This window comes from Quercus lobata, chromosome 11 (assembly GCF_001633185.2).
Source record: "Quercus lobata isolate SW786 chromosome 11, ValleyOak3.0 Primary Assembly, whole genome shotgun sequence".
Taxonomy (NCBI): Eukaryota; Viridiplantae; Streptophyta; class Magnoliopsida; order Fagales; family Fagaceae; genus Quercus; species Quercus lobata.
This window is the reverse complement of record NC_044914.1, coordinates 776,691-848,356: the sequence shown is the minus strand read 5'-3', so window position 1 is coordinate 848,356 and position 71,666 is coordinate 776,691. Positions and strand designations below refer to the sequence as shown.

Sequence of the window (71,666 nt, the reverse complement as noted above, 5' to 3'; positions counted from 1 at the left end):
GAGAAATGAGTCCACTCGCACCGCGCCACGTTGGAGCTTGAGGTTGAAGAGTTAGTCTGGGGTTTTGTTGAAGGAGAGGGAGTCTATGTGGTGGAGTTGGAGACTGGCGGTGGAGGTGGAGGTGGAATCTGGGTCGGCTTCGGTGACGGTGGAAAGAGATTCAGATTCGAGTTCAGGCCATGAGATGGTGGTTTGTGGAGCAGTGATGGAGTTCTAAATCGGTTTTTTTTTTTCTTTCTTTTCTACAGATTTTTCTTTTTTTCTTTAAATTCCGAAATTTATTTATAAAAAAAAATAATAAATAAATAAAACAATAACAACAACAACAACAACAAACCAAAAAGACGTTGTTTTGGCTCAATTAACGACAGCCCCTAACTGAATTCTAATGGAGTCTTGCATTGAAAAAAATTAAAAGTTAGAGGACTGAAATGACAAAACTGAAAGTTAGAGGATTGAAATTAAAAAAATTGAAAGTTAAAGGGTCAGTTTTGCATTTTTACCGAAAAAAGAAAACAAAACAAAACAAAATACACGTATAGACCCTATATGGCTATAAGTATAGTGTGTTCTATAGGTTTTATTCCTATGGAACTATTTGTGACAGAAAGTAAAGAAACAAAAATATTATGACTATGTGAGTTTGGTGTAAGAAACAAGGGATTATTGTTAGGCTTAGTGAGGAGACAGAATTTATATAGATAAATTAATGATAGTTCTGAAATATATAAGATGGATATTTTTAGTAGTTTCTCTTCTGGCTGAATACCATTACAAGTTTTTCTTAAATATTTTCTTATTGAGTAAATGATACCTGCAAAATTGTTTTAGGTGATATCCAATGATTTTAAAAGAAGTGTTAGGAAAAAGTTCTTTTTGGTATGGCTTTTGGAGGTAAGTAACCTTGTCTTAATTGGTTTTTATTTTGCTTATATTAATGTATTTTTAACTACTGAAAATTGTTTATAATTATTAAAATTTTTATTTCTATTGTATTATGATTTCAAGTAAAGGATTATTACAAATATATTTTAATACTGAGTATATGATTTTAATATACATGCTTGAATAAAATATATTTTTGTTAGAAACTATGATTTCATATATATGATTATGGACAATCTGATTATGAATTGATTCTGATATCCAGCCAATAGGGGTTATTCATTGGCACTCTAATACTCAAACCAATGGGAGTTATTCATTGGTATTCTGGGCTATTCATTGGTACTCTGATACCCAAACCAATGGGGGTTATTCATTGGTACTTTGATACCCAACACATGGAGGTTATTCATTGGTATTCTGATACTCAAACCAATGGAGGTTATTCATTGATACTCTGATATTCAGCCAATGGGGGTTATTCATTAGTATTCTGGTGCCCAATCATGGGGATATAGCGTGGCCATAGTCATAAGATTGTTAAGAGTATGAATTATGTTTGAGTATTTGAACTATTTTGAGTTACTAAAACTGCTTATGTATTTTGGAACCTATTGTAAGCTATAACTTTAGATATATGAAAAACTGACTATTTTCTAAACCATCTATGATATATTTGTAAGATTAAAGTATGTGATCTATGTGCAACTTATTATTTTAAGACTGAAACTTTTTTAATTATTTTGAAAACACATAGTATATTATAACTTTTGAAAACACATATTACATCTTATACTTTACAGATCTATTGCTTGATAGAACTTATTAGGACTTTGGTTACTTATTAAGTTGTCAACTCACCTCCTTTTTCCTCTCCAATTTCATATTGTAAAGAATAGCAAGTTTTGGGAGTTTTGATGTTGTGTTGTGAGCAGGGAAAGAAGCTTAGTGATTTTGGAATTAGATGGCCTTGTAATAGTCTTATATCTTTTGGCCAAATTGCATTATGTACATGAGGTTTGGATTTCGTTCCTTATAAAATTATTGGAGATCTATTCATAAAGAAATTTTTGAGGTATTTTGAATTTATTTGATGAAATTTTTGAGGATGACTTTTAGTACTAAGAAGGCCTTCCATACTTGTAGGGTGATTACTTTATAAGCGTGCGGCCGTTGTCACGTGCCTATCTTTATGGTTGGGTTCGAGGCGTGACACACCCACTTGCTTTGGTAGAGATTCTAGAGAAGATTTTAGCCACACACCGATACACATGGTTATCTAGTCTGCTGTTTGCAACTATTATTTACACAAAAGGTTTGTTATATTGTAAATGATGAAAACTAGAGAGAAACATTCAGACAGAGAAAGCAAGAGAGTTGAGACACCATGGAGAGAGACATTTAGAGAGAGAGAGAGAGAGAGAGAGAGAGTCACTTGTGTCCTATCTTGTGATGAGCAAAATTTTTGCAACTATGTGTTGGTGCGGCAAATCAAAGAGATTTTCAATCTTTTTGTTGTTGCGGTGCAAGTAAGTCCTAGAAATGTTGGAGTGAAAATTAGATTTTTTTTTTTCCCCTTTTATTTTGTAAGATATTTGTTAAAATAACTATGTGTTCATTTTAAGATGCTGAAAAATGTCTAATCATAGTAATTTTTTGACATATATATTTAATCACAATTTGGATTATATTCCATTTCAATGAAAGTAATATATGTAATTTTAGACTTATCCAGGTATTGGGGCCAAAATGATAAGAGTTCCTTAAAAATTTTCAAATGGATTAAGATAACTCTTGATAGGCCAAAAACGTATTGATCCCTTGTGATAAATTAATTGATTAATTAGCCAAGTTTATTAATTAATCAAATTAATATGCAAACACATGGTAGTACAAACAAATCACCAATTAAACTAAGTATAGCGGAAATTAAATTGACACAGTAATTTGTTTACGAATGGGGAAAACTAACACGACAAAAACCCCATCGGGTGATTTAAAGGTCACCATTCCAGAAATTCTACTATTATCACAACAAGCGGTTACAAGTAAAGGAATCTCAGTACCTTATACCAACCTACAGTTGAACCCTTATCCCAATACCTAATTGGACTTGTTCTGTAATGACAATTTCTCCTTTTGATGCACGGCTCCCAGTACGTAACTAACTAATTATGCAGATCCCAGTACGCGACTTCGATCACCAACTAGAGAAGGTTGTTGGCTACAAAGTTCTTCAGTTCATCCACGATGAAGATCAAGAAGATGCTTGGTCACAAAATACTACGGTGCACAAACACAACAACTTCTTCACAAGAACGATGAACTAAGGCAAATTCTATCTCCCATCACAATTTCCTTGAACAAACTTTGCTCAACACTTGTGCAACTTGTGTCACCTTTGACGACTCTTAAAATAATCCTTTTATATGTCTAGGGTTATAAGAAAAGAAGGTCCAAACACATAATCATGGATTAGAGTCAAAACAGAACTAAAATTCTATTTTTCATAAACCTCAACAGATGCCTGTTTGTTGAGCAACTGTCGAGCCACGGGGCTGGAACAACTCTTCAAGCTCGATAGATACTAGCTATCAAACTTTAATGAACTTGCACTTTTTAGCTTGAATCTTGGACAAACTTGCATGGTTTCAACACTTGATCTTGAAACACAGTTTCTTAAAGTATTAAACACATACTAGCTATCAAGCTTTAATGAACTTGCACTTTTCAGCTTGAATTTTGGACAAACTTGCATGGTTTCAACACTTGATCTTGAAACACAGTTTCTTAAAGTATTAAACACATCCTAGATCTACCCAAATACAAGTAAAGTGCGTTTTGTCAAAGGATTAGCCAATTACATAAAATAGTGACATATGTTCCTAACAAGTGAATCACATATGTCCTAACAACTCTAATATATATATATATATATATATCTATTAAATTTTTTTTAAATATTTTGGGGGGCCAGGGCCTCTTTGGTCCCAATGTGGCTCTGCCATTGCAACATGTAGGAGTTCTCAAATAAACAAAAAATAATTCACAAAAATTCTTTTCTTGAAGGCCTCACTTCCCTTTTTTATGCTTCTCAAGGGAGTGGATTTCTCCATCATTATATTGTAGATGTCAAGTTTGAATTGCACCTTCGGACATTATCAAATAATGATGAGAATAAAATTTGAGAATCTCATCAGTATATGTCAAATTAAAAGTGTTTCCATTTGGATAATTTGAGAATCTCAGCAGTATATGTTGAATAACTTTTTCTTTTTCTTTTTTTGTTTATTGAGTTTTTGATTGTGGTCATTGAATACTGATTTTAGCAATAGTATTTGGATCACAATTTATTTAAGTGTGGGTCAAGGCTCAATCCTACAGATAAGACCTCAAACTTCCTTTGGCCCCTCTCAAATTCCCTGTGTTTCCCTGTGTTTTTCTCTCTATTGCTCTTTCACTCCCTAGCTTTTCCAACCCCTAAGCCTCCACCTTCTTCCCTCTCTTATAGCCTCTCTTTAGTGGGGTTTTTATCATTATCTCTCCACTTCACACACGTATTTCTATGTCCCTCAGAATCCCGAGGAATCCTCACGACTTTAGAGGATTCCCTTGGAACTTATTCCAAATGCCAAATTGTGTTCAAAGGTGGTTCCCTTTTTTCACTATTAGTCCTCGGCTACCTATCTTGCTTGATTCTTGTTTTACCCTGACTACCTTCGTTATCGGTCAGTGCTTAACCAACCACTCAGGAATCCCTCAAGTTCCATCCCCTCGGCCATGGTCCCGAACTTGGGACTGGGCCCATTGTGATAAGGCCCAAGGCTAACTGTTTTCCCGCACACCAAGTCTAATTCGTCCGATGGGTCTTGGGCTTCGTATTGGGTTTTGATCAAGTGGGCCAACATGGTTGCCTAGGCCCAACTCACCCACATTGATGATTTATTTATATTAGATTTTTCGTCTTTTGCACCTCATTAACTCATCAAGAACAAAAATTTAAAAAATTTAAATAGGACAAGTGGTGCAAAATTAGACAACAATTGGAATTCAATTTAAAACTTAATTGGATTTTCTCTCAGCTTTACCTATTAATACATACTAGTCACTAACCTGTGCGATGCACTGGAATAGTTACTGGATGAGCTTTAGGAAAAAAAAAAAAAAAAAACAAAACAAAGCCATTATTTTTAAGTTGGAGTAGTAAGCAAAAATGCATTAAAAAAATGATATTGAAAGAAGTAGCACATAGTTTTATTAGTTAGGCAGAAGAAAACTATGTTGTTTTATTTATTAGTTTTTTGTGAGAAGGAATAAAAGATAGAATCTTGTGTCTCTAGTTTAGTTTGTGTTGTATATATAGATATATACAAGGTAAGTTGTAGTATATATAGCAATAGGTGCCTATTGAAAAGTCATAAGCTTTCAAATTAGGTATACCAAAAAGTGCCTATTGAAATGTCATAACCCTTTATATTGGATGTACCAAAATGTGTCTATTGAAAGGTCATAACCCTTCGTATTAGATATATATGAAAGGTGCCTATTGAACGAAAATATTTCTATTGACGAAAAATGTGCCTATTAAATGAAATGTCTATTGAATCAAAAGGTGCCTATTGATCGAAAACGGGTCTCTTGAATGAAAATGTGTCTACTAATCAAAAAAGTGCATATTTAATGAAAATGTGCCTATTGAAAGGTCATAAACCTTTAGCTATAAATAGTGGTTCATATTCATTTGGTAATTTCTTCCCAATTTCTTCTCTTTCATCTTTCTTAAAAAAAAAAAAAAAAAAAAACCTGTAGATCTTCTCCAAAATTGCTATTTGTAGAACCCAATAAACTTGATTGTATATGTGGCTATTACTTTGAAGTAGTTCGTTCATTTCCATAGAAATTAGCTATCCAATCAGATTTTTGGCATTTCATTCAATTTTTCATAACTCGTTTCCTCTCAATTGTATGATCAGTCGATCAATAACTTCAATTTTGAAAAAAATAAAAAATAAAAAAATAATTGTGGGTACCCTTGTAATTGCAATCCGGAGTCGGAGTATATGGAGAAAATTGTTGAAATCATCCTGTTGTCACATTGATGTTCCTGCTCAAGACTCTTCAATGGTCATCCTGCAAAATGAAATAATGCTTTAACTGATCAAAATTCTATTGCTGAGTGGACAGGGCCGGCTCAAGGCCTAGGCAAGCTAGGCCTAGGCCTAAGGCCCCACTAAAAAAAAAAAAAAATTCCCTGAAAAAAAATGCCCCATTTTTTATAGTTAAAGGTTCAAATTTTTATAAAATTATATATATTTTCTAAAGGTTGTACATTTTTTTTATTAATGATGTACAAATTTTACTATTAGTTTACGAATTGCCATGTTATTAATCACAAAAAAATGTAATATAAACATTTATTAGTTAAATTGATGAAATTCATCTATTAAGACTCTCAAAGTACGAGACAACCTTAACTCAATTGAAACCCTAAAATATTTCAAAAAGATGTTACAAATGTGTTAAATCATCAATTATAGATTAATCTCCCCTAATAGTTTGAGACTTTGATTTTTGTAAACTAATATCCTACAAAACCATACACCAAATAATATCTATCTCTCTCTCTCTCTTAAAATCAAAATATAAAATTAAAAATTAGATTACAACTTTATTTAACTATGCATTGTCTTATATTCAAAATAAAGTTTCTTTTCCAATCGCAATATATTTTTATTTCTTTTTATTATTATTTATAATTCAACTATGATATTCAATTCTCTATATAAAATTAACATTAGTCTAGTTGGTATTATTTATGTATTTAATGTATCAAATTAACCTTAATTTGATTAGTATTAAATAATTTTGTTTAATTAATATTTATATATTAAAGGCCCCGCATAAATTTTTCGCCTTAGCCCCCAAATAATGTTGGGCCGCCCCTGTGAGGGGACTCCTTTTCTTTCTTTCTCTTTTTTCAAAATATTTTTTTAGTTCTAACTTTTTTATTGTCACTCCACTTTTGTCTGCCACTTTAACATTTTTCTTTGTTCCATCGATGAAGCCAACGTTAAATTTTCTTTTACTTTCCTAATATGGGTCAGTGGAGTGCGTGTCCTTGTTTTCTCGGTGGGTTTGTTTCTTTCCGCTCCTTGTTTTTCATTTCATTCATCTATTTAGTTTGGGCAGTTTTTTTTTTTCTTTTTTATTTTTATTTAGTCGGTTTTTTTTTTTTTTTTAAAAAGTGAAATTAGTTTTTTTTTTTTGTTAAAAAGTGAAAATGTCTCAAAATCAAACATCACAATTGTTCAGTGTTTTTAAATGTTTACATGGCAGTAATTTGTGTAACCACGTGACGCAATGAGGAGTAGTTAACAAAAGTTAAACGTTTCGACTATTGATTATTATATAGATTGTACTTTGAAAAAGTGAAAAAAAAAATTAATAAAAAAAAGTGAGGTTTTAAAAAATGGTACTTAAAAGCTAAAAAATAAAAAACTAACTTATAAGCTTAGCAACTTAAACTAACAATTATTATAAACCAAGCTTAGGGAGAGCAAGAGAATACAAATAATGCATGGCCACTGACATGATTGAAGCACCCTTAACTTTCAAGAAAAATATAACTGGGCCTAGTCCAACAAATTTTCAAGCACCACAGGACAGATGTAATTATAAGGATATCAAAATTAGAGGTGCACCGTAAACCACCACAGTATTGGTGTGTGACTGTGAAGGCTTGGACCCCAGTCAACCGACGTGGTGGCGTGGTGACCGAAGGATTGGACGGTCCCAGAAAGAACATGGCCAATGTCAAGAAAGTTGCGGTCCCAGTAAGGCTCCCCCTGCTGCAATAATTATAGAATCTAAACATATATCGCGTTAAATTATGTTTTGGATTCTTACGGACATTAGCGGGCCCGTCTGTCTTACTCTTAACTACTACGTCCGTTATCTCAAAAAAATAAAAACTACTACGTCCAAAACACACATGTACATTGTACGCATAGCTGCCATAAACGATAAATATAAGGAAAATTATGTTTTTGTTTTTTTTTACTTTCCCGACTAAACAAATATGGACAATTGTGTACGCTTTACATCAACAACGAATACGAATATAAACATATAATTCTATAAAACGCAAGATTTAAAAAAACCACTTTTCCCCAAGTATATAAACCCCGTACACCATGCCTCAAACTCGCACAACCATGTCCTCCATAATTCCCACCAAGACCAAATGGAGTCATCTTCTTGGGCTCTTATAGTAGTGGGATCACTAGCAGCCTTAGCCTCTCTCTCAAAATTATTACCCTTCAAATCCCACCAGCTAAAATTTCCACCAGGTCCCAAACCTTGGCCAATCATAGGCAATCTAAATCTTATTGGTTCCCATCCTCCCCAATCCCTTCACAAATTAGCCCAAAAATATGGACCAATTATGCAACTAAAGTTTGGATCTTTCCCTGTTGTGGTTGCCTCATCTGCCCAAATGGCAAAGGAATTCCTAAAAACACATGACCATGTCTTTGCCTCTAGACCAAAAACTGCCGCTGGCAAGTACACAACTTATAACTATCACGACGTCACGTGGTCACCCTATGGTCCATATTGGCGACAAGGCCGTAAGATTTTCCCCTCTGAACTTTTTAGCTCAAAACAACTCGAGTCTTATCGATACATTCGTGTTGAAGAAATGCGTGCTTTTTTGTCACGCCTTTGCATCTTGTCAGGGAAGCCAGTTACGCTAAAAGACCATCTCTTCCGTCTTACTCTAAGCATTATAAGCAGAATTGCATTGGGTAAGAAGTATGTTAGTGGTGAGTCCAAATACAAAACCTCGATAGTGAGACCAGAAGAATTTCAAGAAATGTTAGACGAGTTGTTCTTGCTAAATGCGGTGTTTAATATAGGAGACTAGATACCATGGCTCGATTTCTTGGACTTGCAAGGGTACGTGAAGCAAATGAAGGGTTTAAGTAAAAAATTTGATCGATTCCTTGACCATGTACTTGATGAACATAAGGCAAAGAAGGAAGGAGGGAAAGATTTTATGCCAAAGGATACGGTAGATTTATTATTGCAGCTGGCTGATGATCCTAATATTTACATTAAACTCACTTATGACTGTATCAAGGCACTCACTCAGGTAATATCGTTACCTTTCTGATTTAAATAAAACTACTCGCAAAAGTTTTCTTTTGCAGTACTTTCATAGCCAAGTTTAAAAGGCAAACTGTTAATAGTAAATGAATGAATAAAATTTTTAAAAAATATTAATGTTAGTAGTATGTCTAAAAGAAAATCAGTAACAACTTACCACCTAAACATTACTGGAAAAATATTGTGCATCTAACACTTTTAATTTTAATGTATTTTTTCCCCTCATGTTTCACTTTCTTCCTTTAGTGGTAAGATACGTGAACAAAATTGTTATCCCACTAAAGAATTATATCAAATTAATTCTAACTTTTATTGAAATGTAATTTAATACTTTGATGGACAAGGTTTCCTTTCAAACCAACTCAAAAGAATCTCCCTCAACCCCTACATAGCAATTCATAAGATCATCAAAGTGTATTATTTAAATAAGTCACATAAATTTTAAAAAATATCATGTGACAAAGTATTTATGAATGATTTTTTCAATTTTCACATAATGGGTTGCATGAATTTTCCTCCAAACTAGTTATGTGAAAAACATATTTCCAAAGGAGTTGTTAATGTTTCTATTTTACCTCATGTTTAACTTTCTTCTTTTGGTGAGTGGATATGTTTACCAATTTGATTTAACTAGTAAATTACACCTTTTTTTATATTAAACCAAGGAGATTTAAATAAAAATTATTTGTCCCACCTTTTGTGTTCATGCTCCGTCAAATGTGCCATGCCATATGTCTTCTTTTTTTCTTTTTTTTTTTTTTTTTTTTCTTTTTTTTTTTTGTCATTTTAAACTCTGATATTTTATAAGGAAAGTAAAATAGGATACATGGGAAGCTAAGACCAATAGAGTATAAAGTAAAACACAAAAAAAGTTACAAAAAATTTATAATCCTAGAGAATTGAAATGGTTTAATAATTAAGCTTATCAAAAAATAAAATAAAAACATCTTTCATTTATATATATATATATATAATTCAATAGTTAGGAAATTGAAAATTTGAACCTTAGATATATTTGTTAGAAATACCGTGAGGTGTCATTTTGCGTGTTTCACTTTATGCTTGGATTAATCCAAACTCTTGGTGTTGGACCCCAATACAAGAGTCCATGATCATCTGTGAAGTGCAAAGAAAAGAGAGAGTGAGAGAGAGAGAGAGAGAGAGAGAGAGAGAGAAATCAGTTTGTGATAGTGAAGAGAGAAAATATAGAACTTTTTGTGGTCATAAACATATGTCCTTTGGTGTTGGGTCCCACTTAAGTAGAGTTATTTACAAAAATATCATCTTGACTCAGTTTTCATCACTTGAAAACTCCTAAAAGTTCTTCTCATTTTCCTCAACTCTAACTCAATTTTTTAAGTTATGAGTTATAGAAATTGAGAATGAAAACTAAATCAAATAACTTCATTTGGTGTGGGCCACAAAAGGCAAGTAATGAGTTATGAAAAATGAGAAATATGTGTTGAAAACACACTAAATCGAACATGGCCTTAATTGCTCATAATCTACCTGTAATTTATAGTAGATAATTACAATTTACACAATAGTTACAAACAGGTTAATCATAGGAAAATAATAAAACGAAGTTTGTTCATATTGTTTGTCGACCATTACTAGCATTTCAGATTGCCCAATATCATTTATTGAAATTTTCTGTGGTCGTGTGTATCAAAATTAGGACCTAATAGCTGGAGGAATGGATACCTCTGCAACAGTTATGGAATGGGCAATGTTTGAGCTAGTAAAGCAACCACACCTTATCAAAAAGGCGACCGAAGAGCTGGATAAAGTAATTGGGAGAGAGAGATGGGTGGAAGAGAAAGACATTCCACAACTTCCTTATATTGATGCAATTATTAAAGAGACAATGAGGAAGCACCCTATAGCTGGATTACTTGCACCACATTTAGCAATTCAAGATTGTGATGTAACCGGTTACAAAATCAGAAAAGGAACAAGAGTCTTCATAAACACATGGAGTATAGGGAGAGACCCATTTATATGGGATGCACTAGAAGAGTTTTGACCAGAGAGGTTTTTGGGTAAAGATATCGATGTGAAGGGACAAAATTTTGAACTATTGCCATTTGGTTTTGGAAGGAGAATGTGCCCTGGCTACAACCTTGGACTAAAGGTCGTTAGCTCTACCTTGGCAAATATGTTACATGGGTTTAATTGGAAATTATCAAACAATATAAAATGTGAAGAGTTGAGCATGGATGAAGTTTATGGACTCACAACATGCCGTAAATTCCCACTTGTTGCAATGATGGAGCATGGACTCTCACTTCATCTTTATTAGTTGTCTCCCAATTACCTCTTTCAAACCTTGCTAAATGAATTAAATTTAAATAATATAATATATAATTTAAACTATATTTATATATATCTTATTAGTTAGCTGCTGCTGGATCAAACAGGCAAAAAAAGAATGATGTTGTAATTGAAAGTAATCAATAAAATTGAAGTTCAGATCCTTTCTCCCAATTCTGCTCTATTATAGATATCTCTTTCTCTATTTTATCCTTTTATCAATTTCTTGGAGATCTGGTTTTCTTGAATCAAAAACCACAATCATAAAACCCGATATATATATACAGTGTTAGGTTCAAATTACACCTAATATAACTTTAAGTAATATTAGACCACCTAATAAATTATTATATAATTCATATTTTGAAAATCCTACCATTGAATTACATGTTATATATGTTCTTAATATTCATGCCATTTTTCATGTTAATTGGATGTTATTTACTATTTAATCCATAAACTCATCTTTTATGCATTATTTTAAATTACAAAAACTTTAAAATTTTGCAAGAATGGAGAATATACGAAGATAATATAATCTAACAATGGATTTTTCAAAATTCGCATTCAATTAAAAAATATTGAGTGACATAACATTGTTTAGAGTTACACCAAGTTTAACTTTATATATATAAGGATTTTTGGGTTAGATGCATCAAAATAGCTAAGCATTTTATTCGAACAAGGCACATCATGCCAAAGGAATTAATGGTTTTGTTAATTGGATTGAGGAAACTCCACCATGTATTGAACCATTTGTTTTTCAGGATGCTTTATCCATTGCATAATAAAATACACGTATTTCTCATCAAAAAAAAAAAGTTGTGACTATGGTTCCTAATAGTTTCTTGATAAGTAACTCAGGAGCACCAAAGGCCTATTAGTGGTGGAGGGGGATTGGGATGCTGCTATTCTATTGTACAATTCAATTACAACATGTATATGAGATATAGAAGTCAGAAAGTAAGTGTGCGTTTGGATTCAAAAGAATCCTGCGTCCACGTTTTCTAGTGCTGCGTTTTCCTTTTTTTTTTTTTTTTTTTGGCCCACATTTGTTGACTTTGGGAGACAAAATGTACTGTTATGAACAGTATATGTACTGTTCACGCACTATACATACACTGTTCACGTATTAAAAAATATTAAAAATGGGTCCCACGGTACTATTTACACATTTAAAAATTATTTTGCTACAGTGTTTTCAGTTTTCAATTTCAGTAACAATAAGTTCAATCCAAACGGATCCTAAATCAATGAACTTTCCATCCACGTTTTCCTTTTCACCAAAAAAAAAAAAACTTTCCATCCACGTGATAATTGCTTGGTGCAATATCAAAATTGAGATATAGCGTGGGTTTGGATTCAGCAAACGCTGAATCCGCGTCCACGTTTTTCCATTTTCTTTTTTTCTTTTTCTTTCACAAGAGACAGATTTTACTGTTTATGTACTATTTTGTCACTGTTCATCACTGTAGTGGTACTGTTCATACATTAAAAAATATTAAAAATGGGTCCCATGACACTATTTACACATTTAAAAATTATTTTGCTACAATGTTTTCAGTTTTCAATTTTCAGTTTCAGCAACAATAAGTTCAATCCAAATGGACCCATAGAAGTCAGAAAGTAAATCAATCGACTTTACATCCACGTTTTCGTTTTCACCAAAAAAAAAAAAACTTTCCATCCACGTGATAATTGCTTGGTGCAATATCAAAATCTGGTGTAGGTGGCTCTGTAGTAGTTTGAAATTCAGAATCTAAAATGTGAGTGGGAGGCAAATATTTTTGTACTATATATATTTTGTTGAAACTTACCATAACAGTACAATAAATAATTGAGGGAAATCTCTGTTATAATAAACATCAACAAACCCCATAATTCAAAATCTGGTATAGGTGGCTCTGTAGTAGTTTGAAATTTAGAATCCAAAATGTGAGTGGGAGGCAGATATTTTTGTACCATATTTTGTTGACACTTAACAGTACAATAAATAATTGAGGGAAATCTATGTTATAATAAACATCAACAAACCCCATAATTCAATGTTGGGCCCCTAATCCCTTGTCTTACACCAACCAAAATAGACAGGGAAATCATGTGCATAGATCGTAGGTACAAGACAAATATATTCAAGTGTATAAACCCCATCATCCACCTCGAACTCTCACCACCATCTCTCCATAATTGTCACCAAATGGATTTTTCCTCTTCTTGGGCTCTTTTAGTAATGGCATCACTAGCAGCCTTAGCCTTTCTCTCAAAATTATTACCATTCAAATCCCACCAGCTAAAATTTCCACCAGGTCCCAAACCTTGGCCAATCATAGGCAATCTAAATCTTATTGGTCCCCATCCCCCCCAATCCATTCACAAATTAGCCCAAAAATATGGACCAATTATGCAACTAAAGTTTGAATCTTTCCCTGTTGTGGTTGCCTCATCTGCCCAAATGGCCAAGGAATTCCTAAAAACACATGACCATGTCTTTGCCTCTAGGCCTAAAACTGCCGCTGGCAAGTACACAGCTTATAACTATCACAACATCACGTGGTCACCCTATGGTCCATATTGGCGACAAGGCCGTAAGATTTTCCTCTCTGAACTTTTTAGCTCAAAACAACTCGAGTCTTATCAATACATTCGTGTTGAAGAAATGCGTGCATTTTTGTCACGCCTTTGCATCTTGTCAGGGAAGCCAGTTATGCTAAAAGACCATTTCTTCCGTCTTACTCTAAGCATTATAAGCAGAATTGCATTGGGTAAGAAGTATGTTAGTGATGAGTCCAAATATGAGACCTCGATAGTGAGACCAGAAGAATTTCAAGAAATGTTAGACGAGTTGTTATTGCTAAATGCGGTGTTTAATATAGGAGACTGGATACCGTGGCTCGATTTCTTGGACTTGCAAGGGTACGTGAAGCGAATGAAGGGTTTAAGGAAAAAATTTGATCCATTCCTTGACCATGTATTTGATGAACACAAGGCAAGGAAGGAAGGTCAGAATGATTTTATGCCAAAGGATACGGTGGATTTATTATTGCAGTTGGCTGATGATCCTAATAATGATGTTAAACTCACTTATGACTGTATCAAGGCACTCACTCAGGTAATATCGTTACCTTTCTAATTTAAATAAAACTTCTTGCAAAAGGTTTTTTTTCTATAATAATTTCATAACAAAGTCTAGATGGCAAACTATTAATAGTATATGAATGAATAAAATTATTTTAAAAAAATGATGTTAGTAGTAAGCCTAAAAAAGAATCAATAACAGCTTGCCACTTAAACATTGTTGAGAAAATATTGTGCATCTAACACTTTTAATTTTAGTGTATTTTTTCCCCTCATGCATCTAACACTTTTGTGGGAAGATACATGAACAAAATTGTTATCCCACTAAAGAATTATATCAAATTAATTCAACTTTTAGTGAAATGTATTTTAATACTTTGATGGACAAAACTTTCTTCCAAACCAACTCAAAGGAATCTCCCTCAACCCCTACATAGCGATTCATTAAATAATCAATGTGTATTATTTAAATAAGTGACATAACTTTTTAAAAATCTTATGTGACAAAGTATTTATGAATGATTTTTTCAATTTTCATGTAATGGGTTGCATGAATTTTCCTCCAAATCAGTTATGTGAAAAACATATTTCCGAGGGAGTTGTTAATGTTTCTATTTTGCCTCGTGTTTTACTTTCCTTTTTTGGTTGGTGGATATGTTTACCAATTTGATTTGACTAGTAAATTATACCTTTTTTTTCTAATAAACCAAGGAGATTTAAATAAAAATTATTTGTCCCACCTTTTGTGTTCCATCTTATGCTCCATCAACTGTGTCATGCCATATGTCTTTTTTTTTTCTTTTTAAACTCTGATATTTTATAAGGAAAGTAAAACAAAATGCATAGGAAGCTATGACTAATGGAGTATAAAGTGAAATACAAAAAGAGTTACAAAAAATTTGTAATCCTAGAGAATTGAAGTGGTTTAATAATTAAGCTTATCACAAAATAAAAAACATTTGTCATTTTTTCTATAATTTAATAATTGGGAAATGGGAAATTTGAACCTTAGATGTATTTGTTAGAAATAACATGATGTGTCATTTTGCGTGTTCCACTTTACGCTTGGATTATTCCAAACTCTTAGTGTTGGATCCCAATACAAGAGTCCATGATCATCTGTGAAGTGCAAAAAAAAAAAGAGAGAGAGAGAGAGAGAAATCAATTTGTGATAATGAAGAGAGAGAAAATATATAACTTTGTGTGGTCATAAACACGTGTCCATTGGTGTTGGCCCCCACTCAAGTAGAGTTATCAACAAAAATGTCATCTTAACTCAGTTTTCATCACTTGAAAACTCCTAAAAGTTGTACTTATTTTCCACAACTCTAACTCAACTTTTTGATTAATGAATTATAGAAATTGAGAATGAAAAATAAACCAAACAACTTCATTTGTTGTGGTCCCACAAAAGCGAGTATTGAGTTATGAAAAATGAATGATAGGTGCTGAAAACACACTAAACCAAACATGGCCTTAATTACTCATAATCTACCTATAAATTATAGTAGATAGTTACAATTTCACAACAGTTACAAACAGGTTGATCATAGGGCAACAATAAAAAGAAGTTTGTCCATATTGTATGTCGACCATTGCTATCATTTCAGACTGCCCAATATCATATATTGAAATTTTTTGTGGTCATGTGTATCAAAATTAGGACCTAATAGCTGGAGGAATAGATACCTCAGCAACAGTTATGGAATGGGCAATGTCTGAGCTAGTAAAGCAACCACACCTTATCAAAAAGGCCACCGAAGAGCTGGATAGAGTAATTGGGAGAGACAGATGGGTGGAAGAGAAGGACATTCCACAACTTCCTTATATTGATGCAATTATGAAAGAGACAATGAGAAAGCACCCTATAGCTGGATTACTTGTACCACATTTATCAATTCAAGATTGTGATGTAGCCGGTTACAAAATCAGAAAAGGAACTAGAGTCTTCATAAACACATGGAGTATAGGGAGAGACCCATCTATATGGGATGCACCAGAAGAGTTCCGACCAGAGAGGTTTTTGGGTAAAGATATCGATGTGAATGGACAAAATTTTGAACTATTGCCATTTGGTTCTGGAAGGAGAATGTGCCCTGGCTACAGCCTTGGACGAAAAGTCGTTAGCTCTACCTTGGCAAATATGTTACATGGGTTTAACTGGAAATTACCAGACAATATGAAATGTGAAGAGTTAAGCATGGATGAAGTTTATGGACTCACAACATGCCGTAAATTCCCACTTGTTGTAGTGATGGAGCCTAGACTCTCACTTCATCTTTATTAGTTGTTAATTTCATATGCAATAAATTTTGTTTTACCAACCTTTTTGTTATTATAGATTTCATACCCATGTTGTTACTCCAAGCTACAAAATAATTGGGTCGTAGTCATGAATAAATGTCTTTTCATTTCTTTTTTTGGGGAATGTTATTCATGTATATGTTGGGCCTTTTGTTTAATAAATAAACCAAAAGTTTTACTAACTTAACAACATTTATAATTCTTAGGGGGTGTTGGCATATCATAAAACACTGGTAAAAGAAAACATAATCAATTTAATCAATGGCAAAATTGTTAGAAATATTTTAGTGAATAAACAAGTTTTGATACAAAAATAATATCCCAAATAATTAGCAAGAACATAAAATAAAAAGGAGTTTAGAACAATCTCACAATACTATAAAATCACGCTGCAAAAGCGTTGTCCTTAAAGGTTGATTCGTGCCGCTTGGAGTAAAACTCGATGCGATTGGTTCTCTTGGCCAAACAATCTCCTTGGATTAGACTATAGCGTTAACCTTTGTGATAGACGCACTTCCACTCATAAAGGTTCAAGAACAACCCTCTATTGCCTTTCCTTAGAACAAATATAAATTGTAGAAAAATATGTGGAAGAGATATATAATAGGATTGTGTATGTCTAAATATATAGTAGTAAAAAACTTATAGGGAAGGGTGTGATGATGGATATTATATAAGCTATTCATGACAATAATAACCTATAGTTATTAGTAACTAATAACTCATAAAAGCCCAATGGCTATATTATCCATTATTGCCCAACAACGATTTTTCTTATAATTGCTAACGGCTATTTTACTCATAAATTTCCAACGGCTAAAAAATAAATAATAATAAAGTGTTTGAAACACAAACCCACACCAACAATCCCACACGTGTTACAAACACAAAATAGGAAAGACAAGCAACTAAAGAAAGCATGCATCAATATGGTATAAGAAGGTTTGAATCATACATAGGATAAATAAGTAGGAACTAAAAGACAATGGTAGAGTTAAAACTCTTTTAACCAAGCTATTAGTAAACCAAACTTACCACCCACATAACTTTGTTTATCAAGGTTGTTATTAAGTAGGTTGTTGCCTTATCCAGGCCATGCGCCACTGGGTTTCAAGAGAGCTCTAGAGATCTACCCAAAAAGTCTCATAGGAAGCGGCACAACTTCCACTCACACATAGGTGGCATCCATTAAGAGTGTGTGCAGAACAGCCCATCCCAATAGGTAGGGAGTATGGATCCATTAAGATCCTAAAGCTCAACCTCCAATAATCTGCAACTTAGTCGATGGCATCCATCAGGAGTGCGTGCAAATATACCCGATCCCAACAGATAGGAATATGGATCCATTAAAAGCCAAAAGCTCAACCTCTCCAAATTCTGCAACTTAGCACTGTCTCACACCATAGGGATGGACTCATCACTAATCTCCTTATCGAGATAGTGGAAAACATATAACAAATGACAGTGTCCATGGACCACTAACGACCTCTACCCATTTAACCTCTTGTATGGAATCACCCATCATAGAGGTTGGGCATTAGCCACAGTGTCGCAACTTAGGTATTAGTCCAATCCCCTTAGATGTCTCACTCACCAGCCTTCTTGCTAGTGGTTTGGTCAAAGGATCGGCCAAGTTCCTTTAAGACCTCACAAAGTCTAATGACATAACATCATTATCAATAAGCTGCCTCAGCCTCAATTGGATATGTCAACTTTTCACATTATAAACTTTGCTCTTAACACGTGTTATGGTAGCCTGGCAATCACAAGGAAAGCAAACAGAGACAACAGAGTTAGTAAATGGAGGCATATCAATTAATAAACTCTTAAGCCACACAGATTTTGACTCAGCCTTCTCTAAGACCATTAACTCTATTTCCATATTAGATCTCACTATGCAAGTCTTCTTGGATGACTTCCAAAAGATAGCCCTTTCAGCTAGTGTGAAACATATCCACTAGTAGACTTCGCATAATTTGTATCAGAGATCTAGTTAACACCACAATATTCTTCTAAAACAACAGGATAACCACAATATGACAAACAAAAATAAAAAGTCCCATTTTAATATACCAATAATATAGATATTGTATCCCAATGCTCAACACTAAGACTACGAGTGTATCTACTCAATCTACCAATATCATATGCAATATTAGGGCGGCTACAGTTTGTCAAAAATATTAAACAACCAATAATTTGTGCTTATTTATCTTGTGAAACATTATCGCCACAATTTTTGACCAAGTGCACCTTTAAGTCATACATAATAGACATAGGTCATATATCAAAGTGTTTAATTTTTTTTTTTTTTTTCTCCACATGATGAAATTGTGATAGTACACTACAATCATTATCCCTAAGGATCTTAATGCCTAAAATAGCATTTGCCCCAACCAAAATTTTTTATCAAATTTAGAGACAAGAAAACATTTAGTATCATGCACAACATTATGACTAGTTCAAAATATAAGTAAGTCATCAACATATAAACAAATAATAACACCTTCATTGTTATTTAACTTAGGCATAAATGTACTTTTGGTCCCTACATTTTGACCCGATTTCTATTTTGGTTCCTACATTTTATTTTTATCACTTTTAATCCCTAAACCAATTAACGCGTGACATTTACGTACTTACCATCAGCCAACTAACAGGGAAAGCTGAGGTGGTTGACAGAGAGAATTAAAAATCATTTAAAAACACTAAAATAATAATTAAAAGTTTTATTTTCCTATTAAAAAATGCCACATCAGCGTATAAATTTAAAAACATAATTAAAACCCAAAAATCACAAAAATTAAGATCTAAAAAGTATCTTGAACAAAGTTAAAAAACAAAATATTCAGAAAATTTTCTTTTTCATTAGAATATTTGAAAAAACATGTTTTTTCCCCAATCTGGTTGGAAACATATTCAGACCATCTCTTTCTTCCAATTCCATTTCCAATTACAATTCCAAACTAAAACCAAAAAAATCCTTATAAACCAATTTCTCTTCTCCACTTATCAAAAAAAAATTCTCTTCTCTCCTCTCTGAGCTATTCCACAGTCCCCATCAAATCTCTCCAAACTTCTATCTCTACCTCTCAATCTCACTCCCTTGGCAAGGGTGATGACAACCTTGAGCTTCTCCATGACAAGACCGTTCTCGAGTCGATGCCATAGCTTAACTCCCACGCTTAACCACGGCTTTGCTTGGTGCGAGCCGAGACCAAGTCGAAGTGAGGCAACCATCTGGGGATCAGGCGACTCTTCCAGCAAGTTTGATGGGTTCGAGTTCAATCAGTGGTGGTGGGTTTTTTTTCTCTTAATCTTTGACTTTCTCTATATCTAAACCCAACTCTCTCTCTCTCTCTCTCTCTCTCTCTCTCTCTCTCTCTCTCTCTCTCTCTCTCTCTCTCTCTCTTGATTGTTTGATAAGTGTTGTGGTGGCTGGATTTTTCTATGTTTGGGTAGAAAGAAAATTTTTGGGTTTGGGTTCAGGTGGAAAGAAAATTTATGGGTTTGTGTTTAAGTTTGTTGGTTGGGTTTGTGTTTATGTTTGTTGGCTAGGTTTGATCGGTGGAGGTGGTGGCTGGACTTTTCTATGTTTAGGTAGAGAGAAAATTTCTAGGTTTGGGTTCGGGTGGAAAGAAAATTTATGGGTTTGTGTTTATGTTTGTTTGTTAAATGTGAGTTATTTTAGTGTTTAGTTTGAAAGAAAATCTTGATTTTCTAGGGAAAATGTTGATGATTGTTCAAGAAAAATTTATGAGTTTGGTTGGATTTATTGTTATTGTGAGCTGAATTGGCTGGGTTTGTATGTGTGTGTTGTTTTATAAGAAAATTTATGGTTTTGAGTGGAAAGAAAATGTTATGATGCATCGACTTTTTAGATGTGAATTTTTTTAGTGTTTGGTTTGAAAGAAATTTTCTGGGAAAGAGTTCTTTGATCTGGGTTCAAGTTCTTTGGTTATGGGTTTATGGGTCTATTTCTTGGATTTATGGGTTTGATTTACTAGAGGTTTCAATGTTGAATGTGTTAGAATTTTCTATGTTAAGATTGATTACGAATGTTGGCCGGTTGGGTTTGTCTTGATTTGGTGAAGAACATGAAGATTATTAACAGTCATGTTCCCAAATACTAATGATTTTTTTTTAATATTTGTTTTTAATATAATTAATTAATGTGTGTGATTATTTTTTTTTTATTCCACCGTCAATCACGTCAGCTTTTGCTATTAGTTGGGTGATGGAAAGGATCCAAATGTTAGACATTAATTGGTTTAAGGACTAAAAATGGTAAAAACAAAATGTAGGGACTAAAATGGAAAAAGTGCAAAATATAGGGACTAAAAATGCATTATGCCTATGTTATATCTTAATTTATCAATCCCATAGCTAGCCCATTATTTTCTTGATGCCGCAAAACTTAAAGATATTGGTGGACAAATTTTTGAACAATGGCAGTGCGTGGATGACAAATTGGTTAACTTAGATAATATATAATTTCTTATTCCTATGTTATAAGGGCTAAAAAGATATTCTAGGCATGAAAAGCATTGCTGCCTTCTACAATAAATTAGAGATGAATACATGTCACTAGAAGGATGATAAAGAAGATATATATCAACCATAAAGCAACATTTTTCCATTCACATGGTGACAAACTTAAATTGATAAAGTCCAAGCCTATTACTCTATCAGGTACTATTTTTTATCCAATCAATCTCAAAGCCTATGGAGTACCCCTTTCCTGACATACAGCCATATGCATCATTCCTAATCTAATATAATAACAATTAAAGGACATCTTTCCATTAATATAATGATAGATTAGGTTCACGGACTGACGCCTATAGGTACTAAAATAAATTCATGCACAAACTCATGTCTTTCGTGTAAGCATGGGACAATCGATAGCTATTGAATATTCAAACTTCCTAAATTTAGAGCAGGAGAAAACCATACCTACAGTTTTCACGTACAGCTGCAGAGAAGAAAAGAAAAGCTCAATTGTGTGTTGCGGTTGAAACAAAAGGAACCCTCTTATATATATACACATGTAGCTTAAGAGGAAAAAAGCTAAGGTTTTTAAAACTTATTAAAGCCCATATATATATATATATATATACACTTATGCCATCTCACTTAGGCCTCTTATACCATAATAATTATCTGATTTAATTATTTTAGGCCCAAATCAATTAAATCCATTTACTTGTGGGCCTCATTTTTAATTTATGTATAAGAAAGAAATTAGTAATAAAATTATAGGGTGTTACAATGGGAATCAGTTTCTCAAACAAAATGGAAATAAAGTTGTCTCCCAATTATCTCTTTCAAACCTTACAAAAATGGGAATTAAATTTAAATAATATAATATATAATTTAAACTATATATATATATATATATATCTTATTAGTAGCTGCTGTTGGATTAAACAAGCAAATAGAGAATGGTGTTGTAATTGAAAGTAATCAACAAAATTTGTCTCACCAAAAAAGTCACTTTATCTATATTAGAGCATTCATATCAACCTCCTCAGATTTTTAGCTAAATTAGCCTAAAAACTTCTACTTTTAATAGTTTGAGAAATGATACGTCCATAATATTTTCACAACATATTTACAACAAATATAAAGTGGCAAGTTGTGACTTGTTATTATTGTTGGGGCAAAAAAGTAATCTTAGTGATAGGTTCAAATTTGAATCAATAACAATTAACCACCTATGATTTGTTGTAAAAATATTGTGGACGTAGCATCTTTCTAATAGTTTAATTGTCTATGTTTTTTATGCATACACATCTAACTCAATACTTTGTTTCTTACCTAATTTAAATATTTATTTTTTCTCTCTCCTCACTCCTTTCTTTCCTCTCAATATATACAACCACCATCGCACCACAACCAGCCATCACCACACACCACCACCAAAAACAACAAAACCCAAGATTAAATTCAAACACAACCACCACGTCAGGACACTACCACCACTACACCATTGTATACAAGAAGGAAAAAAAAAATTATGAGAATTTGTAGCTGAGGTAGTGACACGAGGATTTGCTTGATAAAAATGCATTAAGTATTAGAAAAAATAATCAAGTGATAAGTCCAAAGAAAAGGCGCCCTGTTTTTATTTTCACGTGCCCAAACTCTTGAGTCCCAGCCCACCTTTTTAAGTTTTCTAATTAGTGCCTGTTTGTTTCAACGTTTTCAACCCAAAAAGCCCATTTTGAAGAAAGCTGAACCACAAAACCCGTTTGGTTAGGTATAAAATGCAAATTTTTGAAAAAAGTTGCGTTTTGGGCCAAGGCTGAGAATGCGCCATAAAGGAGCTCTAGAGGTCCATTTTAGAAAAAGTCCATGCGCGTTGATCAACTATCCGTTGGACTCTTCGGGAAATTACCAAATTACCCTTCAATAAATCATGCTCATGTCCTCAGTTCTCACGCCTATTCCTCATTCATCTCATCTCATCTCTCTGCTCTGCCCTTTGCCCTGAAGCTCACTCACGACTCTCATCTCTTCTCTATGCTCTGCCCTCTCTATGCCACTACAAACACAACACCACCCAACTATCACCGGTCTACCACCACAACCCATTTCAACATTTGATAATCCAAACACAAAATCAACAAAATCAAACCAAAAATAACTCAAAATCAACACAAAAGTACAAAACAACTTAAAATTAACTCAAACCCCATTGGAAAACCCATCCCAAACCCAACTCAAAATCAACCCAAAACAAAATCAACTCAAAATCAAACCCAAAATCCACAGAAAATCAACTCAAAATTAAACCATTACCTAAAAACCCATAACCCAAACCCAAAATCAAAATCAAATACAAACTCAATGGTAGCAGAGACTTAAGAGATTTGAGAATTAAGGAGAGAAATGAGGGATTTCCTTATGTTTCAATCCTTCATCTTCTTCTTCATCATCATCATCATCTTCTCTCTTCCTTATAGCTTTCGAACTATCAAAAAAAAAAGAGATGCAGAGACTTTGAGGGATGAGAGAGGGGCGGAGACTATGTGGAACGTTCTGGAGGGTGAAGTGGTAAGGAAAAAGACGAAAAAAGGAAATAAAGAAAAAAAGTAAGGGCACGTGTGTGGAGGAAATGGTAGGGAAAAATAGGAAAAATAGGAAAGAAGGAAATAAAGAAAAAAATTAAGGGTACATGTGTGGAGGAGAAAAAAAGAGGGGAAAAAAGAAGAAGGAAATATGGATAAAAAAATAAAATAAAATAAGGGAAATATAAAATAAAGAATAAGAAATTAAAATTGAGAAATACTGTCACAATATTTTCACAATACTTTCACAATAAATATTAAGTGGTAGGTTATTATTAATTAATATTGGTGAGAAAAAAATAATTTGTTTAGAAAGAGAAAAAATAGTTGTATTGGTACGTTCAAATCAAAATCAATATAAATTATCACAATAAATTTTAAGTGGTAGGTTATTATTAGTTAATATTGGTGAGAAAAAAATAATTTGTTTAGAAAGAGAAAAAAATAATTGTAATGGTACGTTCAAATTAAAATTAGTATAAATTATCACAATAAATTTTAAGTGGTAAGTTATTATTAGCTAATATTGCTGAGAAAAAAATAATTTCATAATATTGATTTAGGTATGAAATAAACTCTCTTATATATACATTGTTCTTTTTTGTAATTTACCCCTCAAACTGCCACTTTTATAAATGTTAGCCATATACTCAACTTTTTCAAAAAGTACTCTTTAACAACTTTTACTAAACACTTAGTTTTTTGAAAAAACACTTTTAGATTATGCACTTTTTGAAAACTTAACTTTTTCAAAAAGCTGAACCAAACTCACTCTTAGACACAATGTCTTCCTCCACTTAGTTTGCAAATCTCTCTCTCTCTCTCTCTCTCTCTCTCATAGCCTTAATGAATCACTGATGTAAAGTTCAACTCTGGTCTGGTATCCTTTAACTGGCCCTACTCCGATCTCCAGACCACCAAGGAATCTACTCTAATTCGTGGCTTGAGAGAGGAGAAACGAGAGAGAGAAAGAGGACAAACCAAGAGAGAAGACAGAGGAGAGAGAGAGAGAGAATTGAAGCAGAAAAATAATTTAAAAAACAAAAATTTGGCTTTGGCGAGGAAAATCTCTCGCCACGAGGGGCGAGGCACTGTTCCTAGCTAAGTATACTGAACTAGTTTGACTCGACTAATGCATGGGTTTATTTTTTAAAATATTTAGCTATACATTTGTTAAAATATTGAATAGCTACATTGATGTGAATTCTATTACATAACTATTTTTACAGATCTATTCTTTATTTTGCAATAAACACATTAAAAATAAATAATATATTTGCATAGACCAACAACTGAACCCAAAAAACTCGACAAATCACTCAACCAACCCCTGCCACCACAAGCCCACAAATTAATCGTCACCACAAACCCCTCCATATCATAACACAAACATAAACCCCAAGCCGCCACACATTGCTAAGTTTAAGAACAAACCCAAAAATCCAAAGCAAACTCAAACCCAAACCATTCATCTTTGTTGACAATGCCCAAAAAAAGAAACATCGCCGCTGCCCAAATGAAGTACCCACTGAACCCACATCGAAGTTGCCACCCAAAATGAAATCGTCATTTGCCACCCAAATTAGATCGCACAAACCACAGATCTATGAATTTTTTTTTCCCCTCTTCCAACAACGATGGCTAGTGATGACCGTCAAAATGGTTATTGGCAGCAACAACTTGGTGGTCTAGAGAGGAGAGAGAGGCAAAGTGGGAATAAAAAATAGCAATATATATATATTTGCTAAATAAAAAAGGGGTCTCTCCAATGTGGACTCATCGACCCTACGTCACGTGACAGCATGTGTATCACATTGGTTTTGCTAGAGCTTTTGCTCGAACCCCTCTTCTTTGGGTGTTAGGCCAGTGCTAGGACAATAACTTTTACCATCAAGCCACACCCTGTGTGGTAGCAATTTTTCTTTTTTGGTTGCATAAGATACAGTCTAGTGTATTTTTACATAATACTGTAGCAAGTTGTGTAATTTGCAAGAAGAATGGATAACCAGATGTGGGAGCATTTTTGTTGATATGGAGCTACAGCGACAGCGTTATCTATTTTACATTTTTGTGAGTTTTGTATTTCCATTTCCCTCCCAAATAATAGAACCATAGATGTACCAGGAGCAACAAGTTTGAGTAATGAATTGGTCATAACCTCTTTTGGAATTTCTCAAATGATTACAATATTTCTCTGATAGGAGATTACAATTTTTTTTTCTTGTTTTGGGAACTTGGGAATTGCGAGAGTATATTTGGAATGGAATTATGGATATTTATGAAGGATTGAAAATAAATATTAGCTTGTTTATCTATATATATATATATAAAACCGAAGCTTTTGAAGCTTCCACATTTTTCCACATCAGCATTATTCATTATTTAAAAAAAATAAAATTATTAAAAAAATTTCCACATCATTTAAAAAAATAAAACTATTAAAAAATAAATAAAACCCTAAAGACCATAATTATTTCTAGCCAATAACTATTCCTCCCCAAAACCAACCCGATAAAACCTATTTCTATCTCTGTCTCTCCTTCAAACGCAAAACTATTTCTCCCCAAAACAAACCTGCTAAAACCTATTTCTATCTCTGTCTCTCCTTCAAACACTGCAGGACCCATACGCAGGAACCCAAAAACAGAGAAGCCAGTCGCAGATCTTTCTCTCTTCCCCTGCGACGATAACCGAATTCAACTACGCCACAAATGCTCTCTTCCTCTGCGACAGTAACCGAATTCAACTATGCCACAAATGCTTCGCCTCACAACCAACCAACATCAGACTGCTGGAACGGCTATAGGTAAAATCTTTAATAGGATTTAGGTTCGGCTATTTGTTTTGGTTTTGATTTAAGAAATTGGTTCAGATTTTGTTTTGATTTAGAATTGATTTTTATCAATACTCAAAACCCTAATATAGGTTCTCCCTCAATTTTGGTTCCTTTCAATGTATCAAATTTTACTACAAAATTGAAATAATAAAAGGGGGAAGGGCAAGCTGCTTATGTGGCTTGGGATATGGGTTTTGGCATCAGAATTAACCCCACATCAGAATCAATCTAGGTTGGATTATAAACTGTAACATAGCAATTATTTACTTTTTTTTGATGGGTTGGTTTGATTTTCTTTAAACTTTGTATTACATGTTGATATTGGTAACATAAATGTGCGTACATATGTTTTGTATAGCAGACAGTTTATATTGTGATATCTATTCTGTTTTTCCAGGTTCTTTGACTGTCACATACATGTTACAGGTACACTTTGTCACAAAGCTATTCAATTACTTGATTATTATCAGGTTTAATTGTAAAGAAATTAAAATGGGGTTTTTTGGATTTTAGGGAGGCATTACTCACCAAGATTTTGTAGGCCATAAGGATACAATTGGACCCTGTGATGTGCAGGTAAAGACATATTTTGAGTATGTTGGAAAAATTTGTTGTGTTTTAAGGTCTTTTATGAGAAACAAAGATGGATTTTTTTGGTTTGATCTGTATTGAGTTTCCCCTTTTTACAGTCTAATTAAATATTTGGGTTTGTTTTAGTTTCACTATTAATAAAATATTTGGATTTGTTTGGGTTTCATTATTAATGTTTTGGGATATCACATAAAATTCAATTTTGTTGTTTTTTCTTTGTTCTGACATGTGTTAATTGATATAGAAAAAAAAAGAAAAAAAGAAGAGATTGTTGGCCAATAAATGAAGAAGAGCAGGGCAAAGGGAAGATAGTATAAATTGGGGCATTGCAAAGCCAATACTTACTTTGATTGGTAATCTGGTGCCTTCTTTGTTTACAGCATAATTTATATTTTTTTAGAATTTGTTATTCTTATTCCATTGATATTGTGAGCTATAGATGGTTCTCTTAAAAAAGAACCACTATAGGCATGAGAATTACAAATTGTTTGCAAAGACTTGAGCAACTGAAATTATTACCTTTTTTATTTCAAAATGGTAGCAACAGTCACCTTCTCCTTGCTTCATTTATAGTTAGGACATTTTGGGCCTACAAATGAATATGAATTGGTTGCCTCCTCTACTTGATCACTTTAGAAGTCTAAGATGTTTAGGCCCTATTTGGTAGAGTTGTTAAACAATATATTTTCAGCTTTTAAACAGCATTACACACATTTTCACACAAATTTTTACCCACACATATTTCAAAAAACTACAAACAACACTATCCAAACTCCTCTACCAAACGGGCCCTTAATTTTCTTTATCCAACTTCACTGCTGACTCTTTTGTTTTTTGTTTTTATTTTTTATTTTCATAATAGTTATCTTCAAATTAATCTGACACTTGGTATCTTTTCTTTTAATCCATGATTCCTTAATGTGATATCTTATAATTGGAACTGTTTTTGGCTTTAAGATAGGAGAAAATTTTAATTGCCAAATCATTTTTCTAAAACTTTGTATATTATGTTTAGAATACTTCAATTTCATATTAATCTGATAAGATTTTTTAATGTTCCTACTACCTATGTCTTAGCTTATGTATTATGCCTTTATATTAACTAATGATATACATTTCTATTTGTCTCTATTTGATCATTAGTTTGATAGGCATTTTTAACCATTAGTTTGATAGTTATATCCAATAGCGGGTTTATGCACAGAGTTTCTGACCATGGAGTGGGACTCTGCAACTTAAAGATTGCTCTTTCCAGATCTAGGTGATTCAGTGCTAACATTGTTCCTTTACCAATGAAGGAAAACACCACATCCCTCCTATGCATGTAGAGCAATAATTTTTTTCGCTGAACAAAGTATATGAGAAGGTAAAATCATGAAATTCATTGTTCAAAATGTTCCACCTATATCATACATTATTTTTTAAAAATTCACCATCTCCAATGTGCAATTTCTTGGTGTTTGTAACATCCTTTGAAATTTTCTTTGTCTAGAACAACATCGAACTCATTTGACTAAGGCAAGTTCTTTTCATGTTTCCCTCATTAGACGCATCTATTAGGCCTTTTTAGTTGCCCATGAATTGGAATCATTCATATTTTGTATAATACTACATTCACAAATCCAACATCTTGGATGATGTTTTAGAATTTGAAGTTGTCATTGTAGTGGATAGAATGGCTCATTTGTACAAAGTTATGAAATGTCACTCCTTCAATTGTTCATTGAAGTAAGTTGTCTAAGCCTTTTGTTGTAAAATTAGTAGTACATTTAGCATTTTCTTTATTTTCATACGCTTTTGTGCTTTGATTGGAAAGTTGTGCTAATGAAGTTCCTTATTAGTTTCTATTGTATTTGGTCTATGTTTGTTTTTTAATATATTTTGCTAATAATGTTTTAAATTTTTTTTTCACATCGTTTGTAGTCATATTTGATTTTCTTTAGTTATGAAAAGTTTTTGAATTAAAAGTTTCTAGCATGTGTTGGATAGAATTCGTGATAAATGTAATGTTTAATAAAAGTCGCGTATAGGTTCTTGCATTGATGTTCAATATTTTCAAAACATATTGGATCATCATCCCTAAGCCATCCATATAGTACTCTTTTCGATTCATTATGATTATTCTTTTTTTGGTTGAAATAAATGGTATCTTTCATAATTGCTTTATCTCCTGAGTATAAGCAGTTAATGGATTTATGTAAAATATTCTTCCCATTGTTTCAAATGAGTGGTAAAGGGAGGGAAGTGCATACTAATTGCAAGCCTCCATTAATAGTAGAAAATATATATTGATTCCTTTTATTTCCTTCTAAATGAATTATTTTTTAGGTATGAATTCTCTTATTTTGCAGATAAAATTTTCAAGTGGAAATTAGGAGTTGTACACTAGAGATTTGTTTTGCCTTTGTGTATAAAGACCTTGGGAATTTCAAAATATTTATGTCAAAGCTATTTTGGTTGTTGTTGTATCTTTATTTACTTATGCTTGAATGGTAGTTTTTATAAAGTTTTAGAGAGAGGGAGTGTTTATAACTTATTTGTATGTAATTCAGTTATAAAATTATCTCTAAAAATAGTTAAATTATTAAATTATTATCCCTAAAGTTTGTTATGAGTTTCTTCCTTTATATTATCCCTAAAGTTTGTTATGAGTTTCTTCCTTTATATTGTGCTCATGTAGAATATTTGTATCATCTACTCTTCTAGATTACAAAGTATAAGGAATATATTTTTTAAATAAGTCAAAAGATGAATAAACAAAAAATATTAAATGGAATATTTGCCTAAGCATTCATTTATTATATATTTTTTGTGCATCTAGATATTTTGCAATAATTGGTATACAATTGTTTATTTTCCTTTAATGTTTGATTACATTTCAAATAAAATTATACTTACATAGTATGTTTTGAGCCATAGTAAGTAGAGGTGAATTCTTATTTGTTTCAAGCAGGGACGGACCCAGGTACAAGGCAAAGGGGGCCCGAGCCCCCCCTGGGCCCAAAAAAAAAAATTTTTAGTAAGTAAAATTTTTCCAAAATAAAAAAATAGGGGCTTGGCCCCCCTGACATTTTTGCTCCGGCCCCCCTTCCCCTAGCCCATCATCCGGCATGAACCCCCCCTTCCCCTAGCCCATTATCCGGCCAGCTCAGAGCAGAGTAGAGCCCATAAGCCTTAAGGCCATAACCCATGTCAATCCACAACCAAAAAAAAAAAAAAAAAAAAAAAAAAAGAGAAAAAATCTCAGCCTCAGCAGTCCAAAACCAACGGAGAAAGCAAAAACCAAAGCAAAAACCAAAGGAAAAAAAAGAAAAAAAAAAAAAGAAAGGAAAGTTTGGAGACCCAGAGGCGAGAGCCACGAGCGAGAGTGCGAGACGGAGAGAGACAGAGAGGCAGCGGTGTCGCCCAGTCGCCGTGACCGCCGTGACGGAGAGAGACAGAGAGCGAGACGAGAGCGAGAGAGTCCCTGAGTGCGAACTGCGAACCCAGCTGCTTCGAGCGAGACCCACGTCGGCCGCCGCCGGCGAAAGCCAGACCCACGCCGCCACGTGAGACGAGATCCACTTGCTGCTGCCGCCGCTGGTTGCCGTTTCCCGATCTGCCCAGCCCAGCTTCGAGCCTTCACAGAATCACAGTTCACAGAATCAGGTATTTAATCTTTAACTCTTATCTTTTCCTTCAAATTTCAAAACCTTGTGAATCTGTGATCTGAGATTCTGAGAATCAAAGAAACTGTGCAGCTGTGCTTGTGGTGTTTGAGTGTTTCTTGTTTGTGTTTTTAGTTTTTACTGATAACTGATTTGGTGATTTGGTGCTTGTGTTGTGCTGCGGCTGAACTGAACTGTGTGTGTGTTTTTTTTTTTTTTGGGTTTTTGGCTTTGTGACTGTGTTTGTGGCTCTTGCTGCCTTGCATTATGCCTTGCATTATATAGATAAAAGAAATAGAATGATAGATAGAGTCAGATGCTTTGTTGACTGGTAGTTGGAGTGTTGGACATTAGTTGGACATAATAATAGGGAATAGGGAAAAGTGGTGTGGAGTTGCTGTTTGGGCAAAGACAAGCGACAGGGGAGAAGACAAAAAAACAAAAAAAAAAGGGTAAAGTTAAGAAAAGTTTTTGTTAATAGTGCTTGACTGTCTGTAGTGGGATTCATTAGATATTTGGATTAGTGGGTCAGAATTAGGAAGATGAAGACAAGAAACAATACAAAGATACAAAAAACATAAAAGATATAAATAAAGGAAGAGACAACACAGAGACATAAATAAAGGCAGTTTAAACACAAAGATATTAAAGGCAGACAAAAGACAAAAAGAAAAAAAATAAATCATATAATATAAGAAATTATCACACAAATTTAAAAAAAATAACGGTAATTCTTATATAATTTTTATTTTATTTGTAGATCATGAAAAAATCAACTACAATGCTTGATTTTTTCAAAAGAAAAGGTTCAACTTCAAATTCTTCTGAAGTCAACGTGGAATTGCCAACAACTAATGTTGCTATTCCAATTCCGGAAAATGCGGATGTTCCAATTCCGGAAAATGCGGATGTTCCAATCTCTCAATCACAATTTCAAAGAATTGACCTTGATTCTTTGGATTATGATCCCGGAACACGCAAACAAATATGGGAATATCATGTAAATCAACGTGATGAAATTCGACGGGCTTACATTAAAAAAGGTCCGCACCAACCTCCTCTAGAGACATTCAAAAAAAGTGGAAAGCAGAATCGTAGTTTTCAAGCTTCTTGGTATAGAAATAATTCAAAATGGCTTGAATATTCTCCTACAACAGATGCAGCTTATTGTCTACCCTGCTTTGTCTTTCATAATCCAAATGTGGTTGTGGGACAAAATGCATTTATTGTTGGTGGATTTAGAAATTGGAAAAAGGTTGGGGGCAGAGATTGTTCTTTTCAAGTTCATATAGGAAAAGATCCTAACTCAGCTCATAGAGTTGCTGAGCAAATGTGTAAGGATTTGATGAACCAATCGCAACATTTGCAAAGAGTAGTTGATCATTTCACTACTGAACAAATTGCAAATAATCGGTTGCAATTGAAGGCCACAATTTTTATTGTGCGATATCTTGCCTTTCAAGCTATAGCTTTTAGAGGTCGAGATGAAAGTTTTAGTTCATTAAATCGTGGGAACTTTCATGAATCATTGGGTATTGTGACTTTTTGGAATGAGAAGGTTGCTGAAATAATAGAAAAAGCTCCAAAAAATGCAACCTACACATCACCTAGGATTCAAAAGGAAATTCTACATGTTTTCTCAGCTAAAGTGAAGAAGGCCATTCGGGAAGAAATTGGTGATGCAAAGTTTTGCATAATGGTTGATGAAGCTCGTGATGAGTCCATGAAAGAGCAAATGGCTGTGGTGTTTAGATATGTTGATGCAGAAGGCTTTGTGAAAGAACGCTTTTTTGGGCTTATTCATGTTGTTGACACTGCAGCTTTGACTCTAAAGAAGGGGATATATTCTTTGTTATCTCAATATTGCTTAGATATACAAAATATTCGAGGGCAAGGATATGATGGAGCAAGCAACATGCGAGGTATGTGGAATGGATTACAAGCTTTGATTTTGAATGATTGCCCATATGCTTACTATATCCATTGTTTTGCACATCGCTTACAATTGGCATTAGTAAAAGCATCAAAACAAGTTGTTCCCACTAGTCATTTTTTTCTTACCTTGCTTTTTCTGATCAAAATTGTTAGTGCTTCATGCAAGCGCAATGAGCAATTGAAAGTTGCCAATGCTAATGAAATAGCACATTTGATTGATCTTGAAGAGCTTGAGACTGGAAGTGGACTTAATCAAATTGGCACTTTACAACGACCTGGAGAAACACGTTAGAGTTCACATTTTAGATCAGTTTCTAGCTTATTAAGGATGTTTAGTTCAACTGTTGAAGTTTTACAAAATATAATCGATGGTGCAATTGATGGAGAAAATCGGGCAGAAGGAGAGTCAGCTTATGAAGGTTTAACTTCCTTTGAATTTGTTTTCATCTTGCATCTTGAGAAGGAAACTATGGAGATCACTGATAAACTTTGTCAAGCTTTGCAAAGCCAATCTCAAGACATTTTAAATGCTATGCATTTAGTTTCATCTACTAAAGCACTTATCCAAAAATTTAGAGATGATGGATGGGATGGCTTACTCACCACTGTGATATCATTTTGTGAGAAGCATCGCATTGATGTCCTGGATATGAATGCTCGTTATGTTGCGAGGCGAGGTCGAGCTCGTAATCAACCAGATAACGTTACAAATGAGCATCATTATCGAGTAAATATTTTTTATGCTACAATAGATTCTCAACTACAGGAACTAAACTATCGGTTTAATGAAGATGCAATGGAGTTGCTTAGGCTTAGCTCAGCTTTAGAACCTCGAGAGGCATTAAAATCTTTCAGAATTAGTGATCTTTGTTTGTTGGTAAAGAATTTCTATCCACAAGATTTCACAGATTATGACAAACAAGTGTTGGAGAAGGAGCTTTATCATTTTGAGCATAATGTAGTCCAAGATCCAGAGTTCAAAAAATTGAAAAGTTTATCTGAGTTGTCTCAATGGTTAGTGAGAACTGGAAATTCAGAACACTATAAACTTGTTTATAGAATGGTGATACTTGTGCTTACTCTTCCAGTTTCTACTGCTACTACAGAGCGAGCATTTTCAGCTATGAAACTTGTCAAAACTGAACTACGAAACAAAATGGAAGATGACTTTTTGAATGACTCTTTGATGTTATACATTGAAAAGGATATAGCTTCGACATTTAGTTTGGATTCAATAGTAGATGATTTTGAAGATTTGAAAGAGCGTCGAGTTCCCTTTTCATAGATGATTGTATAAAGAAACAATAGTGTTTCGCATCTTTTGTTTTTGTTAGTAGATTGTATCTTAATATATTAAGAAACAATAGTGTTTCGCATCTTTTGTTTTTGTTAGTAGATTGTATCTTAATATACTAAGAAACAATGATTTTTGGGTATTTGTCTTGGTTAATAATTTATTAATATTATATGGATGCGTATTTGAAAAAAAAAAATTTTGCTTATCTCTAGCCCCCCCCGGCTTAAAATCCTGCGTTCGTCCCCCCCCGGCTTAAAATCCTGCGTTCGTCCCTGGTTTCAAGTGATTATTTCTCTAAGCAAAGTAAATATATATGTTTTTAAAAAACTATCCCGTGCATCGCACGGGTTAGCGACTAGTTTCTATATATTAAGATGATTTAAAAAATTAGTTATGACTTCAAAAAAATGTCAAAAATACATATAATCTAATTAGATAATTTTTATTCTTAAAAAATAAAAAATAGGCTTAAAATTGTAATTCAACAAAAAAAAATTATCAAAGAACTTTTTTCCTAAAAATTAGCACACTTTCTATCTAAACATATCTCACATACTTTTGATACTTTTTTTTCCTAAAAACTAGCACACACTAAACCTAGTAGTTTACTCCATTTCAAATCTTAAATTTTAATTTTATAAAAATCTCTTCTTGTGTAACCTTACTAACAATATATAAAATAAAATTAAAATTACAAAATTATATTAAACTCAAAAAAAAAAAGATCCACACAGACGAGTATTATTTAAATGTTTTCGAGGAAAAGAAAGAAGGAAAATCCGAGATCCTAGAATGGAGCAAAGAACAAATAAAGGGGATGGATCAAGAAATTGTTACTAACCGTCTAGGCCCAAACAAAAAGTTTTGCGAGCCCAAGCCCAGAAGTTAAAAAAAAAAAAAAAATGAAGAAATGAGAGTAAGAGGATGATCAGAACCGGAAGTAGGTGGACCCCGTTCAGCCCATATTAGAGGTGCAAAAATCTGGGCTCAATTTGCAAACAATTCCAAACCCCAAAAGGTGGTTTCCACAATTTGGCAAAATATATATATAATTAATTTATTTATTAAAAAAAAAAAAAAAAAAAAAAGCTATGTTGATTTTAGATTGACAACTCATGGTCTAAGATATTGCCTAGTCTATAGCGAAATTTATATGATTGGACTTCTAATAGACAATTTGACAAAGCAAATGTGTAGTGAACAACACTAAAGAAAATCATTAAAAATATCAAATGTCCATAGCCCAATAAGTCTACAGTTGAGATATTGTCTCTCATAATTCACTTACGCTCGTTAATCATATAAACAAGTCTTATTTGTTCACATAAAAAAATAAAAATAAAAAGTCTTGGACAGTGAATCAAGTTTACTTTTCTAATAACTAATTAGGTATGTGTCATATTTGTGTCTCATCTAATGAAAATACAATAAACTTAAAGTAAAAGCCAAATTCAAATCTATTTTTTACGATAAATCCATGAGAAGGGCTGCTTAAGAAGAATAATAATTATTAGTGCAATTGCTTAGTGGCACTTCACTTCATCACCTAACAAGGAATACGCGTTGCATAAATTCAAACTGCCTAGCTGTATCAATGTTGAAAGTCTGCTTTCGATAAACATATCTAAATATCTAGTGGGCTTGTTTTGAATGGTCTTCACCTTCTTTATAAATAAAACCATAAATATAAATGCTTCATTGCACTACAAGCAATTGAAAACAAAAGTTCCTCTATTATATTTTATTTAATAAAAAAAAAAAAAAACATTTATAACGCTGCTTCATTTCACATACAATTCAAAAACAATACTTCCTGTACACATTTGAAAAAAAAAAAAATCAATTAAAGAAAAGTTCTTCTTTCCAAACAAAAATCCTTACACTTGGCCTAAAAAAATAAAGTGACAAACTATGCAATATGAAGGAAACCCTGAACAAACCTGTATTTACATTTACAGTATGATTTTTACATTACTATTGGTCTATGCTGCCCTGCCCATATGGTGTAAAGGAGAGTGCATCCCTTGATGATCTCTACAATTTTGGCGCATATCGGTTTGTGAGTGAATTTTCGGTGACTTTGATGATCTATGTTGACGCTTATGACCATGATGGTGCCCATTCTCTTTCTTTTGGGATTCTCTTTTCAATTCCTTTTGTCCTTCCAATTCTTTAGCATGTTCCTCATTTAAACCATTTTCAGACGGAACCGTGTACACAAATGGGCCAAAGGGGATCTCATTATAATCCTTAAGGGGCTCCAAAGTCTCAACCACAGTACTCATTGATGGTCTTTGCTTTGGTCTGTGGCTTAGGCATTGATATGCCAATGCAGCCGCCTTTCGAGCCCCGGCTTCCGAGTATTGTCCTTCCAATCTTGGGTCCATAATTCTGCCAAGTTTCCGGGAATCATTTAACATTGGCCTTGCCCAGTCTACTAGATTTTGCTCTCTGCTAGGACGATTTTTGTCTACTGACTTTCTTCCAGTTAGAAGCTCTAAGAGTACTACTCCAAAGCTATAGACGTCGCTCATTGCTGTTAAGTGACCTGAAAAAGAACATTAAACAAATGTTAATTAATTTTCGGCATTTTATCTATTTATGTAATAAGTATTACAAACTTTTATGTTTACGAAAATGTAATTGAAATCAAAATAATTATAAAAATTATGAAAATGTGGTTTAAACATTTATTATTTGTTATGTTGTTAAAATGGCATCAATCATATTTATTATCACATTAATTTATTAGTTATTTTTTTAGCAAAATAACTTAACTTAATTATCTTGCAAGTTGAGTATTAAAGTTGTAATTGGAACAAGTCGATAGTCACTATGCCTTCACATTTGAATTGGCATTTAAATTACCGGGGAAAAGAAAAAATTTTTAAAAGTGTCTAATAAATTAATTACCAGTCATGATGTATTCGGGAGCAGCATAGCCTTGGGTGCCCATAACACGAGTGGAAACGTGTGTATCATCTCCTTCAGGACCATCTTTTGCAAGCCCAAAATCTGAGAGTTTTGCTGTGTAATCCTGCAAAGAAAATGATTTATAAGATAAGTTCATATTACCACACAACCATGTCATGGAAGTGCAAGAGACAAAAATCACAAAATAAAAAGAAAAAGAAAGTGATGCTTACTGAGTCTAACAAGATGTTTGAAGCCTTAAAATCTCGATATATAACAGGTTTTTCCGCTTCATGAAGAAATCCAAGGCCCTTTGCAGCTCCAAGAGCAATTTTCATTCTTGTTGACCATGGAAGTGATACAGAATATCCTGCAAAACCAAATGATAGACATTAATTAATATTTCTATTAATTTCCATGCAGATAGGGAAAAGAATAAAGTAATTGTATAAGGATCAAAAGTTATTAATTTAATTATATATAGAGATGAGAAAGCAGCATACTTCTGAATAAGTGATTCTCTAAGCTTCCTCTTGGCATATATTCATATACGAGTAGTCTATGTTCCTCTTCACAACAATATCCAATTAGTTTCACAAGGTGTGGATGCCTCAACTGCCCCAGAAAAATAACTTCTGTCTGTCGGAGAAAAGGTAAGAAAAGCTAGAATCAGCAATCATTTAAATCTGCATGATCATAATGCAAAAATGTAAATTAGGAAATTTAGGTACATAATTAGATAATGTTGTACAAAAATACTCACCAACCACTCCCTATGGCCTTGTAAGCCATCCAAGTCCAAAAGCTTGACAGCCACGGGCTGAGCCATTAGACCAGGTCTAAGTTTGTCATCAATGAAACCCTTGTGCACGGGTCCGAACCCACCTTCACCAAGAAAATTAGTTGAAGAGAAATTCTGGGTGATAACCTTTAGCTCCATAAGCGTAAACGCATGCACATTAGACCCTGCAAGAGATATAGAGATGTCCTCGGAAAAAATTGAATTCGGGTTACTCAAATCGGAGAGTGAAATCCGTTGAAATGAATTTTGCTTTGAGCACACTTTCTTGGTCTTGGATGAGGGGACTTCAGACTTGTAACATGTTGGTATTATTGATCTCCACGTGATTTTCTTGACAGTCATTCTTGCTGATAAACAATATTGGTGTTGGTTTCTTAGATTCAAAAACTACAAGCATGTAGTTGTCTTGTAGTTGTGAAATGAATGAAGCAAGGAGCTAGATGTGTATGAAACAAAAAAAAAATTAAAAGAATGAGACTTTTAGAGGAGATGAATTGGTGAAATGGTCTATATATGGTTTGAAAGACTATGAGAGGGAGAGGCTAAATAGATAAATGGCCAAATATTCAAATTCACCTACTGCTTTAAAAAGTCCAAACCAGCCAGAGAGAGAATAGAGCTTCACAACTATCAACCTTGTTGACTTTTCTCCTCCTTTTTGGACAATATGGAATTCTTCAATCTTATTGAGAATATTTATATACGCGGATTTAGGTGATTTATGATTACTTTTTTGGGAGAATTGGTGATGAGTCCAATGTCTACACAGTTGTTTCAAGATAAAATGACAAGGGCTAGCCTCCTTTGACTTTTCGCATGATTCGTGTGAGAAAAATAGAAGGAAGGAAGAAACTTCGGTTTTTTTTTTTTTATATGAAATCATAATTTCATCATGGTTTCACTTTTATCTCTCTTTCTAGTGATGCTAAGCGACAAGCCCAAAATTGACTCGTTTTATTTTTTTCTTTTTTTTAATAAGATTATTAAACAAGTTTCAAGTGTATTAGGATTTTTTTTTACCATTTGTTAAGTTGAATGAGTAAGATTCAACGTATGGTAACAGTTACATGATGATTATTTTTTACTATAAAATTAATATATTATTTTAATTTTTTCATTAATTAGTGAGATTCAATTATAAATTTCTTATTTGATAACCCAAAGAACAACACTCACGATAGTACAACCTACCATAGTGATTAAGTTTGAAATCAAACCAAAAACCCGGCCAAACATGAAGACAAAATCATAGAAGAAGAAAATAAAGTTGCCAAGAGAGAATAAAGATAAAACCCAGCTATTTGACTACTTCACACTTAATGGACGGTGGGTTTTACCCTAGTGAGCTAGACAGAGGGGATGAATCAATTAATTAATTAATTAGTTAACGTGCGATTTAGACTCAGTAATAATAATAAGGGTAAAACCTAAGAAAGGTTGGTGTGGTTCCAATGTTGTTCGGCTTCTAGAAGCTTTAATCAAATGTAATTATAATCTGCCAAATTATTAACAACCTCCCCATACCACGTATGATTAAAAAACATAAACCAATCACAACCGTTAGTTCTTTGTACTTATCCTGTTCGGCAGATCAGATGCTCGTGATTCTAATACGTACAGTTGACCTCAGATATCATCATGGCATAGTGGTTGTGGTGTCATCCTCATACATATTTCTTTGATCATCTTGTTCATTCTTGTTCTTAATTCACACAAGAAATATAGGAATAGATCTAATGAAATCAATTAAAAAAAAATTATTGGCAATGAATTTGGTCTCTATTCTGTGTTGTTTGTATCGAATAAGGTCGGTTGCGTTGCATGGAATTTGCGTTAGGTTAGGTGTCATTAATGGTGGTCTTAGGTATATTAATGATTTCTCTTAGCAGGGATTATTAAAAAAAAAAAAAAAAAACAATAATTATCGATCTTATCAGAATTTTAAATAAGATTAAGATGGATTACTGGAATTGTGTGAAAGATTCTTTGCCTCTCTACACGGGATGATCCCAATCCCTCCTGATTATGAAGATTCATGAAGAGGTCTCTCTCTCCCTCTCTCGAATGCACTTTTATCAATGGAGGGAGTAGGTATTTAATGGACCATTCTTCGTGTTGTCTCCTATGGAAAGTCAATTAATGGGCATAAGTGTCATTTCAAGAAAAAAAAATATTAATACTAATGAACACTTCAACTTGAAAAACTGGATCCTCTCTGGATTAGATAGCGAAAGCTTAATTTACCAAAAACAAATGGATTGTGAAACTTAATTTTCATAAATAAATAATAATAAAAAATTGCAACTTTGATAATATTTTTACAAAAAATATTAAATGATAAGTTATTGTTGATTTTAATTTAAATTCATTATAAAATTACTTTTTTATACATCAGTAATAGTCGTTAACAATCTATTATTTAAAATTTGTTGTGAAAATATTATAGAATAATGTTTCAAACATTATTAACTTGTGAAACTTTTCATAAGTTTTAAACTCTATGATCAGTTTTGAACTAATTAAGGTGGCCATATTATATGCTCCACTAGGCAACAACTAAGCTAGTGAGATAATACTTTCCACAAAAGCTAGTAATATAATACACTCATGGCCAATAGGTTTATACCAATGTGCTTGCTATCTCGGGCGCCAATAGGTTTATACCAATGTGCTTGCTATCTCCGGGATAAAAGGCTGCCTTTTTAAGCTTGCAAAAGAGTGTGACCATTCATGTGTGTCATGGTTGCTATTTACTCATATTTTCATTAACAACTTATGGTAAGTAACACGGTGCGACTACAGCTTTCAATCACAATCTAAAATTTCTTAATCTGATTTTTGCTATTTCATGGAAAATTTATGACTACACAGAAAATATCTTTGATAAAATGGTCTTGTAAGTTGCAACCCTGTTCTCAACCTCCTTTTTTTTTTTCTTTTGTGTGTGTGTGTGGGGTGTTTTACTTGATTGTCCATACATTATATATACACATTATTTAACAAAGCTATTGGGTTATAATTTATTATTAATTACTATTATGTGTTGATAAAGGTCAAGAAATTTGGATGAACAAATCGATCCAACTACAACTACCTTACCTTCTCTTTGGAATCCCACCAAACCCCCCAAGGTTCAAAAATAATGTCTTGAAATTTGCAAATGATCACATTGACTTAATCTTTCTTCTAAAAGCTTCTCCTTCTCGAAGGATTAATGTTATCAGTGCACCTTGCTTTCTTCGATTGATTACCGAATACTAAGATAAAAATAATCCTTTGGTCTTGTACAAAAAAAATATTGAAGGGAAAAAACTTAGAATTTTAAAAAATAAATAAATAAATAAATTAGGTTGAGATCGAATCAAAGACATTTTTTTAATGGGCATATATGCTGATAGATTAATATTATCCACTAGTTGCTTGCTCATTAATTCATCAAAGGAGATGGAGTTGATAGCTAAGAATAATAATATAGATATATGATATATGAACACAATCAAAGTCTATGAAGAAATATGGTATGTATGAATTTAGTTCAACCACCAAAGGTCTCGTATTTCCACCTTGTAAGTTGTAAGATCATCTTGGGCGTCACTCAGTACTCAACTCATGTTCATACATACATACACGTCGACGTAGACCCCAAACACGGAAAATTTGTGAGTTTAGGGTATAAAATTTTGTTAAGGCAAGAAAATATATTAGGTACACACGGAACATTCTATTAGCGTGTGTTTTAGACTTAAAACGCAGTAAGACTCTGTTGGGTCAAAGCTCAAAAGGTCAATCTTCTCTATTACCCTGTTTTTTTTTATGACACAACACTCAACGCGGCATTTAGGTCATTAATCCTTGGAACTAGTCTAAGCCGTGTCAGTGATAATCGTGTCAGTATTGTATAAAAATGGTGGACCACCCTAAATCCTTTGTATATATGAAGTATGAACATATATCCTATGTAGATTGTTCGTATTGTCGACCTTTCCTGAACATTAGTTGGATTATCTTAATTTATCGATCATGTGAACGTAATAAACATTGCCAATTGTTAGTTAATATATATATTCCTTGCCAAAATTTCATGCCCAAGCCTGTAAATCCAAATTAAGAATGAAGTTAATAAGTTTGAGTATGTACTAACATATATTTTGTGCTATATATATGTATAATTTTTAAAAATTGTTTTTATAATGTACAACTATTTTTTTTTTTCTAAGTCTAATAAACCAATCAAACCCTTTTTTTTTCTAAACGATATCTCTCTCTTTCTCGTTTTACTTGTCAAAGAAATATATGTGCATGCATGAAATTTACTTTTCAAAGAAATATATATGTGCATGAATGAAATTTTAAACCGCGTATATTAGTTTCATTATAACAGCTAAAAAACAAGCCGACATTTGACAAAAACTAGAGATTAGTTATAATAAATTTCGTTGGCACCATCCAAATCTTACACTTGATCGAAAACGAAAGGAGATAGTGGAGGTTGGAGGAGAAAAGAAATTAAACAGAACTGACAATAGAATAGAGTACACAGAAGAACGTGAGGCCCAATCTTTGTGATTCTAAACAAACTTGAAACTACAAAACTACAGTGAAAATTCAAGTCGACGTCATGGCACACGTACACCGTTTTGCATCACATTTAACGCAATACGTACGTAAGTGTGTGTATATATATAAAATAAAAACACTAATTAAAGGGATAGGCATACGGTGAAAGTACACTGTTGGACCAAGCTATAGGGATCGATGCACCACGGATTGAACTGAGGTCTTTGCTTGGGAGAGAGATAGACATGCAACCAGGCTATATACTCCTTTGCTCCCGCAAGCAATGATGGGATCATAATTTATATATAAAGTTAGAAACTGCACTACTAAAAACGTGGGTTAGTTATAGCCACGTATTTAAAACATGGCTGTATATAGCTCCTAAAATGTGGCCTATGGTTGCATTTTCTATAGTCACATTTTTAAGTATGGTCAATGCACTGTGACAATAAACTGCTAGATGTATAGTCACGTTTTTTCAAACGTATTTTCCAAACTCTGCTATAGAGTTTACATTAGCCACATTTAACAAATGTGGCTTTTTTTTTTTTTTTTTTTTACTATAGCTGCATTTTATAGGTCCTAAACCTATAGCCACTTTTTAAAAATGCGGTTATAGGTTTTTTTTTTTTTTTTTTTCCTAAACAAATCACAAATTCCCTATTTGATCAACCTATTTATCAACCTATATATCAACTTGTTTATCAGTAGACAAACCAACATATCAAAATAATACATTCTACATTCAAATTAACACATTAGGTATCCTACAATATTCATTTAGCAATAACTAAGTAATAGTACTCCTAAATTCCAAAAATATAAGAACTAAGTTAACTATCCTACTTTATACATTGATGTATACTTCTTGCAATCGGAGAGTTCTCATCAATCCTCAACATCATCATCATCGTCATCATGAATATATTAAGGGCATCATATTAATATTACATAACAATGTTCATACAAAATAGCCAGAAAAGAACACAATACAACTAATTTCCTTCCAACGCATTGCAATGAGTTGAGTTTCCTTAAATTAAAAATTTTTTGGTACCTAAGAAAGACATGAAGAACACATATATGGGCTAAATTCAGCCAACATTTCTCTCATTTGCAAAATCATTTGTTGCATTTCTTCATTCCTCTCACTTCGCTCTTTCTCTAGTTGCTCTTTATGCAACGCATCTGATTGAGCCGGTGATTGGGCTAGTATTTCTTGATGCCTCGCATCTGATTGGGCTAGTATCCTTGCAATATATTTCTTCACGAGCCATATATTAATGAAGGAGAATGGTACTAAAATAATAATTACAACATACGGATCAGGAGAATGACGATAAGAATGAAATTGCATGCATCATCATTGAATTCATTTGCCATTCTCAAAAAACAAAATGGCAAAAATGGCTAATCGATCCTAACTAGTATTTGAAACGTACAAAATTTCCAAAAGGGAAAGGGAAAAAACACGCGGACACATGATTTGAACAAGACTCCAAAATTTAATTCTTGGTTCCCTGTAAACTAGGTAATCTAAGATGAAACCAAGGCCTCATGTTACAGACATGCATGGCTTTCCAATCTAGAAAACAAATTCCTTGGCTTGTGTCGCATCGGTATAGTAGTTGATAAGGAAGCACATCAACCACTCAAATAAGGTTAAACACCATTAATGTTAAGAGTATGCTAATTGACTACAAAGACCTACCCTATCTAGTTGATGCCATTTGTATTTGAATCCAAAAACTATGAAATTCCAAGAAAATCACAGATGTTGGACCAAACGAAACAGCCAACACGTGTATGGCAAGGATGCCTAGACTCATTGAATGTATATATTGTTGGGAAATTTAGACCCCGATTGATAGAATTAACAAGTTTTAAACCCAAGTTGTTAATTAAATTTATTATGAATAAATCTTGTTAAAACAAACTAACATCAATATCATGCACAACGGAAAAGTAAATAATACAAGATATAATAACCTAGGAAAACCAATGAAACAAACTAGTTTCACAGTAAAGAACTTGGGGGAAAACCTTCACGAAAAGTAATCCACTATAATAAAGAGAAACTTTAGATCTAGTACAAAACATTTGTCCCTAGACTTTACAATCCCCGTAAATGAACTTACAATAGAAACCTTCTACCGTTTTAGAACCTCTGAACTCTTCAATATATGAACGCCACCTTTTTGCACGGATCCCAGTACATGACTAACCAATGATGCACGACTCCCAATACGTGATTAACACACCAACTTGAGAAAGATGTTGGCTACAAAGTTCTTTACTTCATCAACAATGAAGATCAAAAAACACTTGGTTACAAAACCCTAAGGTGCAAAGACGCAATAGCTTGTTTTAGAGAGAATAAGGCATTTGGTCACTTTTTGCATGTGTTCTCCTTGTATTCTCTTATGTAATGGCCTTTAAAATAAGTCTTATATATGTCTAAGGTTGTGAGAAAAATAACCCTACACACATGTTAACATGGGCCGAAAATTAGATCTAGAAATCTGAATTTTGTAATTCTCAATAGATACAACTATCGAGCTATCTGTCGAGACTTTGATAGATATTATCTGTCGGTAGTTGTCGAGAATCTATCCAGCTTTAATGAACAGCTTTTCTTCACTTGTTTCTTGATCCAATCTTCATGACTTTAATACTAGACTTTAAACTCTTATTTCTTAAAGTATTAAACACATCCTAGATCTACCCAATTACAAGTAAAATGCGTTTTGTAAAAGGATTAGTCAATTCTAAATGACATATGTTCTTAACAGGATTCACATATGTCCTAACATATATATGGGTTCATGACCCTCTAAAAAATTTTAAAAATTAAATTTTATATATATCTATACTATATATAAGAGTATTTCCCTTCTTCAACTATATGGTTCAAAAATACCTTCATTAATGAAAGGTAATTTCATTTAAAAATATGATCATAAATATCAAATAACAAATTTCATTTTGAATTCAAAAAGAAAATTTCTAAAATTTAGGATTTTCTTCCCTTCTAAACTTTTATGTGGTTCAAAAATACCCTAATTAATGAAGGGTAATTTTATTTAGAAATAGGGTCATAAATATCAAATAACAAATTTCATTTTAAATTTAAAAAGAAAATTTCTAAAATTTAGAATTTTTTTTCCTTCATATTCCAAAAAAGAAACTACTTTTCCTAAAGTGTATTCTTTTTATTTGTTTGAAAAATAAAATATATATATATATATATATATATATATTTCTAAATCATAATAAATGCAAATTATTAACTTTTATCCAAAAAAAATAGAAGAGTCTCATGCGCGTGTGCTCAGAAACTAGTATATATAAAATGATTCTCTTATTTCAATTAGACTTTTATAATATGGTCATAAATGTCAAATAACAAATTTTATTTTAAATTTAAAAAGAAAACTCTTAAAATTTAGGATTTTTTTTCTGTTCAAAAAAGAAATTACAGTTACTGTTTATCTTTAAAGTTTATCATTTTTATTCATTTGAAAAATAAAAATATATATTTCTAAATAATAATAAATGCAAATTATTAACCTTTACTCAAAAAAATAGAAAAGTCTCTAAGCACAAGACTAGTACTATATATATAAGATTTTTAACTTGGGCAAAGAAACATTACGCTCTAGTCCCTGAAAATTGAATGTTAGCCCAGATATTTCAAAAATAAAAGGGTCATCTAGGCCATTCAGCTCAATGGTCCCTCCTAAAATAGAAACAATAATAACAACAACAAAACTCAAACACACTCTTCTATTTTTTTTCCTAAATGACATAAATTTTCATTCATCAAAATTCAAGCTTAATGTATTTTCCAATTACAAAAATATCTAGAGGTGTAATTAGATTTATGCATTTCTTGATGTGTTTATATTTTGTACTACATCTCATCAAACTCCTAGAAATTTCGGTGATAGAAAAATGCATCAATCCCGAATTATGATAAATAAAAAGTTGTCATTTAAAAAAAAAAAAAATAGAAGGGCATTTGAGCTTGCACAACGTACTTGCGAAGAGCTTAATTAGTCTTATCTTCTTCAAATTATATCTCAGTACTCTATCTTCTTCAAACTCCTATTCCTATGTTTCCACATTCTATTTCAGTTTCATGTATCTTTTTATTACTCCAGTATTATTTCACAAAGTTATGGCACATTTTCATTTGAAGTTCAATTTCTATTTCTCTTTAAATTTAAAGAGCAATTCTAACAATTTTCTTTTCTTTTTCAAACGAGTTCAATTCTTTTCATATTCTAATCTCTATGTATGGCTTAGGGGGGATACATATTTGAATTTGAAATCTAATCACTATCAAGAAATTTTAAGAAATCCAAAGTTGGGGAGCTATATATATATATAAGAACTATCCTACGTTGTTGTTTGTTTTTCTGGCCAAAATTGGCAAATGCCCATTTCACACTAATTTTCCAACATTTTGTCACTTTTTTCCAAACTAATTAGGGAAATACCCCTATTTTGAAACTCAATTTTCTAAAAATTGAGTTCCAAATGTAATACTCGATTTTCGGAATATCAAGTTATAGTGAATGTGGACATAGAGAATTTTTTTTTTTTTTTTTTTTTTTGAAACTGAGTTCCATGTGAAGTACTTGAGTTCATGGAACTCGAGTTCCATTTAAATTTTTTCAAGGAACTTGAGTTCCATAAACTCGAGTACTTCACATGGAACTCGAGTACTTTACATGGAACTCGAGTTCTAGAAATTTTTTTTTTTTTTTTTAATTTTTCAGTTCGCTATAACTTAATTGTCCAAATATCGAGTTTCAAAACAGGAGCATTTTCCTAATTAGTTTGGAAAAATTGACAAAATGCTGGAAAGTTTGTGTGAAAAGGGCATTTGCCAATTTTCTCCTTGTTTTCCTTCTTCTTTTTCTGTTCTCTTTTTTTCGAAACTACCCACAATATTAGAGATTTTTTTATATAATTCTATTTGAATTCAGCCTCAAACTTTCCATGGTCATATGGTCTTTAAAATATTAAATTTAAGATATAATGAATTTTACTACATAAACCTTAAAATAATAAAGTACAAATTACCAAAAAGAAGAAGAAGGATCATTTGTCAGGTGATTGAGGCTAGTGATTAGGTATATCAAATTTATTGGCATATATTCTTTATACAAATTGAAATACTTATACAATTTTTAATTACACATGCATTGTACATTACAAGTTTACAACCAAAATTAATCCCTCTAATATCTCATTTTTCTCATACGTTGCTCCATCTAACCGATACCTCAAACCTTCAACTCACCTTTTTCTTCTACAAAGTAATAATTTCCATCAAGTGAAAGATACCTTCTAAAAGGGGAGATGGTGTGGAAGTGAGATAAAATTTTTGGGAATCAAAGGAGACGTGGAAATAAACTGGAAAAGAGACATGACAAAGGCATAGAGAATAAGAGATTATTAAAATTTAAAAAAAAAAATATATATATATATATATATATATAAGTGAAATTATTAAGAAATTATGAAAAGAAAAATACACAACCAACAAAGTAATAATTTCGACAATGTCAAAGGAAACATACTTTATGTAAAGTGTAGCAACCATATGTTAACGAAGGTAATCTCGAAAGCAAAGTATTGAATATGTGAAGAGTAACCACGAATGTGAACAATTGAGCGTGCAATCAGTCAATCGCATGAGCAATCAATTAAAAATTTGGTCCTTAATTTTAATTAATTATTAGGTCGTGTACATGGTAGACAGTTGTTGAGGAATAATTTTTCACACATACCACACGCTCAAATCCTATTCAATTTTATTTACCCACTCATCAAAAAAAAAAAAAAAAAAAAAACCTAAATATTCTCCACAAATTATTTTAGGCCTCTACAATGAAAACTTTCCCTGAAAAGAATTAGTGGGCCGATATTTCTCTGTTGTGTTTTTATTTCTTTTCTTTGGACGTTCGTGACCATACATACAGATAAGCCTGGTTCTTTGGGCTGAACCTCAGGGTCATTATAGAAAGGATCATTGGGTTTTTTGTCTACATATTTGGGCCATAGACTAATCCAAGCAGAATCATAATGATAAAGACCCCAATCCCTTTTTGTCTATAGTTCGTTATCTCCAAAAGTTTGCTGTCCACAAACGAATACATCCTGGTGAGATGTATAGCCGATGTATAATTATGCAGAAACCACCAAAACAAGATACAAAATTAAAAGATCTGCAATCTCATTTCGCTTAACACCACATGTATGTATGACAAGAGTAGACCATCTTGAATATTCCAATGGTCCCAATGTGTACATGGCTTAATAGAGATTCCCATTTATATCATAAGACTTTGCCTTCTTAATGGTTGTTTTCCATATTTAGTCAAGTGATAAATATAAAAAATAAATAAATAAATAAAGATCTTCTAAGGGACCAACAATTTTTTAGGAAAACTTCATTTAAACCCTATAATTTAGGAGTGCAAAAAAATTAAACTCTATAATTTTAAGGAAAATTCTTATGTAGTCCTGGAGTATAGTGAAATGGTGCTCTCTCCTCTCATATTCATGTTGGACCCCACCATGAATTTAATGAGCAAACCCCACCATGAATGTGAGAGGAGAGAACACCATTCTCCGTAATCCAGGAGTACCTAAAAATTACTCTAATTTTAAAAGTAGAAAATTAGACCACAAAATTATAAAAAGTAATAAATTAAATCATATAGTTTTAAAAGTAAAAATAAATAAATAAACCCTAATATTTCGAAAAATAACAAATTTTTTTATGAGAAAAAATAACAAATTAAAACTTGAGCTTGTATTTTACCCCAAGCAATCAATTAAATCATATTACTTTTTTTCAACTTTATAAATTAATGTTACTTTTGAAACTATAAGGTTTAGGAAAATGTTAAAGCCACAAAATTTTTTACAAACTATTGATATGGTGGGTGGTTATTAATAAGTAAAAAAATGATGTTGATGGTGGATTCAGAAAAGAACCAATAATAATTGCTACACTAATAGTTTGTAAATTTTTTATAAAATAATTTGTGCATGTAACATTACTCTAAGGTTTAATTTATTACTTTTAAACTTCATGATTTAATTGATTGCTTTTAAACCTACCGGGTTTAATTTGTACACTCTCTAACTCAATTTAGGGTCTGTTTGGAAAAACTATTTCAAAATGTGCATTTTTAAAACATGCATTTTGAAAATACCATTTTAAATTCAAAAAAATGACTTAACGATTTTGTTAAGGTTATTTTGTCTTTTTTTCCTGTAATCATTGTTTTTTATTATCATTATTGAAAATATGTAATTAAGCTTAACATTAATAATAACAACAATAATGATGTTGTCGTTGTTGAAATTCATGGAGAGAAGTTTATCAAATTATAAAATAAAATAAAATAAAAAAATCATCAAGAGAAAGATATTAAAAGGATATAGTTTCAAAAGAGATATATATATATATATATATATATATCCTCAATTCTTGGTTCTCTTCATTAGTTTCATGATATTTGGCTCTCTATTCTCTGTTCTTGCTCAGTTGCATATATATGGGGAAGGGAAAGCCTAGCATTTTGTCATTAAGCGTGAAGTTGAGGCTAATTTAGGTTTTCAGCAAAAAATATAAGTAGTAATGCAATCTTACAAATTGCGCGATGCTGTAAAAGTAGTGGAAAATTGCATTTTCTGAATCGCGAAAATTTGCGGAATTAAAAAGGCAATCCCGCAGATATCGCCTAGCCAAACATATCATCGAAATTGTGTTTTGCTAGCTAAATTGCCATTTTGAGCTCTCTAAACGCCTAAACAAACAAGCTCTTATAGTGTTTAAAATGTAATTTTTCTTAATTTGTTTCACAGGTCCTTGTACGATTGGTGTCATAAGAATTTAACGGGAGAATGTCTATAGACACAAAAAAATTGACATACTTTTCATAATTGTTAATGGTAGTAAAAAAAAAAAAAATTGTGATGTCAGTTATGGGCCCAAATGAGAACAATAGCATTGATCATTTAACACATCTAAAAATCCTCCAATATCCCTTAACTTACCTTTGAAATTGACTTTTGCCATCTATGTTAGGACAATATGTAACTCACTTGGAATGCCCTCATTTTCAGACAAGAAGTGAAATCAATTCCTCAAATTATCTAGTCTATCTTAGGGACATTAAGGTAAATTGGATTTAAGATGAGTAAATACACCATGCATCTGATGCATGGTATACCACTTCGTTCAAGATGGTTAGGCTTAGGGAATAACCATCCATGAGCAATCATGTAGAGAATATGGGCTGAGATATTCAGAATGTTATCATTGATGACCAAACTCTACTTTACTTATTTCTATTCTGTAGGTATTCTCTAATAACTGCTTATTTTATGTTTCCCCTATTCTGGATTACGAGGAATTGGTAAACAAGTATAGTATACGGTAATTTTTTGCTAACTTGGTTATGGTGATAACCCCAGCATATACACCTTATTAATTCTCTTTTTTGTCTCACCTTTTTTGGTTTGAGACCGCATGAGTTTCAACAAATTACGTAATGTGGACTGTGGAATAGTTTGGTCTATGTATTGCTTGGACAATACTTCTTTTTTATATATACTATATAAAATGTCTACCAAGTATTGGTATTTGTTAATAATTGTTATTGTTTTTTCTTCATTCAGAAAGACCTCCTATTTTTCCTTCTTAGACTAAGAATCCATTTGGATACCGTTTATTTTGATGAAAACTGAAAATAATAAAAAAATAATTAAAAAATTATTGTTCACGCGTTTGGCACGGTTCATAAGCCTAAAATCACTGTTCATGGATAATGAACAATGCTAGACACGCATCCAGGAAAAAAAAAAAAAAAAAAGCACAAAACGCAACGCAAGAAACGCAATACCCAAACGCCACCTAAGTGTGTGTTTGCCTAGCACTGAAGCTGCGTTTAAGCTGCATTTGCATTTTTTTGGCTGATCCCATGACACTATTTATGGACCAGCCAAAGCATAAAAACATGTGAATAGTATTTGTGAATAGTGTTTTGTCTTTAGAAAAATATTTTATTATAGTGTTTTCAGTTTTTAGCAAATAAACGATATCCAAACAGACCTTAAATTCCAAAATGATTAATACTAAGCCACAACAATTTCACAACAAATTTTATATGACAAGTTATTACTAGTTTTAATTTAGACTAATTATTAAAATATTTGTTTTACCTCATTAGTAAAATTTGTCATGTGAAAATGAATAGTTTATTGGGCCATCCCCAACTCCAGATTTTTTATCTAGCAAATTTGGTCAATTGCGTGTGGCTGCCAATAATCCAGTTTCAGAACTCCACGTTGAAGGATAGAGTACTGCCCTGAAACTATTGGCGCAATTTTTGTTTGTCTGAAACGAAAGTTAAAGGCCAACGTCGTCATCAAGCTCCCTGTCCCACCTTTCAATTATATCATCTGTTATTTTCCCACTGGTAGTGCATACTAGTCACAAGCAACGTTGTCACTTTTATTTATTTATTCTGCTTGACTATTTTGTTTATAATAGTTGAGAGAGTAATTTTGATAGAATCTAACGTGAAGAAAAAAATAAAAAATTTAAGGAGATTGAGACAGAATAGTGATGATATGAGATGAGTATGCCTTGTTGAGAAAAATAAAAATAATAAGATTATTAATATATTAAATAAATAAAAGTTACGTTTAGTATTGACTGAAAAATGTAATTTTTTTATTATTTAATTTATTTTTATTACTATTAATAAGTATTGCACTTTTTTAATATATTTCGGCTCGAAATATCTAAAAACAAATCATAGACAAAGGTGGAATCTTTGAAATCATGGACATACCGACCGGGTAGAGTCGTAGGTGGGTGAACAAGTTGTGAGTGTAGCGACAAATATTTTGTGAACACCGATGTATGCATCAATTGATTTCATAGTCATAAGATGGAACTCTAGTGCTTTGGATTTGATTTAATCTGTTAAACGTTCTCCAACCCCTTGTATAATAATAATAAAAGTGTTAACAACCTTCAAATAATTATTAAATATGTTGCTTCGCAACCCTACATATATGCTTTAATTCGAGGCTTTTTATATTTTTGTTTTTGAAAAAAAAAAAAAGTCTTTTCTTCCTTTAATTTAATGAATATCTTAATCTCACCCACCACAATGCGGTCCATGCTTTTATATTTCTATTTTCTCAGTTTTATTAATTTTGAGGAATTTTTTTAATCTTTTTACATTAACAAATATACTGCCATCATATTTTAGTCTCCAAAAAAATTCTATCGATTTATTTTTAATTATTTAATAAGCATTGTTTTGACAAATCCAAATTAAAACCACCATATTCTGTCCTCTATATAATACAACTATATGTATTAAGTTATAAAGCCTTTTTACTTTTTTTTCTACAAAATGATTCTATGTATTGTTCTTAATTTATTTATTGAGATTTTACCTCAAAGGAAAATATTATTTACTGGATTATTTATAATGTCAAGCACCATTCATTGCATATATGTATTCAAAAGGGTGAAGTGTATTTCCCAACCGCACAGCCAACGACTGGCGGATACAACTAGTAGATGGAATTTAAAATTGTTACATCACCATCACCAAATGTCACATGATGGACAAAAGAAGGAAAATTACTATATTTTAGACCTTGGAATTAGAAAAATTATAAAACCGAACTATGAAGCTATGTTCTATCTTCCTCTTATATAAACAAGTAAACCCTGCTTGTGCACACTCTTATGCACACAGGAGCATTCAACGATAATGATGATGAGGTAGTTTTATCTAGGTAAAATAAAGTTATTGCTTGATTTTTTTGCGGTAAGTAGATGAATGGTTACTTGGTACTAATATTAATAAAATTGGTTTTTTGCTGTAAGTAGATGGATGGGTTATTTGGTACAAATATTAATAAAATTAGTCTTTTTTTGAGATAAAGTTTCAACTTATGGCGTCCAATCCTGATGATATTTCTTTATCATCAAACCAAGACACCAATAAGTTTTTGGTGTAGGCGGGGATTGAACTCCAAATCTCTTATACAACCATCAGAGACTTTACCAATTGAGCTAACTGAAACCCACAATAAAATTAGTCTTAAGTGTTGTAAAACGGTATATAATACATCCACACACGCATAAACAACCACCATTCTCAAAGAAATTAAAATCTTGAAAACTCATTCAACCACAAAGTTTATATATATTCAGTTTTTCTTATAATGGGGGAATTAAAAAAACTTACTCCATGCTAGGCAATATCAAATTACGTTGCAATAAACAACATTTGTATTACATTTGGTTTAAAAATGTGAGCTAACTGGGACCCACAATAAAATTAGTCTTAAGTGTTGTAAAACGGTATATAATACATCCACACACGCATAAACAACCACCATTCTCAAAGAAAAATCTTGAAAACTCATTCAACCACAAAGTTTATATATATTTAGTTTTTCTTATAATGGGGGAATTAAAAAATACTTACTCCATGCCAGGCAATATCAAATTACGTTGCAGTAAACAACATTTGTATTACATTTGGTTTAAAAATGTTTGGCACTAATTGTCCCCCCCACCCCCCCCAAAAAAGTTCCGTAAGGTATATTATACTTGGAAATAACCATTACATGGAATCAGTTCCAGCCACAAAATTCTATGCTACATTACTTATAAAGTAATAACAATTTTGCCACTTCAATTCTTGAGAATGAACCACCAAAGGACTAATTACAAAATTTTCTTTCACATTGCTATGATCCCTTTTAATAACGAAAAAAAAAGTATATACATAAATGAAACTTCTTTTTAAGGTTTTACATTCAAGTATTAAACTTATCAACGTATCAAATAAAAGACATATTCCAAATGGCTAAACAAAGTACAAATGTAAAACTAAAATAGCAAACCAGAGAGCTTTAAATTTACACGCTTATTATCTTAATCTTAACCCTCCATTCCCACTTTATTATGATCCAACGGCTAACATAAAGTCACTGACTATATTTACACACTTATTATCTTAATCTCATCTTCCATTTTCACTACACTTTCATCGAATGGTAAAAACACGATGACTTTGATTCATTTCTAATTTTTGAAAGCCTTCATTATCATCTTCCATTCCCACCTCCCTCTCTCACCCAATGACAAACATTAACTTTGATTCATTTTTTGTAATTTTCAAAGCTAGCTTTAGCCTTTTAAAAGCAAAGGTAAACACTTTTAACAATTAGAGGGTTTGGTCATTGTGCACATACATACTCAGAGTATAACATTATATGAAACACGCAAGAAAGCCGTCATAGCCACACCTTGTATCATCACAATCACAGATGCCACCTCAGCCTCAACCTCCTCAAGCCACCACTGACACTCAAGCAGATCATTCTCTTCATTTCTGCTTTGCCTACGACTTTCTTCCTCTCAATGCCTTACGAATCTCTCTCCTTCCCTCGATTTCAATATATATATTTTTAAAGACAATGAGATGGTGCATTTGATCCTTCTACAAATGTGAATCCAAGTTCAATGAATTATGAGTGTTATTATTAGGTCTCTTTGGTTTTCAAGCTTGCCACAAAAATCTCTTTGGTTTTCATGCTTACCACAATTATTGTGGTTTTCTTAACTTCCGTGTTAGGTGTTAATGCATATACAAAAATTTCAAAATTTAGATAGGATACATCACACACGACTCAAAATTAGCTATCCAATTTAGAATTTAAATTAATTCCTCTCAACTTTACCTAGATATACATATAATGAATGAATGGACATCTCCCATGTCACCCAAATATTGTATTTACTTTTGTGAAAACATTTGTATTTATATATAGGTCTTTTTCAGAACATTGAAACAGTAAAACTATTTTATAACAATTTTACAAGTTATTAATGTGTCCAACTTATTATTAGTTTTTATCTAAACCCACTATTAATGTCATGTTCTCAAATCACTATTAATTGGTCGTAATTATTGGATGTATCCATAAAAATATCCTAAAAAAAACAAATAAGTAATAAAAGTCTACAAAATAGGTGGTAGAGACCAACTTGGTAACTTCCTCCACATTGTGTCCATATACATCATCCGACCAATTATTAATATTCATACATACTCACACGCACTATCCCACCCAACAACATATTCTCTGTGTCTCTAAACCCTCCCAAAGTTCTCGGAAACATGGGGCGAGTGAGCTTGGTATGGTCGATCCTATTAGTCCTATGCTGCGCTGCCGCAGGATCAACCTTCGATGACTCAAACCCAATCAGATTGGTATCTGACGACTTCGAGTCTCGGCTCATCCAACTCATCGGCCACACCCGCCATGCTTTCTCCTTTGCCCGCTTTGCCCATCGGTAATCAAATCAAATCAAATCAATCTCATCTTAACTATCTATTTATTCATACATAGGTGTGAGCTAATTAAAGTGTTGCAGGTATGGGAAAGAGTACGAGAGCGTGGAGGAGATCAAACTAAGGTTCCAGATTTTCTCTGACAACCTCAAACTTATCAGATCCACTAACAGGAAGGCCTCATCTTACAAACTCGCCGTTAATCGTAAGCCTCTTCCTTTCTTTCTTTCTTTTTTTATCAGCCGTTGGATTTGGTAGATTTTAGCCGTGTTATGGACCCACTATTATGTCTGTCTCATACGTGACGTGACCATCTTAACTCACTTATATTAAGGTCATTTTCTCTATATGAGGTGCTTCTTATCTCAATATAACGAAAAGTCAAGCTCATCATGTTCTGTTATAGATTCTTGCTGACTAAATCAAAGACTGACTGGTTTCATATGATAAATCATTTGTGCCCTGTTTAAATTTTTTTTTTTAAAAGAAAAAAAAAAAATTGAACTATGTATTTGTACTATGGTAGAATAATTATAGAGTTCATGTTTTTTAATCATCTGATATACATACTAATACTAGCTTGAATTCTCGATTTTTTTTGCCAATAATATAATATTATTGTAACTAATTATCATATTTTCAATCACGCATAGCAATTGAATTTATGGAGTTCTTAAATTTAAATTTCCACTAGGCTTGATATAAAAATATAATCAAATGAAATTTTATTTATTTATTTATTATTATTAATTAGCATTGATGTTTAGTCTTTCAACTTATACTTCAGATCAATAATCTCACTAATTAAATTTGCGGTAGTAATACTACCGCGTTCTCTTGGCGCGATAATCACTCCACGAGTAGAAGAACTTGTGGGGTGTGTGGGGTAAGAGTTGGGATTCAAATATCTAGGAAGGAGCTTCACACACGTATACACTTAAGATTAGTTTAGAGAAGAATTTCTATCTTGTATATATAAAATAAAAAAATAAAAATTGTGGAAGTAATAACATGGCTCTCGAGGTATTAAATAATTTTCTTACATTAATTTACCAAAGTATTTAGGACCCAATTGATGGTATTTAATTTGATCAAACAGGCTTTGCTGATTGGACTTGGGAAGAGTTCTTAAGGCACAGATTGGGAGCTGCACAGAACTGCTCTGCCACTTTAAAGGGAAATCACAAGCTTACTGATGCTGCTCTTCCTGAACTGGTAGTTCTTGTGGAAAATTCTTTATAGATTTCATTTATTATGCTCTTAGTTATGGAGAGTGGAGGCCTTATCTGGAAGTGACTATATTATAAAATAAAACTATGTTAATGGGAAATATTTTAACCTTATTATAATTATCTGTATGTGCAGAAAGACTGGAGGGTAGAAGGCATAGTCAGCCCAGTTAAGGATCAAGGCCATTGTGGATCTTGCTGGACATTCAGGTAGATTCGAATATACGATGTACTCAAATAAGGCTCACAAAATATACCAATCACTCTGCTTCTAAGTTCTAACCTTCAATATTTGTGTATTGCAGCACCACTGGGGCTCTTGAGGCAGCCTATGCCCAGGCATTTGGAAAGGCAATCTCTCTCTCTGAGCAACAGCTTGTGGATTGCGCCAGAGCCTTCAATAACTTTGGCTGCAGTGGAGGGTTGCCTTCCCAGGCCTTTGAGTACATCAAATACAATGGTGGCCTTGACACTGAGGAGGCATATCCTTACGTTGGAAAAGATGGTGAATGCAAATTCTCAGCAGAAAATGTTGGCGTCCAAGTCGTTGACTCTGTTAACATCACCTTGGTAATCATCATGGACAAATGTCTTCACTTTTTTTTTTTCATTTTAATGTTTTCTGTATGCACATCTTGCGCTTGATGTGTAAATAAATGAAATGTTCCTGTTAACTTAGGGGAGAATTGTTATGAGAATCTGTTCACTTTCTTATATGCCTGTGGATTAATATATATATTTTTGATTGTTTTGAGGTTTTCTAACATATCTGTGGACTAACACAGGGTGCTGAAGATGAGCTAAAGCATGCAGTTGCATTTGTTAGACCAGTGAGTGTGGCATTTCAGGTAGTGAATGGTTTCCGATTTTACAAGAAAGGAGTTTACACCAGTGAGACATGTGGCAGCACTCCCATGGTAAGTTTTTCTGATTAGGATTTAGGATAGAGAATATATACATATGTGTGTGTGTGTGTGTGTGTGTGTGTGTGTGGTTAACTTTAAAGAATTTAAGTTACTTCATTTATTTATTGGTTAAGATCATCCTTATGCAAGATTTGCCTTTATAGTTTTTAATTTTTTTTTTCCTTCTTATGTGCATATGTGTATGTTAAACATTTGCCTTTTATGTATGCATGCAAGTGAGTGTATGATCATTCACTGATTAGGATTGTAGTAGCATTTCCGAGCCACACAGATGCACAAACATTAACACATTCGTGGTGCATTCATTTCTTTTTAACACTGCTGTAAATTTATTTGGCAGGATGTGAACCATGCTGTTCTAGCAGTTGGGTACGGAATTGAAGATGATGTCCCATATTGGCTTATTAAGAATTCATGGGGAGAAAGCTGGGGTGATAAAGGCTACTTCAAGATGGAGATGGGGAAAAACATGTGTGGTAAGTTTTTGCGCTAGCTGATCCTAGTGTAAAACAATATAACTCCATTTGCATGGGCCTCTATATATACCTCAAGATTTTTCCTTAGGCAAATTCCACCTGGTCTTTCATACCTGATCCAGAGCCTAGGGCCTGAATGGACCATTGCAAAGGTTCAGGACCACATAGGTTATGTATGATCTTATCAGATCATTGAAACTTATTTGATCTTTAGGCTGTGGTCCATTGATTATGACCACTGATAATACTACATGTTTGACTGGTTTACATGAATAACATGCGTGTGAGTTTTAGTAAAAGGCTCACTAATGTTCGCAGTGGTCTCTGTATTTCAAAAGTTCCCATGTTATAAATGTAAACCAGCTATATATACATGGACTAGTGCTTATTTGCTTAGACTAGCTAAACTTTTGGGGTCATTTTGAAATTGGTACCCCGTACCCAAATGGTTAAAGTCTAGATTTACCACTGAATACACCATTAATTGGAGATTGGAATTTGGATGCAATTAATCGTCCATTTCAGTGTTATTTATGCTAATACTGATTGATCATCTAATTGCAGGTATTGCAACTTGTGCATCATACCCAGTTGTTGCATAGATAGTCTCTGTTTCAGAAGATATGGTAGTCTCTTTTGGTGGTGGATTATGTTGTATCATGCAAGTATTGTATGAATCTGTCTTCTTCTTGCAGTTGTACGCATCTAAGGTTAAAGGGTTATATATGGTGTAATAATTAATGATAATGTAGACTTGTAAAAATAAGATCCAAAAGATTGTAACTTTCACAACATGACCATGTGTATATTCTTTATGTATGGGTGATATGTGAAATCTGTTTCCATTATATAAAAAGGGTATCAACTATTCATTTTATTTCCCTTACTCGCTCTTTCCTCTTTAATTATTTTCATAGAATTCAGAAGGTACTATTCTTAAATTGCATATTTATAACCATATACATATATATATATATATATATATATATATATATATATGTCCCATGCGGGCTGTCATTCCAGCTTATCCAGGCCCTACCAAATATTACTATATTGAATCTTGACAGAAAAACTATCAGAACGTATGGACTGGTTGTGGCTAAGGTGGGCAGCCTGAACTTGTTCGTGTAGTGCTTTATGATACATGCTATGTCTTTTTACCAGATTATTTATATATATTGAACACGATGGGTGTTGTCCAACATGCACTATTGTGTCTATATATATATATATATATATAACGCACAAAAGAAAATAAATAAATAAATAAAAGAAGAAGATGAGATGAGATCCACACTCAATGGACAATTCTCTTCAAATTTGTACATCGGTCATTTTGTAATTACAAATGATATGCACCGATTATCTATCATCCATGATCTATCCATGAATAGGTAACGTTTGATCTAGATTAAGGATAAAGAATAGTTGGAATTTTATTTTCCGGTGGGGGGAGGGGGGAAATTCACAAACGGGTAAGAAGGGAATTGAACCCTAGTTCTTATAAAAGAGACCTAACAATATCATTGAAATAAAATATTCTTAGCATGGATAGTTACATTGAAATTGATATTATAATTAAGGGTACACATGGAGGAAGTTCTTCTTTGGGCTCCAAACAATCCCAACCAACATAGGAAAATGGTAGACAGATATATTCTTCAGTCTTTCCTTATGTATGGAAGGGGGAAGGTGAGGGAAGAGGAAAGGAGGTGACTGAAATGTATTGAATTTTTTCAGGCAATTGTACACTTTACTCTCCTCATCTCTCCTTTCATCTTCCTCCATTCCAAACATATTCTTAGACAAGTTGATGATGTTCTTTAACCTATACTGATACCAATAAAATGGATTATTTCCATACATCTAATTATTTCATTTTAATCCAAATTATAGGAACGTGCAATTGGAGATTGCGAGCCACACTAGCTTGGTTACTTACTTCACATAAGAATCTATTTAATCACAAGAATAACGAATTTGATCTAATATTCTAATGGGAAAACCCCATGATAGCTTTTTTCTATGGTATATTTATTTTTTTGAGAATAATAGAGCAACAAGTGAAACAAGTGTTTCGGAGTGATGATAATGAATGTGCGAAAAATATATTAAATATAAATAATATATATACATATAACAAAAATTAAATTATATATACATAATTTAATATATATATATATATATAAAATAAAATATATATACACTGCACACACATTCAGGAACTAGCGGGATGAGCAAAACCGGTCATTTCCCCCATCACCTCTTTGAGATGCACAGGGATAGAGCAAGACAAGACAAGTCAAGTGAAATGAGAAATTTTTGCCACCCCTAATTAAAAGAAAACTTGATAAAGTCTGGTCTAAGTTAGACTCCTTATCACACTAAAATGATTAATTATATCCTAAAACAAACGGCAATCTTGTGGAAACAAAATTGGGTTACAAACCAATCCTATTCGTGCTTTATTCAAATAACAATCGAATAAAATCAAGGGATAACTAATAAGAGAAGATAAGTCAATAGAACTAAGATTGAGTTTGCAACAATTTAAAGTCTTTCTCAAGCAATCCATAACTCAAGCCACATGCATGTGCTTCTTGAAACAGCCACGCTTCACCCACTATACTTTTTTGGGAAATTTGGGGTTAATAAATGATTGATAAAAGGCTTAAAGGCACAAATCTCTGTTGTCATTAGACAATATATGGGCCTATTTGGCAGCAAATTTCAAACAATAATTTTTAATTAAAAAAAAAAAAAGTATGTTTAGTAAGAATGTTTTATCAAGAGTGTTTGATTTACAATTCTCAAACTAGGGTATTTAAAACATTTATTTTGAAAACTAATCCATATCAGTTTTTAGTTTTTAAGTAACATTGTTGAACACATTTTTGTAAATAAATTGAAAATTGTGGGGGCCACTTGATAAGACCAAACTCTCTCTCACATGCTTCAACCTTCTTTTTTATCTTTCTTTTTCTCCCACTGTCCCACCTCTTCCACGCATTATGGTAGCGTTTGGATTGGGCTGAAACGTAGTGCGTCTGCGTTTCAGCCCTTTTTTATTATTATTATTATTTTTTTAAAGTCGGTTTTGTTGACTTTCAGTGCATAAATAGTACATCTGTGTACTGTTTATAGACCCACAAATTTCACTTTTTAGCAACTTTTTCATTAAAAATGGGTCCCACAACATTATTTACACATTTAAAAATTATTTTACTATAGTGTTTTCAGTTTCAGTTTTCAGTTTCAGCAAAAATAAGCTCAATCCAAACGGACCTTATGTCTTTCTCTCTTCCTTTTTTTTCTTTCATTTTCTCTCTTCTTAAATAAAATAGTATGCTTTTACTATACAGTCATCACATTAAAAAAAAAAAAAAAAAAAAAAAAAACACAAACACATACCAAACACACAATTTTGTTTTCACATTTTAATAAATGTTATTTGATATATGATACCAAACAAATTTTTTGCATTATGAGTACTTTAAATACATGTTTTCACAATACTTTTTAAACCACAGTTTTCACATCGTTTTGAAAACCAATACTTGAGCACAGCTACCAAACATGCCCATATTCTTCAAATAGCATTCCTGAGAGAAATCATTAATTTCCATATAATGGTGAAGAGTTTATCTTAAATTGAATATTAATCACTATTTATTGGGCCAGCTATGTCTCCATAATGAATTCCATGATGTAATTTGCATTAATAGTGAATAACATAAATTTAAGGGATACATAAAATTGTTCTTCAAATAGATTAGTTTCATCCATGAACCTAACCAAAACTCATTTTAACCAACAAAACTATACCTTTTAGAGTAAAGTAGTTCTATAATATGAGGAAGCCAATCACAAAGAAAATTTTCAAATAAAAATAGGAAGGGGAAAGTGGAAGCCACCACCACTTGAGGTGTGAATACAATGGATCTATTTCCGGGAGTTTGAAAGCAATTAACGCTTCTTGATTTTTTCAACAGAAATGTCCAATATTCATATTCACACTCTCAACTATCAAATTATCTTTAAAAAGAAAAAAAAAGAAATCAATTGGCATAGGCGTGATAATAATAAGAGAATGGTTGTGTTTGAATCTCTCTCTCTCTCTCTCTCACATCTCCACCCCCCACTCGATCACCCACCTAGTCAAAACTGTTCGAGACTGGAGTTCCTTCGATTGGATTGGGTTGATAGGGTGAATAGGGTTTAGAAAGTTGTAGAGTCTAACATCAAGGGGAAATTTGGCATTTAGCAATATTTTAGCAACTATTTAGTTAGTTGTCAAGTTTGCAAACTAGCATCTCGAGAGTTTGAAACTCAGGTTCTTGTGTTGGGTTTGTGGGTCTCTTCTTCTTTATTCTTCTTATTCTCCTACTTTCTTCTTTATTCTTCTTCTCTAAGATATGTAAAAATTGAGTGTGTTAGACTCGATTTCCCACGTCAAACTCGAGTCCGTTAGACGTAAGATGTAAATTTTCTAAATAGTTTTGAAAATATGCTAACTAATGAAATTATTAGCAAAATGGTGTTAAATTGTAAAAAAAAAAAAAAAGAAAAAAGACTGACATTAATCAGTAAACATAACCATCCCAATAATAATAATAATATCACTACACACCTTTGGTGTGATGGACACTCTACATATATAAATGCTTGTGAGATGTAAAAAGTAAGGACCAATGTTCAAATTTTCGAAGGAGTTTCTTATATATATATATATTTACTTAGATTAGATTAGGTTAAACTATAATTTCTTTACCGTATAAAATAATAATAATAATAATAAAATAATAAAAAGGGGTTTCGGTCGCTTACAAGAACAAGAGCAAGATCGCATGATCTGTCTTTCTCTGACAATTCAAAACCGAAATGACGCAGAGCGCATGACATCGATTCAAATCTCACTCACATACGCATAGACATAGACATGGCCACAGAAAGAGAGAGACACGCTTCTTCTTTACCCTCAACATCACACCAAAACAACGCCCTGTAAGTCTTCTCTGTCCTTAATCCAACTACTTCATTTCGTTTTAGCAACATTCCTACTATAATTTGCTGCCGTTTGGTTCTCGAGAATTCTTTTAATCGGAAAATATCTCTTGCAGTTGTTTCATAATAGACTTGTAAGCAGCTTGTGAGTTGTGATCCATATTGATTATCGAGATTCATAATTTATTACCACTGACTTAAGTTGCGTTTGGCTGTCAAGAAAGTTTTTTCCTAGATAATTAGTCAAAAACTTTGCAATGGTGGATTCAGATTCAGATTCAGATTCAGATGCTGATGCTGATGGTTTCAATTTCAATGGTTTGTGGTCATTTTAGGTTTCTAGATATACTTCACGAGGCTCCTTTATTCGGTGACCGCAAGTCCAGAAGCATATTTGGGAGTGTCTTCTACTGTTTTTGCTTGGCAAGTACAAACTTTGGCTTTAATTGCATTGTTTATGTAATGTTTTTGCTGACCTGACTAATAATGTTGGGTGGGGTCGATTTTAGGCAGCTTTTGTCGTGTTGGCCGTGGGAGCTCCATGGATTTTTCATCCTATACAATACTTGATTGCGCCGTTGCTTTGCAGTTGCAATGTTGCTCTTTTACTAGTCACAGGTTTTTGAATCCAGTAGCTCTTATCTTATCTGATTTTACAATCTTACTTATCTCTGAAATTACATTTGTATGTAATGACTTTGTTGCATTTTTATTTTTTATAGTATTGATTGAAATCTTACATGGCTTTGAAGATGCACCATACATAAAGCATACCTACTTATGTAGGCTTTTTGTTGTTGTTTAATTATCGCATTGAAGGTTAAGCGTGTCTTTGAGATTCTGTTATTTTGTGAAACTGAATCGTGGGAACATGATATAATATTATACTAGAACATGTAGTTCTTGGATAATTTTACTTTTATTCTTTTGGTGCTTGATGTCAATGAGTTCTAGCTCAAATGGTTCATCATCCTTCTATAATAATGAGATAAAGAATCAGGTACTGAGTTCAAGACCCACGGAGTGTATGTAACTTATCAATCACACATCTGTGTATGTATGGTTTTTGGTGATTGATTGCCCTCCACTCCAACTTTGTTGTATACAATTAGTTCTTTTTTGAGTTCTACTGTTGTTTGTACCTTATCTCAAATAGAGTAAGCATGCTGCCAATGTAGGGAGTCAATCCACTAACGAAGATATCTCAATGTTGCAGGCATATTTCAACAATATCTGGTTTATCAAGTCCATAAAATACGCTTGCAGGTAATATATATATCAGTTACATAGTTAACTGTCTATTTTCTGCTCTCTCTCTACCTATGTGATGAAGATGCTCTTTCTCACAACCCTCAATACACAGACACAGAATTCTGCTGGCCTTCTGGTTTGTGGAAGTTTATTCTGCGTAGACATGGAAAGCTGTTCCTAAAGATTTAAGGTTATACCTGGTGCATAATATTCTCACTTTTTGCGGGGTTTGGGAGAGGTGATTGGACTGCCTTACCCCCATTTTTTTCTCCCCGGAGAGGCTGATTCCTAGGCTTGAACCCACAGTTTGTTGCTTTTGGTGGAAGGAATTTACTACTGCACCAACGCCAACCTCTATCCCAACAGCAAAAAAGAGTTTTCCTGTGGACCCCATAATAATTATTGGACATTCACTTACTGCCCCATTGAGAATAGAACTTCCTTTTGAATTGATACCATGGATTATATTGGTTTTGTTTATTCTTAAGGCCATGAGTCCCTAGTTAATGAGCTTAGTCCAAATGTCACTTCCTCCTCTCATAATAATGGGATAGAGGGTGAGGTCGTGGGTTTAATACTCATTTGCATGTATAACTTACCAATAGAAATAGTCCATGAGTCCCTGTACTGGGGATGAATCTAAGCACTGTCCAGACTAGAGGATTTAGCTATTAAGATGCAATAATGATTCTATTTTGTTGAATGGTATTGGGATGTTAATTCATATATTTTGATATGTTATTTTTTATTTTTATTTTTTATTTTTAAATCGTGACATTTTTCTTGTCTGGTAGGGTTATTATAGTTTCAGCCAGAAATTGAAGCATATTGTTCGCTTACCTTTTGCCATCACTGCATATGGTATGTAAGCATGAATTTTTTTTCCTGTCCTCAACACCCCCCCCCCCCCCCTTTCTATTTAGCAAGGATTCATGTAACTAGATCATAGTTGTTGGGATTTTATCTTTGCAATTATTCTTGTTTTATTGGACTTGTTTCAAATATTTTGGTTCAATGGTAGGAACTGCTGCAATGCTACTAATCATGGTATGGAAACCCCACATCTATATTCTTTCCATCTCAACAATACTAAGGTACACATACTATCTAATGGTGCTGATTAACATTTATCTGCAAGATATACTGCTTCATGTAATAAAGTTGAGATAAAAGGGCAAAAAAAAATTGCAACAATTTTCTTCTTTGGACTATAAACAATACCTCTTAAATTTAGATGATCTTGAATGTGATTTTTTTTTTCTCAAATTATAATACAAACTACGAAGTGAATCAACAAAGGAAGAGATCAATCTTTTACTTTGAACTCTATTGTAAGTGAATTAACCTAAAGGAGTTTCGTTTGACTAAAAAGACTTTTTCACTGTCCAGAATCTTTTTTGTTGTTGCCATAAATGTTCAGAATCCTGATCTAGATATGTATAATTTGTTTATAAAAAGCTTAAGGAACTATTCATAGGTTTGAACTTTAATGGTAGGAAGCATGAGTGTAGATTTACAGTACAGATACATTGGTATGGCAATTTTTAGAAAAGTATATAATACGATCTGGTGAGGATATATTAATAAATGAACATACTTTTGTAAATCTTCAAGGTATATCCAGTACTTGTAACCAATGAGTATATGTTAAAATTTTTACATTAAGTTATTGACAAATTTTGGGTACACCCATAAAGTATTGAATACATATTGAGATTTATCTCTTTCTAATTTTGCATTATTGATTTTTAACACTTAAATATTGATTGTTATGTCATGACACAATGGATTATTGTCAACTTACCATCCTATCTGTTGGTAGCCTGTAGTTATTTATGTTTAATGTGAATGCTACTTCTCCAAATTGTATTCTTGTTTAGTTTATGATTAAATATTGATTGTGACTGTGGCAAGCTATGTGCTGCTGACGAAACTTGGTTACCCATAAATCTGCAGGATTATTATGGTAATCGAAGCAATATGTGCTGGATCTTTTATGAGTGTCTATATTGGTGAGTTCTTACATCCTATTGACATTTAAAGGATTTGACATACTAGAGACTTGTGATTGAAACCTGTCTTTATTAAGGGGTTTGTGTGTGTGTTTGGGGGGGTGGGGGGAGGTGGTTAAGTTTATGGGTTGGTAAAATGGTACTCATTGTTTCAATATTTGTATTCAACAGGCATGGCTATTGGAAAGAATTTATTGAATCCCAATGTTTCTGCTTATAATAATTTCAAAGTTTCTCTAACCTGTAGGCCCTAGTTGCCTTTCCAATTGTCTTAATAAATAAAGGTACATAATTTTCAGTGGTTGTGTACTATATCCATATTATACTAAGACCAATACAAGATAACCTAATAAGGTTGGTTGGTTTGATTGGCCGTTTTTTTTGTTGGGTCTCTCCAATAGGTAAAAAAATCACACACGCCCAATGAGTTTTGAACTCACACTTCACCTTGCTCTAACAAGGGGATGAGATACTGTTTGAACTAGAGTTCACATACAAAAAAAGAAAAAGATAAACATGACCTAATTTATGTTTTGTTTCATTCCAACTGCGGTTTCTGTTTTGTCCAAGAGAAAAGCATTTTCTTCAGAGAATATTAGGATTCGTTTTTTCTGCTATCCCTTATGCTTTTGTCATGAAACAATTTTGCATATCGTGATGTTCTATTTTGCTAAATATGAAGTTCTAAATTCATTTTGCATTAGAGGTTATAGGTTCCTTTAACTCATTTCAATGTGTATTTTGGTGTTTGCAGGTTATGTACACCAATACAATTCATTGAATTCTCAACCTGATGTTTTAAAGTCATTATATTCTCCACTTCAACCATCAAGTTCTTTGGAAGGTTTGAGGTAATCATGGAGTTATTATTAATTTTTTTATTCCACTATCTGTATTCAACACACACACTCCCACACTCACACTCATGCATATCTATTAGTTGGATTATATATGACGCAATATGTGATGCCATATGGCAAATTTTGGTGGAACAGATATCATGAAGGCGGTCGACTCTCTGATGAGCAAATGGCTTTGTTGCAATATCAGCGTGAAAACCTTCATTTCTTAAGTGAGGAGGTATATGATGATCTGAAATTTACAATTGGTGTTGCCCCTATTGCACTGCATTTCATATCCAACAGTTCATTATGTCAGCATTAGCTGCTCCCGCATAATGGATTCCACATAGTAACACACACAAACAAAATATGTATGTACAATATTGTTACTAATTTCAGAGAAAAATGTGCTCATGCAGATTCTGCGATTGCAAGAGTGCTTAAGTAAATATGAACGGTCTAATGATGGAAGCACACCCCAGGTATTTGTCATCCTGGAGATGATTTTCCCTTATTCTGTCAAATAAGAGCAATCTGAATGTCTTTGTTTCCTCAAAGAAAGTTCTATCCACATGATAGTAGATGGTGATGGTCAATTTTAGATCCTTGAAGACTCTGAAAAGAATGTGATGTGATTATGGGAGTCTTGTTAACTCCATATTCATATGTGCAATGGCTTGTAAGATACAGGTGGTGTATTAGAGAACATTTTGTAAAAGACATGAATTCTGATGGCCAGTTCATGCTTGTTAGGGAGAGCTTATTTCATTGGTTTATTGGCTGGGCTACCTAGAAAAAGTAGGGTTTTAAAAAGTTTTACATGAGCCAAAAAGTTATGGCAAATAGTCACATCTAATTGAAGGATTTGATGAAATATTTGAAGTGAAATGTAATAATAATCGTATGATTTCTTTTGGAGTCCATCCAGTACGTCTATGTTCAATTTTTCACTAAAAGTTTTTAAGAAGGACAAAATTTAGATATAATTTCCTTGGTGTTGTGCCTTAGGTTCCCTAATTGAATTCAACAACGTGGTCCATAACATTGTTTGTATTGCATTGGTCAATATAATCATGTGATCGAATTTAATTGGGGAATCTAAGATACAACACTTAACACTATGTTTGGTAGGGTGGAAGGGGAAGAGAAGAAAAGAGAATAAGGAGAGGGAATAAGAAAATAATAATAAAAGATCATTTTACTATTTTATCCTTATAAATTAATAATTAATTATGAGGACATAAAAGTAATTTCACAAAAAATTCAAAATTTTCCAAGGGTATAGAGTAATTTTAAAGATTTGAGGGGAAACTAAAAAATAAAAAATTGGTGGGGCCCATGGAATCCATTTCTTCCCCCTTTCCCCCTTTATTTCCTTCTAACCAAACAAAGGACAATGAGTCATTTCTCTTCCCTTCTCTCCTATTCCCTCAAACCAAACAAAGCCTTAAGGAATTGTACCTAAGTTTTACTTAGTTGAGGAATAGTCAGAAAATCATTTACTAATGCCTCCATGTACAGGTTGATCTCGCCCACATGTTAGCAGCTCGTGATCAAGAATTACGGACACTTACTGCTGAGGTAATACCTGGTTGATTTTCCTCACTTGTTCATGTTAGTATGTTACACTTCTCCAAATGTCAATCCCTCATGTTGCTTTTGATTTTAACATTGCATGAACACTGTTTACTGCTGCTATCTATTTGAAAATGAAACAGATAATGTGCGTGTTAATTTTGTACTCTTGTGTTTTTTGATAAGTAACAAGCCTAATATTGTGTTCACATTTTGCGATGCGTGTTTGAAAGAATTTATTGTTTCTATCCAGGAAAAAGAAAAGAGGAAAAAAGAAAGGCACATTATTTTGTGATATATAATAAAGGTAGATTATGCCAATTACTATGTGAAGTACACAGGCATATCAACATTTATTATAAGGGAGAAGTTTTACGTTTTCAAATTCGTAGTTGAATGGGTAGTCCTTTCTACTTCAGATACAATGACCTATGGCATCATATAAACAACAAAAGAATGACACTTGGAGAGGTAACATTGCAGCAGAAAAATAGAGATTTATACATTCTTCTTTCTAGTCCAAAGATGACTGAGATGGGATCCCTGTTTTTATTTTGGTAAGTTACACACATCTATGAGTTTTGAACTCACAACTTCACCTCCATATTCTTGTGGGAGGAAGTGACATGATGAAATCCCTACGTATTTGGTAATGTCTTTGGGGCTAATGTAATTGTTAGTGTCAAATGATGTAATCTCACTTTTGAGTTAAGTTAACTAACACCATGAGTAGCAAAACTTATTCTTTCTTTTTTGGTTAACAGTAGTTAAATCCTGTTCTTTGAAACAGAAGTATACATACTAAAACTTATTAGTCAATGACCTTAAATACAATTGAAACTTTTTCTCTGCCCCTAGACACTGGGACGTAATTTGTTCATCCATTCACACTATTCTTTTATTTAGGAAATTGAATATAGCATTTGACAACAATCTACTGCGTTATTAAACTGGATACTGAAAGGAACTCACATTGTAGGTGAATCAACTGCAATCTGAGCTAAGGCTTGCTCGGTCTTTGATAGCAGAGAGGGACTCTGAGATTCAGAGTGTTCGTGCTACAAATAATCAGGTAGGTACTAACATGTTAGCTCCATGTCATGTCAGTATTATGTATATGTATTATAATTATTGAAGACCTGGAAACTCTTTATTATATCAATATATTTGTATCATGTTTAGCATCTCCAGCTAGTAAGATTGACATGCTTTTAAGCTTGTGTTGATTTTTTTTAATGTTCTTTATATTTCTGGGGGTACTGAACAGTATGTAGAAGAGAATGAAAGACTAAGAGCTATTTTAGGAGAATGGAGTACCCGAGCAGCAAAGGTATTGTCTATTCGTTTAACTATTTGGTGTATGCAGAACATTTGGCTAATAGAATCTCAAATTTTGATTTTTTAAAGCTTGAACGAGCATTGGAGGTCGAGCGAATGTCAAATCTTGAATTGCAGAAGAAGGTTTCAACACTCACAAATCAATCAAATACATCAGCAGAACCTACTGAACACCGTGGAGCATAGTCACACTTGTGTTGAATGTTTCTCAGTTCCATTCCTCTGCTAGGTTAAATTGAGAGAGAGAGAGAGAGAGAGAGAGAGAGAAGAAGAAGAAGAAGAAGAAGAAGCGTTAAAAGAACTCAGCATTGACAAGTGATGGTTGATTGTATATAAATTTGTTTATAGATTGCCCTTTTTTTTCCCTTACTCTGATAGGAGAAGAAAATATATTCGCGGCAGCCACCTATAGGTGGTGGAAAAAATCCTCCCATTTTGTTCTTGATATAGAGTCCATAATGATTCATTTCAGTTATCCCATGGCCATGGAGGATTCATAAATACTCGTCTCATATTATGCACCCATAAGGTCTCTCTATTTTATTTTCCTTTTAATTTCAACAAAATGGTATAATTTGATCCCTGATTTTCCTAGCCAACACTTTCAATTTCAGTCAGTTACAACTGGGAGGAGAATATGAATAATGGAAAAGAAAGAAAAGAATTTATATATATATATATATATATATATATAGTCTTGCCATTCTCTCATTTGAGAGGTTTCTCCTTCTCTTTTTATTTTTTATTTTTTATTCTTTTTTTTGGGTGGGGGGAATTAACCCTTTTTTGAGAGTTAATCGGAGGGAATTACTTTCCTTCTTATACTAGCTTTTCAACCCCTACAAATTTATAAGAAATTGAAGTGGGATGAAATGAATCATTTAGAAATATTTATTCTATTCCTTTGTTTGGGAGTTTTAATAGGAATTGAAAGATCATTCTCTTATTTGGAAATTTAAGTAAAAGGGAATGAAATTGATGGAACGTTACACATTTCTCTCTATTTCCCTCCAAATGTCAAATTTTCATTTTCCTCAAAATTTGGATGAATCAAAGGGAAAAAAATTAGGCTTAAAAGAAATTTTATTAAAACTCACAAAATACCCCTACATATTTGGCAATTTATTTTTAAATAAGGGTTCAATAGCAATATTGTCATAAAATGGTTTCATTACTCTCCCTCTAAAACAAGATTATT

General features: G+C 32.8%; 7 protein-coding genes, 1 long non-coding RNA gene and 1 pseudogene across 11 annotated transcripts; 8 read left to right on the top strand and 1 right to left on the bottom strand.

Annotated features, from left to right (window-relative positions):
- The first annotated feature begins 8,112 nt into the window (after nt 1–8,112).
- LOC115967875 (flavonoid 3'-monooxygenase-like) lies at nt 8,113–8,822 on the top strand. The gene has a single exon (XM_031087027.1). The coding sequence runs from the start codon at nt 8,129–8,131 to the stop codon at nt 8,807–8,809; it is 681 nt and encodes a 226-aa protein (XP_030942887.1). The 5' UTR covers nt 8,113–8,128; the 3' UTR covers nt 8,810–8,822.
- A 29-nt stretch (nt 8,823–8,851) lies between these two features.
- Nucleotides 8,852–11,353, top strand: LOC115967874 (annotated as a pseudogene).
- Nucleotides 11,354–13,536: 2,183 nt separating this feature from the next.
- LOC115967873 (trimethyltridecatetraene synthase-like) lies at nt 13,537–16,925 on the top strand. Its single transcript, XM_031087025.1, has 2 exons — nt 13,537–14,473; nt 16,103–16,925. The coding sequence occupies exons 1-2, from the start codon at nt 13,562–13,564 to the stop codon at nt 16,724–16,726; spliced, it is 1,536 nt and encodes a 511-aa protein (XP_030942885.1). The 5' UTR covers nt 13,537–13,561; the 3' UTR covers nt 16,727–16,925.
- Nucleotides 16,926–26,517: 9,592 nt separating this feature from the next.
- On the top strand, nt 26,518–27,992 carry LOC115967313. The gene is made up of 4 exons (XR_004086435.1): nt 26,518–26,622; nt 27,050–27,078; nt 27,166–27,228; nt 27,488–27,992. It is a non-coding gene; the product is annotated as an uncharacterized LOC115967313 (long non-coding RNA).
- Nucleotides 27,993–29,385: 1,393 nt separating this feature from the next.
- On the top strand, nt 29,386–33,117 carry LOC115968430 (zinc finger MYM-type protein 1-like). The gene is made up of 3 exons (XM_031087829.1): nt 29,386–29,440; nt 30,733–30,891; nt 31,697–33,117. The coding sequence occupies exons 1-3, from the start codon at nt 29,386–29,388 to the stop codon at nt 33,115–33,117; spliced, it is 1,635 nt and encodes a 544-aa protein (XP_030943689.1).
- Nucleotides 33,118–33,153: 36 nt separating this feature from the next.
- On the top strand, nt 33,154–34,036 carry LOC115968428. The gene is made up of 3 exons (XM_031087828.1): nt 33,154–33,230; nt 33,402–33,839; nt 34,030–34,036. Exons 1-3 carry the CDS (start codon nt 33,154–33,156, stop codon nt 34,034–34,036), a joined length of 522 nt encoding a protein of 173 aa, XP_030943688.1.
- A 1,851-nt stretch (nt 34,037–35,887) lies between these two features.
- On the bottom strand, nt 35,888–38,482 carry LOC115968675 (serine/threonine-protein kinase RIPK). The gene is made up of 5 exons (XM_031088135.1): nt 37,799–38,482; nt 37,539–37,674; nt 37,269–37,405; nt 37,036–37,159; nt 35,888–36,670 (listed from the first exon to the last, which is right to left on the bottom strand). Exons 1-5 carry the CDS (start codon nt 38,177–38,179, stop codon nt 36,105–36,107), a joined length of 1,344 nt encoding a protein of 447 aa, XP_030943995.1. The 5' UTR covers nt 38,180–38,482; the 3' UTR covers nt 35,888–36,104.
- A 16,994-nt stretch (nt 38,483–55,476) lies between these two features.
- Nucleotides 55,477–59,327, top strand: LOC115968365 (thiol protease aleurain-like). Its single transcript, XM_031087749.1, has 8 exons — nt 55,477–55,817; nt 55,899–56,020; nt 56,915–57,030; nt 57,181–57,254; nt 57,350–57,614; nt 57,830–57,961; nt 58,311–58,446; nt 59,011–59,327. Exons 1-8 carry the CDS (start codon nt 55,642–55,644, stop codon nt 59,046–59,048), a joined length of 1,059 nt encoding a protein of 352 aa, XP_030943609.1. The 5' UTR covers nt 55,477–55,641; the 3' UTR covers nt 59,049–59,327.
- Nucleotides 59,328–63,270: 3,943 nt separating this feature from the next.
- On the top strand, nt 63,271–70,943 carry LOC115968916 (protein FIP1). Of its 4 annotated transcripts, XM_031088455.1 has the most exons (16): nt 63,271–63,450; nt 63,567–63,584; nt 63,786–63,873; nt 63,960–64,068; nt 64,667–64,716; nt 64,928–64,939; nt 65,496–65,562; nt 65,723–65,795; nt 66,658–66,713; nt 67,468–67,564; nt 67,709–67,793; nt 67,975–68,037; nt 69,077–69,136; nt 70,110–70,202; nt 70,398–70,460; nt 70,538–70,943. In XM_031088455.1, exons 1-16 carry the CDS (start codon nt 63,386–63,388, stop codon nt 70,652–70,654), a joined length of 1,116 nt encoding a protein of 371 aa, XP_030944315.1. In that variant the 5' UTR covers nt 63,271–63,385; the 3' UTR covers nt 70,655–70,943. The 4 variants fall into 4 exon arrangements, with proteins under 4 accessions (XP_030944315.1, XP_030944316.1, XP_030944317.1 ...); XM_031088456.1 differs by lacking the exon at nt 64,928–64,939; XM_031088457.1 differs by lacking the exon at nt 63,567–63,584 and having other exon boundaries at nt 63,272–63,450.
- The last annotated feature ends 723 nt before the right edge of the window (nt 70,944–71,666 follow it).

Bases quoted from the DNA above. Each gene is read 5' to 3' on its own strand.
- LOC115967875 (XM_031087027.1), top strand. From the start codon at position 8,129: ATGGAGTCATCTTCTTGGGCTCTTATAGTAGTGGGATCACTAGCAGCC.
- LOC115967873 (XM_031087025.1), top strand. From the start codon at position 13,562: ATGGATTTTTCCTCTTCTTGGGCTCTTTTAGTAATGGCATCACTAGCA. The intron at 14,474-16,102 runs GTAATATCGTTA...TATCAAAATTAG, and splicing joins GTATCAAGGCACTCACTCAG to GACCTAATAGCTGGAGGAAT.
- LOC115968430 (XM_031087829.1), top strand. From the start codon at position 29,386: ATGGTATCTTTCATAATTGCTTTATCTCCTGAGTATAAGCAGTTAATG. The intron at 29,441-30,732 runs GTAAAATATTCT...CTGCGAACCCAG, and splicing joins TAAGCAGTTAATGGATTTAT to CTGCTTCGAGCGAGACCCAC. The intron at 30,892-31,696 runs GTATTTAATCTT...TCAAAAGAAAAG, and splicing joins ATCACAGTTCACAGAATCAG to GTTCAACTTCAAATTCTTCT.
- LOC115968428 (XM_031087828.1), top strand. From the start codon at position 33,154: ATGTTTAGTTCAACTGTTGAAGTTTTACAAAATATAATCGATGGTGCA. The intron at 33,231-33,401 runs GTCAGCTTATGA...CCAAAAATTTAG, and splicing joins GAAAATCGGGCAGAAGGAGA to AGATGATGGATGGGATGGCT.
- LOC115968675 (XM_031088135.1), bottom strand. From the start codon at position 38,179: ATGACTGTCAAGAAAATCACGTGGAGATCAATAATACCAACATGTTAC. The intron at 37,406-37,538 runs GTATGCTGCTTT...TTGGTTTTGCAG, and splicing joins AGAGAATCACTTATTCAGAA to GATATTCTGTATCACTTCCA. The intron at 37,160-37,268 runs GTAAGCATCACT...TTTTCTTTGCAG, and splicing joins CAAACATCTTGTTAGACTCA to GATTACACAGCAAAACTCTC.
- LOC115968365 (XM_031087749.1), top strand. From the start codon at position 55,642: ATGGGGCGAGTGAGCTTGGTATGGTCGATCCTATTAGTCCTATGCTGC. The intron at 57,962-58,310 runs GTAAGTTTTTCT...TTTATTTGGCAG, and splicing joins CATGTGGCAGCACTCCCATG to GATGTGAACCATGCTGTTCT. The intron at 58,447-59,010 runs GTAAGTTTTTGC...ATCTAATTGCAG, and splicing joins GATGGGGAAAAACATGTGTG to GTATTGCAACTTGTGCATCA.
- LOC115968916 (XM_031088455.1), top strand. From the start codon at position 63,386: ATGGCCACAGAAAGAGAGAGACACGCTTCTTCTTTACCCTCAACATCA. The intron at 67,565-67,708 runs GTAATCATGGAG...TTGGTGGAACAG, and splicing joins AGTTCTTTGGAAGGTTTGAG to ATATCATGAAGGCGGTCGAC. The intron at 69,137-70,109 runs GTAATACCTGGT...CTCACATTGTAG, and splicing joins TACGGACACTTACTGCTGAG to GTGAATCAACTGCAATCTGA.